The sequence below is a fragment of the Quercus robur genome, chromosome 2, assembly GCF_932294415.1.
Source record: "Quercus robur chromosome 2, dhQueRobu3.1, whole genome shotgun sequence".
Lineage (NCBI taxonomy): Eukaryota > Viridiplantae > Streptophyta > Magnoliopsida > Fagales > Fagaceae > Quercus > Quercus robur.
The window spans coordinates 86144589-86216677 of record NC_065535.1 but is presented as its reverse complement, the minus strand read 5'-3'; the positions used below and the strand labels follow the sequence as shown (position 1 = coordinate 86216677).

Here is a 72089-nt window from a genome sequence, read left to right as displayed (position 1 = left end):
ACTCAAAAAGGCATAGGATTCTGATGGTCTCTGATTTTTTCTATCCCAACTTTGGTGGTGTGGAGAATCACATATATTTACTGTCACAATGCCTACTAAAGCTTGGTCACAAGGTTAGAGATTGTTGTCATTTGAACATTGCTAGAGGCAATGAGGAAGAATTTTTACAAAGGATCTATTCTGTTTGACTGGGAAGGAAATAAAGAGAAGAGTTGGAGGAATATACAAATGGAAAGTTTTTTTTTTGGTGGTCGTATTTTCCCCATTTTTTAATGAAGTTGAAGATTCTCTCTCTAAAAATATTTTTTGAACAAGCTTCTGATCTCTATAACTTGCTTGCTATTTATCTCTTCATAAATTTATAGAAGAACATTTTAAATAGTTTTTTGACAACTAAAAGAAAATTTAAATTGTCCATTTTATTATTATTATTTTTCTTTCTATCGCCTTACCATTTCCTCTCTCTCTCTCTCTCTCTCTCTCTCTTTATTTTAATTTTACTTTCTTGGAAATCGATTGTGATGTCAAGAGCCTGCTGTCTACTGAATAGCTGCTGCATTGAGTTTTAGTTTTAGTTGTCCTTGATGAAAAAAACTTTTTTTATTTCATTGTTCAGGTGGTGGTTATGACTCATGCCTATGGAAATCGTTCTGGAGTGAGATATATGACAGGTGGTCTGAAAGTCTACCATGTGCCATGGAAACCATTTCTTTTGCAGAATACATTACCAACCTTCTACGGGACACTTCCTATTATAAGGACTATCCTTATTCGAGAACAAATATCATTGGTTCATGGACATCAAGCCTTCTCAACTCTTTGTCATGAAGCTCTGATGCATGCCCGCACTATGGGGTACAAGGTGGTATTTACTGATCATTCACTCTATGGTTTTGCTGATGTGGGAAGCATCCACATGAATAAGGTATTGCAGTTTACTTTAGCAGATGTAAGTCAGGCCATTTGTGTTTCTCACACAAGCAAAGAAAACACTGTGCTACGTTCAGGACTGCCACCAGAAAAGGTTTATGTTATACCTAATGCTGTTGACACAGCTATGTTCAAGCCTGCTGCAGAGCGACCCAGTGGTAATGAAATTATTATTGTTGTGATAAGTAGATTGGTTTATCGGAAGGGTGCAGATCTGCTGGTTGAAGTCATTCCCGAAGTATGCCGTATGTATCCTAACGTGAGTTAAAAGACATTATTTTATATTAGGTTCATTTCATGATCGTTGGCATTTATACTTCATTTTATTTTTTTCCTTGATAAGACAGTAACATGAACTATGGCCTGATTCTATGTTCACCTAAATGGCTAAAGTTATATATATGACTACAATGCTTTGGAGGCTTCAATGTAAGCCAACTCAGCCATGAAAGTCACACCCCCCTCCCCCTTCAAATCCCTAAAGGAAATAAGAGGTGATTCTTTGATATGCCTCTTCTACTATGCTGTTGCTTGACCTTTCTCTCCCACAGGAGAAAAAATAAAGGAAAAACACCAGAGGTGTTGGCACTGGTGTTAGAGTCATTCACTTCATTCCTTCAAATAGAATATGACAACAGCACAATGTATACTGATGCTTTAGATGATGTTTCTAGCATCCCTTGTACACTTCCTGTGTACATGGTTTGTGATGTTCTATATTTCCAATATAACCTTTCAGTTATATATATATATATATATATACTGATGCTTATAATTCAGAGGTCTAACTATGAATTTCAAAGAATTTTGTGATTGACGAATAGCATGAATTAGCTATTCCTTTTGAATCCTGTTGTACTTTCTCTTGAATCTAAGGGGAGTTTCAGTCCTTGTTATAAGGAAATCCTTATGTCAAAAAGATTTAAGGCAGGATAGTTGAATACATAACATCATTGATTGTATTATTAGCATTTTTAAAATTTTTTTTTTTTTCTAAATAATGTATAGATATTAAGGGCTCACCTTGTTGGTCAGTGGGGGTGCATGGGATTAGGATTTTATTAAATTTTTTTGGGGGAAAATGAGAAGAGATCACCGCTTATTTTTTTTTGAACTGTATTTTAAGGTTCGTTTCATTGTTGGAGGAGATGGACCTAAGCGGGTACGGTTGGAAGAGATGCGGGAAAAGCATTCTCTTCAAGATCGAGTAGAAATGTTGGGTGCTGTACCGCATGCTCAAGTACGGTCTGTCTTAATTTCTGGCCATATTTTCTTAAATAGGTAGGTATTCATGGAAGATCTTATTCCACTTACTATACTTTCATTTCAATTGTGTAGATAAGTAATTTACTTTCATTTGCTATCTAGATGAACTTACTTGAAAGTATGGTTGTTGGTAAAATTCAAAATATCTGTTCATCTTACAATTAGATGTAACCAATTATGAATTTGGTAATTTATTTTGCTAGTAAAACTGAAGAATATTTGTTCATCTTACAATTGTATACGAGTTGTACAATGTTGCTTTCTTATGGTTTACATTCTACAATTTTTTTTTGTTTGCTTTCTTTTGAAGTAGTCTACATTCTACAATTGTTTTTATACTTTTGAAATATATCTTTTGAAGTTGCCTAATTTATTTCAAATAGTTTTTATACTTTTGAGATTTTTTTTTAAAAAAAAGTGAAAAAGAAAAGTAGGTGACAAGAAGGCCTAAATGAAAAGCAAGTATAAGAGAGCAACAGCAACTACCTAATGACTCATACAATGTTAGTCTTGAGGCACCATTAAAAGAAAGTAAAATTGATGCCAAGGACTGAAAGGCATGCTGATGTGGTTTTCCTGCATCACATGCTTAAGTTTTCAATCATGACAAGGATTTCCACAGTTGTCCCTTCATAGTGCTGTCATTTATTTCTCTTGCACGCATCCCTGTACTAAGATTGCTCCCCTTTTTGTTCTTTTTTTTTTTTTTTTTTTTCAATAAATTAATTTCTTATAAAAAGACTCCATAAAAAAGGGCTGGAGAAGATTAATTCATTTCAGATAAAACACATGCACAGAAATAGGCAAAAGAGGGCATGATATAGATAATTCTTGCTAAACAGAAAGCAATAGTGACACAAGACACACCCAGCTATGCCTTGGGTTGTTAGATTTATGATGAGGCTCTCTTTAATTTTTCCTCAGGTTCAACTTTAAGGTGATTGTGAACTGCCAATCTTGAGATGAGCCACAAAAACTATTGAAGGTCCTGAAACATAAATAATACTTACTCTGTTTAGCATGCATGTATGTAAATCTGCAGCATTGCAATTGTAATAAAATTGGCATTACTTTTATTGTAGCCAAAAAAGATATATTTTTCTTCTATTTGTCTGATCTGATTTGTGCCCTTTTGGCAGTTCGTTAACAGAAGCTTTTTGCATAGCCATATTAGAAGCTGCTAGTTGTGGATTATTAACAGTCAGTACACGCGTAGGAGGTGTCCCAGAGGCATGTATATGAGATGTTTCTTCTGTACCTGGTTGATATAATAGTCTCTTGTAAATTACATCTTTGTTGGAATAGATGAGTTTCCAGATTTTTTAAAGTAATATTTTAGTTTAGCTAACCCCTTCTATCCTAATAGGTTCTGCCAGATGACATGATTGTTCTTGCGGAGCCAGATCCTACTGATATGGTACAAGCAATCAAGAAGGCGATATCTATACTTCCTATGATTGACCCCCAAGATATGCACAATCGCGTGAGTGCATTCTTTAGAATATACTTTAGTTTTTACGAATATACACTTATCAAAAAAAAGTTTTTACGAATATATATATTTGGATAATTCAATAATTACAACAGTGGAGGGGGGATTTGAACCTTAGATATTTTCAGTGGAAACATCCGGAGGTGCCAACCAGTTGAGCTATAAGGCTCATGGCTTTATAAATATTTAATTACTTGTACTGTGGCCAATCTGGTCCTCTTGTTTCATTATTTGTTGATAGATGAAGAAGCTCTATGATTGGCATGATGTTGCAAAAAGGACAGAGATTGTGTATGATCGTGCTCTGAATTGCTCTAATCAAAGTCTTCTAGAACGGCTGTCACGGTATGATATTAAAAGTTTACATTTTATTTGATGCTCACGTGTTCCATTAAAGCAAGTCAAGCAAGTACCACTAAAATAAATTTGTTGTACATACAGTATCAATCATCAATTATTATGATTACCTGTGCAAATGAAAAACAAATCTTCATTAGGTGAACATAAAATTTAAATTAAGATTGTTTGTCTGGTACCTTCAATATTGGTTAAATTGGCTACCAACAGCCATGATGCTTCTTGTACTAATACAACACGACATACTTGATTCAGAAATTTTATAAAATAATTTGTTCAATAGTTTTTCCCCCCATTTTTGTCTATTGGGGGTGTAGAACTTAAAATTTTGTAGTTTTGTTTAGGTCTAGATGTGTGAAAAATTAAGGGAAATTACTTTGCATTAAGGCAATTCAAGGGTTGCTGATGGGCTTAATTTGTTTATCAGGTACCTCGCATGTGGAGCTTGGGCAGGCAAGCTGTTTTGCTTGGTTATGATCATCGATTTTTTATTATGGCGACTATTGCAACTATGGAAGGTAGCGCTTCTTGTATCCCTTTGCGATTTCTGCATTATCTTGTTTTCTGTGTGGCACTCATCTTCCATTCACATTCCATTATAGCCTGCAGAGGATATTGAGGTGGTACCTGATATTGTTCTATCCCATGATGAAGATAGAGGGATATCACAGGACTTCCAAGCCTTCAACGAGGACCACAGTTTGAGATGATTATTTCCAAGTGTTCGGTTCCTTTACATGTATACATTTTACGAGAATATTTTTACATACATACATGACTGTATGTAATGTACAATATGTAATTGTGCTTATAAAATAGGGCAATTTTCCTCATTCATCAAACAGAGCTACAAGGGTCTCTAGTCACCAGGTCCAACTGTAAATCAAAATGGCCATGATGCAAGTTGGACATTGAGGCAAATCTAGATATTAGTTTGATGTAGTGACAGCACCAAGGTGTAAGTGGATCGGATAGTTTGATCCAGTAACGCTAATTTAAATGTTTCCTTTCTTAATTTGTACAATCCCTCTCTCAAAACCATACCAAAATAAATTTTGTAGGCAAACGAAAGAAATTCTAGCATCCTACCATATTTCAAGTGAATATCTTCACACGCATGAATAATTACAAAAAAAAAAAATAAATAAATAAAAAAACAGAAAAAAAAAGAAAAAAAAAGTTGAAAGTAAAAATTAAGGCAGATGAATATATAGCACAATTGGCATCTCATGATGTTTTTAATAGAGGTATCTAGAATTTAATTTCTTTTATCAAATTATATATATATAAGAAAATAAAAGAAATATTTTTATTTATATAATATCTAAAAGTTAAAACCTAATATTTATTGTTATTGTGGTCTTGTTGAGCCACCTGCGTAGCATTTTGGTCCATTACTTTTGCCAGTTCAGTCATTTTGGTTAACTTTGGTTTATGTGGTTTATTTTAATTCATTTGGTCCACTTTAGTCTATTTTGATTCACTTCGATCATTTTTTTTTCATCTATTTTGGTTCATTTTACGAGCTCAGTTTATTTTGATAGTATGTAGATCTACAAGTGTGTAAAAGGGTTTTTTACCTAATATAAATGGATGAGAGAGATTTAAATATTTGTTTTTTTAGTGAGCTCAGTTCATATTGGTAGTGTACCGATTTTCTTAATTTTAATGGGTGAAAGAGATTTAATTTTAATGGGTGAAAGAGATTTGAACCTCTATTTTCTAATAAAGGGAAGTAAACTATTATGGTTTACTAATTGGAATAACTTAGGTAATTTATCTTTGTGCATAATTTATCCTTTCCGATTGAATTCAAATATCTAATTACATTTCATAAAAAAAAAAAAAAAAAAAATCTAATTACATTGAATTAATTACCTTTGAAAAAATAATGTAGGGGTAAGGGTCCAAAATCATATATTGGGCCTTAGCTTTATTTGAGAATATAGATAGGTCCAAGGAGGGGCAAATAATTATTAGATATTCTTAGTTCAGGTCCCATAAGTAGGGAGCAAATGAAAGGTTGTCCGAGGAGGAGCTCCTCCTCGAACTTGATGAATATAGTTCAAAGTATGTAATCTAACAATTAAAGTGATCTTCCAAAAAGTTTCAATGATAGGGACATGTCTCATGAACATACGAGAAGGAAGGAGACCTAGAAATATCTAAGGGAAAGCTACCACCACCATATTAAATGCATTACAACTGCTTTTCTGGCCGCATTTATGTGGAGAAGACCTCTGAACAGTGCTACCTTGGTTACTACAACTCACAGAGAACTAGAAAGGGTGTCTGATGGGACATGCATTTAAGTAAAGGTTTGGATGATTAACAGGTGTAGAATGAGGATGGTTCGAAGGAGAATATATAATGTGAAGGACTCTTCGTGAAGGGGGATCGAAAAAAGAGAGGGAGAACACGATAGCAATCTAAATTGTCTCTGTATCCAACTGTGATCAATATATATAATTGTGACCTCCTCGAACTGAAAGTCCATCGACATCAATACCTCTTATTTGTGCTTGATTGTCATTTAATTCAATACTAGCCGTTGTTTAACTCATTAGGGCTTAGTTCTTTGAATCCACTTTCTACAAATTTATTGTATTGGCTCATTGGACCAAGATTCCATACACTTTAGGCTTGGATCACAAATTGGAACCCTACTGATAACAATACTTTTTTTTATTGGTCAATATAATCAATATTTAAATTTAATTGATTTAAAAAAAAAACAAACAAAAAAACAAACAAAAAAACAAGCTAATGTTTTATTGTTTTTAAATTAATAGTGTATAGAATTGAAAAAAAAAGAAAAAAAGAAAAAAAGGCTGGTATATATTATTCTGCGTTAGATGAATGAATGAATTGACGTGACCAAAGAAATGATGACCATGCAAAATCCAACGTATCCTTTTCCGGGCCCACTATCCCCCACCACCGCCGCCACCACCACTTGCTCCTACCCCACCGTAGCTTTTACAACGCCACCAAACTACGCGGCGCGTCTGTCTCACTTGCTCACCATCAAGGGCTTCAATCCCCTGTGGTGCCCGACACTAGTCACCCACCCAACCCCACACTCCCTCAAACCCTACCTCTCTCCCCCTCCAACCCTCGAATCCTTCTCCGCCATCGCCTTCACCTCACGCGCCGCCATCACATCCCTCTCAACCGCCATAGCCGACTTCACCGAACCCCTCTTATCCCCACACGGCCACACCTTCATCCTCGCCGCTCTCGGCAAAGACTCGGAACTCATCGTCAACGACGATTCCTTCATCGCCAAGTTTTGCCAAAAGCCTAACCGAATCAGAGTCTTAGTCCCTCCAATCGCGACCCCGAGCGGTTTAGTCCACGCGCTAGGGCTAGGGCTCGGACGGAGGGTCATGTGTCTGGTCCCAACCGTGGTGGGGCTCGACGAGCCGGCGGTGGTGCCGAATTTTGTGAAGGAGCTGGAGGAGAAGGGTTGGGATCCAGTGAGGGTGAGCGCGTACGAGACACGGTGGAAGGGGCGCGAGTGTGGGAAGGAACTGGTGGAGAAGTGCGAGAGAGGGGAATTGGGTGCGGTGGTGTTCACGAGCACTGCTGAGGTGGATGGGCTGTTGAAGAGTTTGAGGGAAATGGTTGGTTGGGATTGGAAGATGGTGAGGAAAACGTGTCCTGATTTGGTTGTGGCGGCCCATGGGCCTGTCACTGCTGCTGGGGCCGAGAGTTTGGGTGTCAAAGTTGATTTGGTGAGTGATAAGTTTGATAGCTTTGATGGTGTTGTTAATGCTCTTGCTTTGAGATTTGGTACGGCTTAGAATTTGAGCAAGTTTTGTAATTGTAATTGTAATTGTAATTTAGTTTTGGTTGGTAGAGATTTTATGATGAGTTTTGTGTTGTTTATTCAAAATGTAGATTGGTCATTTGTCCATTATGTTGTTAATGCTTGTTGTGGCAATTGAATTGGTTTTAGTATGGCTAATTCTAGTACAGAGCAATATGATTTTCAGGACTGTGTTTTCTTTGCTACTACAGGCACTGACTAAAACCAGGTAATAGTTTTTAATAGAGATTTGAAATCTATGACGTTTTCTTTCTAGTGTAGGCGAAATTCAAATTCAAGTTTTTTATTCGAGGACAAGAGACATTATCAATTGAACTAACTAGAATTTGCAATCAAATACTAGTTAAGAGCAGGCACTGGATTTTAGAATTTTATCAAATTGTTTCAGGAAAGAAAATAAGCATGCACTGGTTAATAACACATACCAAACCAAAGGAATGGAAAGAAGAAAGAAGAGCTGGTCCCCAACTCTCTTAACCCCCCTAACACACAGCTAGGACTGTCTGAGAATCTGAGATGGTGAAAGGACCAGCTCTGTTACAAAATACTAACCACTGGGTGAGAATTGAGATTAATGTTTATGGAGAGATACATAATACATTAGCTTCCCTTATTACAATTGAAATAGAGTAGTTAAAATTTCCAACAGTAGAAGAACATTGGCAGCATCCCCTTCAGTTATGATATTTACTGGGCATAGGGACTGATCACAGATCGCAGCAAAAAGGGCAGCCATAGCTTCTCCCCTTAGTGCATTCCCTGGATATTCTCTTTTTGTCCTAGCTTTTCTTAATTAAACCTTCTTTATCTTTGCAAATGACTCCCAGGCTCCCAGCATGACCTCTGATTCCCTAACAGTTGCATCAAAGTTTAATTTTAACCAACCTGCAGTGCAGGTGGAGGATGCCACTTCCGAAGAGCTTCTGAGGCTTCGGATGGCAACCATGCTTTCCAACAATCTTGAAAGCACCGTTTGCTTTGATAGATCGGGCCAGCTCTAAACCCTTCAAAAACCATCTTGTTTCTGTTCATCCAGAGGAGATCACATAGTAGTACACTGAATTAAAGTAAACTGACCTGCCTCCCATACCTCTAACTTGAAGAATTCAGCTGGGCATCTTAACCCAATGATCAATGATTTAATGGATGAAACAAGGAGATTCTCCAGTTCAATTGGCAATAACAAGTTGGCCCAGACATAGATGGTAAAAGGGCATTTGATAAAGATATGCAGTGCAGTTTCATAAGGACACCCACAAAAAGTGCACACATCTGTTGAGGATATTCTAACTAGTTTGTAGCACATCTTTGGTAGGTAAGATATCTCACTCCATTTTCCACAGTAATAACTTAAAATCTTTCATGTATTATGAGTTTCCACAATGGCACCTAGTTTCTGTTCTGTTTATAATGTTAAAAACAACTTTGATCATCTTACATTATTTTAATTAGATTATTTTAGCTAAAATGATTATTACAGCACAACTGCATCTAGAAAAAAAAGTGTTAACTTTAAAAATTTGTACCTAAAAATAAGCTTTTCACTGTAATGCTATAGTACTAGAGTTTTTCTGTTGATCCCTTTTCTGATATTGCTGTTTTCTTTTAAATTTTAATAGACTTTTTGTAATTTACTGAAGTCTAAAACCCTATCAAGTACCCCTATAACCCTACGAACTTTTCATAAATACTCTAATTTGCTTGTTTGTCCTGGGAATACTGAAGTTTCATCTTTTCTTTCGAAATGGACCTGTAACAGAGAATGTATGGCCTAGTAGAAAGTAGCTAGCAGAGATTATATGACCTAGCATAAAATGAAAAACAAAAACAGATATTGAAAGTTGAACAAATATGTATATATATATAGTCCACCACCACCCCTCAAGATGGGGTGAAGGGTACACAACCTCATAGGTCACTATTATACAGCAGTGCCACTTTTATAGTGCAAAACAGTTCTAATAATTATGATAAAAGCAAGCTATGGACCAGATTAACTACAGACAGGCACTCTTATCATCTAACTATTCTTTATATCTGTTATGTCCAATAATATATGGAAATGTGTAATTGAAATTATAACTTGGAGCCCTCCTGCTTAAGTTCTGTTATTATCTTGTGGCTTCAACCCTGATAAAAACTTGAGTGCATCTTCTATGGATGGACGATCAGATGCCCTACTTCTAGTGCAGATGAAAGCAACATCAACAACCAATTTTATCTCCTCTTGCAACGAGGTTTTACAATCAACTTCATTCTCATTGTAAATGTCTTTTAAAAGAACCTCCTTTGGTTTGTTGTGAATGCTTGCTCCTGCATTTGTCAACTTGCCATTAGTTAAAATTTCCAGAATGATCTCTCCGAAGTTGTAAACGTCCGTGTAAAGCTCCTCTTTAATGGCATTGTTGAATTCACCTGTCCAAAGATAAGAAACAAACCTTAAAGGACTGCTTCTAGTTCTTTGAATAGAGACTGCAAATAAGTAGAATCAATAAAGGCTGAGGTGCAAAAAGATGTCAGACTGTGGGAATATTGTCTCTTCCAAATGTCTTTCATTGTCTCTGTCGGCAAAATAGACTGGCTTTGAATTTTGATGCTCTCTTTCAAAATAGTAGTGCTAATATGCTATTCCTGATTGTATGCTAAGATTGCCAAGGAATATTTATTCTCTGACTAAACAAGCGATAACTTTCTTGGTTGGACCTATAGTGATTTTTTAAAAGCTTATAAAGTATATGTACAGCCTGTTCAGACATTCTCTCAACTTTGCTAATCTTGGAATGTTTGATGAAAGCTTTAATTTGTTTGTTTGACATAAGTGAGTAAGCTGTTGAAAGACAAGAATCCTCATAACAGCTAACATATACTACATGAAAGAATATAAAACATATATAGTCATTCATACCTGTTTCCTTCTTGGAAGTTGCTGGATATAAACCTTTATTCAACTGTACCAGATACTTGAAGCCAAATTCTGCCAAATGGGGTTCCATGTTTTCATCAAACACTATGTTACTTGACTTCAGATCTCCATGAGGAATTGCTGGATAACAGTCGTGGTGAAGGAAGCAAAGTCCCTTTGCAATCCCAACTATAATTTTGTATTTGGTTGCCCAATCCATCTTCATTCTTATTTTCTCAGCTAAATTCCCATTAGGCAAGTAATCATACAAAAGATAAGCCAAATGCTTGTTATAGCAAAATCCCAACAATCTAATCAAATTCTTGTGCCTTGAATTTCCCAAGGTTGTTATAAATTCTGACATGACCCCTATTCTCTTGGCTTCCCATTCAATTTTCTTCACCAGAACTGTTATACCTGTAGGCAGGACTGCCTTACAAACTGAAGCCGATGGTGCTTGTACAGCTTCTGCTGATTCTGTAGAACCGAGGCTCTTCAAAACATCCTTGGCAGTGAATCGAGGGATTCCATTAAACGAGACCATCTTCCATCGGCCTTTAAATCCTCTTTGGAAGTAAATTATCCCAAGAATTAATGCTACAATTAATATGACCACCCCTGCACACAGTACCAGGACCCATCTTAGCTTCCTTGTGCCTTTGCTTCCCAATATTGTATCTGAACCAGAACATGGTCGCAGAGGTGCTCCACATAGCTGAGGATTTCCAACAAATGCAGTGCTACCCATTAATCTAAATGAATTTTCTGAGGGAATGGAACCGGAGATATCATTGAAAGACACATTCAATAGTAGTAAACTTGAAGAACTACCAAACTTTACTGGTATTGGGCCGTTGAAACTATTGTGTGATAGGTCCAAGACACTAAGAGCAGGAAGATTTGCAAGCTCTTCAGGTATATGACCTGACAAATTATTGTTTGCCAAATCCATCCTCTCAATAGCCTGGCAATTAGAAACACTTTTTGGGACAATTCCTGACAAATTGTTCATGCTCAATTCAATTACAGAAATGGATTTGCAAGACTGGAATGGAGGAAGATTGCCTGAGATACTACAAGAGGATGCTGAGAAGTTTTGAACAGGTGGCAAAGACCATGTCTCTGCAGGGATCATGCCTCCTAATTCTGGATTGTTAGAGATGTTGAAGTACTGAAGCTTGGCAGCTTGGGATATGTCTGTGGGAATCCCACCTGTCAAATCGTTCCTTGACAAGTCCACATATGTGATATCAGAAAGATGGCTGAATTTTAAAGGAACCTCACCTGAGAATGAATTGTCTTCAAGTCTAAGACGAACAAGTGAAGAACAATTTGAGAGCGATGGTGAAAGACTGCCCGAAAAATTATTGGAAAACAAGATCAACTTATATAGCATACCTCCTGAACATATATCAGGTGGAATTCTACCAATGAAATTGTTTGTGGAAACATCCACCCACTTGATTTTTGAGTTTCTGCCTAAGCTCTGTGGAAGTGAACCAGAGAAGAAATTGTTCCATATAAGAAGAGTTTCCAGTGATGGGAGTTCTGCAATGCCTTCGGGGACAGTGCTATTCATCTCATTGTACATAAGACTGAGGAGTCTCAGGTTCTTCAACTCTACAAAGCTCTCAGGTATAGGCCCTGAAATTTGGTTATCAGAAAGATCCAAGTTTGTGAGAGCCATGATTCTGCTGAACTCCCGTGGTATCAATCCAGTGAGCTGGTTTCTGAAGAGAAAAAGTGATTGCAGATTGGTGAGGTTGGAGAGTTGCTCTGGTATTGGGCCAGAGAGATTTGCACCAGCAATATCAAGATACTGAAGTTCACTCATGTTTCCCAATTGCCATGGAATACTTCCTTGGTAAGTGTTGTAGCCAATCTCCATATGGGTCACTGTTTTGAGTTTACCCAGTTCTGGTGGTATGTTACCACTCAGAAAATTTCCTCCTAGGTGAAGAAACTCAAGGCTCTTGAAAGATCCATATTCTGGTGGAATTGGTCCATTGAAGTAACTCCCAGCAAAGTTAAGAACTTTGAGAGAGTCAAGCTGTGGAACTTCAACAGGCAATGGCCCTGAAAAACTGTTGCTGAAGGCATCAAACACAACCAGGTTCTTTAGACCAGATATCCCACCAGGAAAGTGGCCGGAAAAATTGTTTCTGCTGATATCTAAGACGTTTAGATTGGAAAGGTTGAAAATCTCCACAGGAAGCTGCCCAGAGAAAGAGTTGAAGCTGAGGTTGAGATCAACAAGCTTAGTGAAGACACCGAGTTGCTTCCCAGTCATTACACCAGAAAGATTCTTCATTGACAGGTCTAAGCCAATAACAATGGTTTTGTTGCTGTTGCAAGTGATGCCAGACCAAGAACATGCAGATACTTCTCCAGGTGCATTCTTTCCAGGAGGTACAAGCCAGTCACTCAAACTGTGATCATCATCTACAAGCTCAGATTTTAAACCCAGAAGTGCCTCTGAGTAGGGATCAATGGCTGAGACCACTAAGATGAACATCAAAGAAAGTAAAAGCTTGTAAGCCAAGCACCGGAAAATCTCCATTGGAACTCGCAGTGCATGAGAAAGATGGACAAATGAAGGTACCCCAGAAAGAAAACTGTGTCAGTTTATAATAAGATATGTAGAATTTGTTTTTTTAGGGTAAAAGAAATTCATTGGGACTAGTGAAAGGAAGCAACTGTGCTTAAAAGGAGTGAGATTGATATGAGAATATTATTGGTTTACCTTTGGGAACAAGAGGGGACCTTTGTGTGTTTGTATATTTGGATGGTGTTGGCCACTAGGGAATAAAGCTTATATATATATCTAATAAGAGCATCTTTTTCTTACTAGAGTATCCAATAAGCTAACTTTGAATTGGTGCCTGGACACTGTGGGACTCGAAACAAAATCATCAATATTCAGGTTTTAGCTTTTATAAAAATAAAAATGAGAAAAGTGTCTAGCATGGTCTATTTTGGTTGGACAGATTGAACTGAATTTTAAGTAAAGTGGTTTATCATGTAAGAAAGGCATATAAGAATTGAAAATGATGGACATTAATTTGTTATTCAGATATTACCATAGCTTCTGTGGAAAAATTATTCTATTGTTAACAATTTTCTTTTCCATGTCAATTATTTTGGTGATCATTGTGCATACTAATGCATGGGGATAAAGAACGTGAAGGGAATATTATGGCATAATTGTGTCACCACCACTGAAAAAAGTTTGGTAAAATCGTGGCAACTTAGTCTAAACGGCTATAATATATAATCATCCTTTTTGTTGTTTCCTTGCTAGTGAAAAGGAATGCTCCTATTTATATCCCTTTTTCAGGATTTTAGAAAACAGCTAGATTTTACTTGAGGAGGAATGGCATTGCCATCCTGATTGCACGTGTTAAAGAAAGAGCTGATTGATTGTAAAGTTAATAAATCAATATCTTTTAATTGAATGTTGTGCGAGTTCTTAGAAAAAGTTGATCGATTGTAATAATTAAAAAAATAATAATAAAAAAAAAACTAATTTAGCCAATGCATTTCGACATTTGTTAATTGGAAAGTAAAAAAAAAATTAGGATTTTAACATTTTAGGCAAAAGATTTTTATTTTTAAATTTATGTATAACATTTTAAAACTTTTTCTATAGATATAACTATACTTTAAAAAAAAAGATCAATAAACAAACTTCATGTACAAAACTATATCCAAAGGCAGTAATGTAATGGTCAAGATAAATTAGGATTTTTACATATTATCTTACATATTGTTTTAAACTGGTTTTGTGTACCCAAACTAATTACAGTTTGCAGCAAATAAAAGATTGAACATATGAAGTAAAATAATTTGCAGAGAGTGAAAAGGAAAAAGAAAAAAAAATGCAGCATATATGAATGAGTTTAGGGATGGATTTTTGTACCAAAGTCCTAATAGGGTTGATTATGAATGAAGAAAATTAATAAAGTAAATGATTGTTTAATTAATTATAGTTGACCATTTCAATAAATTATGGTAACAAATAATGTGATCCTAGACCTAGTCAAAACTGATTGAATAATAAGGAGGAAGATAATGATAGGGGAGGGGGTGTATTGGCCCAGGTATTATAATGTATGTCATAGCATATATGGACAAAGATAAGTCTTTGCTTGGATTCACTAATTCAAGCTTTTGAAATGACAGTACCAGGTGCAGGGAAATAAAGATGGAAAAGGACAAGGGGTTGTGATAAAAGTGGTTGCCTTTTTTCTTGATTTATGATCAGCTTGCACTTTTGTGCTCCTGAAGGACATAAAAGGTTTACCCTTTCTTGACATCTGTGAAGTTTGCCAGTTGCCCCTCATTCCTCTCTCTTTATGCCGTGGTACAAACTCCCAGACCGAGTTTAAATGTTTAATGTTAGCAAAGAAAAAAAAAGAAAAAGAAAAAGAATGATACTAAATACCACAAAATTTTACACAACTTTAACTACAACGTGCTATATGACAAGTGGTAAATATGTGAATTTATCACTATGGTTTTACAGCTCACAACTCGGCGTGCGTCTAGTTGCAGCCAAAATTATGTGATCTTATCATTTTTTTAATGAAAAATGATCAAATGGGATGCCTTTAGCATGAATATTTGGATTGATTAAGGATCTACTGGGTCCCTTATTATATGATCAAACTCTCGTGACAAATTCAGGTTTTTTAATGACTTTATTTTGCAGAATGTAATGCTCTTTTTTATTTATAATTAAAGCGTGCAATCAATGATCAAATTACGTGAGCATTTGATTGATTAGTAGTGTTTATACTCTGCTTTTTTTCTTTTTCTGGTATATAATTTTTTTTTGTACGTAGCATGGCATGTACGTAACTTATTTGATTGGTGTTTATAGTTTATACTCTACAATATTCAATATCATCTTAAAAAAACAGTATTCAACACAATAGTTCTAGCTTATAACTTTTTAAAAAGTGTATCCCAAACGTACACTTATTCATCTCGATATTCTTTCTCGTTCATACATAAAGTTATAGTACTGCACTGATAATCGCTTCCATTTGCCATTGGCGCAAAATATATCCTTTTGGGTGTACTGTTATAGATTCTTTGCTAATACAAAAGTTTAATCTAAAGAGATACAAAGTGCATTTATTTGTGAAAGTGTCAAAATTGAACCAGGTTGTTCTTGCCTAGCTGTTTATATATCTGGGCCAATAAAAGTTTAAATAGTATAAAGGAGAGTAAATAATAAGTGTCGAGTTTATTCCAGAAGTCAAAATACTCCTTTTGAGTTTGACTCTAAAACATGCTCTCATGATTCTCGGAGTTTAAACAAAAAAAAAAAAAACTCTTTTGGAGTATTATTAGAAGTGTATTGAATTTTCTTACATATGTATTATACTTTTAAATATAAATTGAAAGAATAATTAATAAATTTATTTACTATATTGTTAGCTGAAGTTGTGTAATTAGGTCTTATAATGAAATTGATGACTCTTTTGATTTTTGAACATATTTCAATTATTTCATGAAGAAAAAGTTGATTTTTTTTATTGGATTAAATAAAAATAATAATACCTTCTCATTAAAAAAAAAAAAAAAAAAAAAAGTAGTACAAAGACACAATGGACGCAAGAAGCTTTGTCCCCGGTAATTCAATTTATCGTCCTTTGCTTTCATTGAGCTGTGAAGTTGCTGGTCCAAAAATCTGTCATTGATTGCATGTATGCAAAAAAGAAAAAAAACAAAGGGTACAAGTGTACAACAAGGTAATTAATATTTTGGTACTCATCATCACGAGAGGGACCGCAATTCTTCAGTGTTCTCCCGTGACAATTTTATTGCACTTGCATGTCAAAATTCATGTATCGTTATATCATTCATGTCTAGCACAATTGAACAAACAACTAAATTCATATAAACTTCCTTTTATGCAAGTATTTTATAAAAAAATGTTTAAAGAATAATAATAATTATATATATATATATATATATATATTTTTGACTAAGAGTGAGTTTAGTTTAACTTTTTAAAAATAGGTTTTTTGAAAAAGTAGTGGTTTTAAAAAAATATGGTATGAAATTAGGTTTTTTTTTTTTTTTTTTTTAATAAAAAGCATAGTGTAGGGATAAGGGCCCAAAATTATATATTGGGCCTTGTGCTTTGTCCAAGGACGTTGATCGGTCCGAGGAAGAATAAACAGTGATGAGGGTGTTAAGTTCAGAGTTCCATGAGTAAGTTACAAATGAGAAGGCATGTCGAGGAGGAATATCTCATCGGATAAGCAAAGCACGAGCCAGATGTGTATCATAGTATTCAAGGTGACGGGTGACCTTTCAAGAAGTTTCAGTGATGGGGACGATCATCGTGAACGTAAAAGAGGGAGGGGAGCTCAGAAATATCTAAGGGAAAGCTGCTGCCACCGCATTGAATGCTTTGCAGCTAACTTTCTGGCTGCATTTATGTGGAGAAGACCCTTGAACAGTATTGTCTTGGCCATCCCAACTCACAGGGGGCCAGAGAGGATGTCCGATGGGATAAGCACTCAAGTAGTGGCTTAGATGATCAACAAGTGTAGGGTCAAGATCGTCAAAAGGGGATTATATAATGTAAGAGACCCTCAATGGAAAGGAGATCGGAAAAAAGAAAAGAAAAAGAGAAACACTATAGCAATTAGGAATCAAACTTGTAATAGAGTTTCAAAAGCAATTTATAGGAATTAGTCTCCTCGGACATTGCCGAGGATATTTTTCCTTAGTGTAAATTTGTTATCTTCCTTTCTTTGTCATCAAGATCTGTTTACTTACTGCTTAATTCATTAAAACTTTTCCAACTCATTCTCTACAAATTTATTGTTTTGGACTTTTTGGGCCTAAGTCTATATACCTTTTGGGCTAGGAGTTTAAATCTAGTCTTTACAATTGGCGCCATCTGTGGGGAGATTACTTGGGTGATAGTGAGTGCAGCGTTCAGCCATGGTAGGTTCAGGTTCACACCAGACAGAATCCATAGGATCCCAACGTGAAAATCCTTTTGTCAACCTCGAGCGAAAAAGGGATCGGAAGGGGAGTGTGCATACCGTCCAGTCCGATAAGAGTCAGCCCGGGATAAGAGCCATCTCTCTCGTAAGGAGGATACCAAAGCCCTGCAACTGGAGGTTGACCATCTGAAGAGAAAGCTGCGCCGTGCACAGCCAAAGCGAACCCCCTCCAACTCCGACGTTTCCTCTGATGATGGAGAGGATGCCAGTTATAGACGAAGGTCAAAGACCCCACCCAGTGAGTCTTTCTCCTACGATAAGGAGCACCATCACAAACGTAGGTATAAGAGCCCGCCTTGTAAAGGCCTAGGAAATGAGGCTATGAGCAAGGTGTTGAACCAAGTTTCCAGATCACCCTTCACACGTAGGATTGAAAGGGCAAGACTTCCTCGACGGTTCAACCAACCAACGTTCACCATCTACAATGGTCGAACAGATCCTGTAGAGCATGTGAACCATTTCAACCAAAAAATGGCTGTCCATTCCAAGGACGAAGCCTTGATGTGCAAGGTGTTCCCTTCCAGTCTAAGACCCGTGGCAATGAGATGGTTCGATGGCTTAAGGGCGGGTTCCATTGGTTCATTCAAGGAGCTCACCCAAGCATTTGACTCTCGTTTTATCACTTGTAGCAGGGTTCCTCGGCTCTTAGATTCCCTACTGTCTTTGTTCATGCGAGAAGGGGAGACCCTGAAAACGTACTCGAGCAGATACTGGGAGATGTACAATGAGATAGACGGTGAGTTTGATGACATGGCCATTAGTACTTTCAAGGTTGGCCTCCCAACCAAGCACGGTTTAAGGAAGTCTTTAACAAGAAAGCCTGTCACCAGCTTGCGCCAACTTATGGATTGGATTGACAAGTATAAGAGGGTTGAGGAAAACCAGCAACAAGGGAAAGGAAAGGATAAGGTTATCCTTTAGGAGAGGAGGGATTTTAGGTCGGACCGATACAACAACAACCGGCCTCGAAGAGACTTTGCTGGGCAGTCAGGGTCTGCCAATACTCAGGCGATTAACGTGGTGTTTCGGGAACCGGTGCATCAAGTTCTTGAGAAGATTAAGAATGAGTCATTCTTCAAATGGCCAAATAAGATAGCAGGAAACCCCATGAGGCGTAATCAGAACCTTTATTGCCAATATCACCAGGACCAGGGACATACTACAGAAGACTGTAGAAATTTGTGGGACCATTTGGACTAGCTGGTCCGAGAAGGAAAGTTGAAGCAGCTCTTGCATCATTCCAGTGGCCAGGGGAGCCAGACTGGCTCAGAACCCAGAAGAGATGCTTCTTCAAGACCCCTTTTGGGCATGATAAATGTCATCTTTGCTGCTCCAGGGAGGACTGGTTCTTGCCCCTTTAGAGTGATGTCTGTGGCTCGGCTGTTCGCCGAGGACACCGGTCCAAAGTTGAAGATGGCTAAAGTGAACATCCAGCCGGCATTAAGCTTTTCGGATGAGGATAAGGTTAGAACCATACAGCCTCATGATGACGCTTTGGTGGTCACGCTCACGATTGGGGGATATGATGTGAAGAGGGTGATGGTAGACCAAGGTAGTGGTGCTGAGATTATGTACCCTGACTTATACAAGGGGCTAAATTTGAGACCCGAGGACTTAACAGCCTATGATTCTCCTTTGGTGAGTTTTGATGGGAATGTTGTCATTCCAAGGGGCCAGATTAGACTACCTGTGTAGGCTAGTTCAGAAGTAGTGGAGGGGGACTTCATCGTGGTGGATGCTTATTCCCCCTACACGGCCAATGTGGCTAAGCCCTAACTCCATGCCCTAGGAGTCTTCTCTTTTACTCTACACCAGAAGGTGAAATATCCATCGAGCGACCAAATTGAAGAGATTGTTGGGAGTCAATCCACGGCTAAGCAGTGCCTGGTGGCCGTAATCTTACATCAGCCTGAAGCTGAGTTCTCAGCCTCTGCTGAAAATGGCTTATAGTAATTAAGAGCTCCGATGTTGCTTGTCAATGGACAGCCAAGGAGGCGAAATGTGAAGATTTGGAAACGATCGTTGTTGGTGAGGATTCGGAGAAGTTCTTTCAAACCGGGGCTTAGCTGCCTTCTCCAGAAAAGGAAGAGCTGATAGAGTTTCTTAGAAAAAATGTTGATGTGTTCGCATGGAGCACTTATGAAGCCCCGGGGGTGAATCCGAGTTTCATCTGTCATCATTTAAATGTTAATCCATCCATCACTCCTAAGAAGCAACCGCCTCGGCACTCGTCCAAGGATCACTCTGATGAGGTGAAAAAGCCCAAGCAGGTAGGGACTATTAAGGAGGTTTTCTACCCTGAGTGGCTAGTCAATACTGTGGTGGTAAAGAATAAGAGTGGGAAATGGTGAGTATGTGTAGACTTCACAGATCTAAATAAGGCTTGCCCAAAAAATCTCTTCCCTATGCTTGGGATCGACCAGCTAGTGGATGCAACTATAGGCCATCCTCGGATGAGTTTCTTAAATGTCTTTCAAGGGTACCACCAGATACCATTAGCCCTGGATGATCAGGAAAAAATGGCTTTCGTCACTCCCACTGGAAATAACCATTACAAAGTGATGCCCTTTGGTTTGAAAAATGCAAGGTCTACCTATCAAAGGATGATGACTAGGATATTTGAACCATAGTTAGGCAAGAGTATTGAGGTCTATATAGACGACCTGGTGGTGAAGAGTAAGATAGTGTTTGAGCATATGGGAGATTTCGGGAACATTTTTATATTTTGAGGAAGCACAAGTTGTGCCTTAACACTTCCAAATGCTTTTTTGGTGTGGGATCAGACAAAGTTTTGGGTTACATGGTTACTCATCATAGAATTGAAGTTAACCCTGATTAGATTAAGGCAATCAACAGTTTACAACCACCTCGGAATCCCAAGGAAGTTCAGAAACTGATCGGAATGACTGCTGCCTTAAACCGATTTATCTCTTAATCAGTAGATAGGTGTAGATCCTTCTTCCTATTGATGAATAAGTGGAAGGGATTTGAGTGGACCGAGGAGTGTGCCTTAGCCTTCCGGCAGTTTAAGGATTATCTCTCTCGGCCACCTATCATGTCCAGTCCTGAGATGGATGAGGTCCTGTTTGCTTATATTGTTGTGGCCTTCCATGCCATAAGCTTGGTCTTGATATGAGTTGATAGCAACATACAAAGGCCAGTTTATTATGTGAGCAAGTCACTACATGAGGCCAAGGTCCGTTATTTGCCACTAGAGAAAGCCATTTTAGTGGTGGTACATGCTACACGTAAACTCCCCCATTACTTCCAGGCACATACAGTAGTTGTCCTAACCCAGCTCCCGCTTAGAGCTCTACTTTGAAGCGCTGATTACACGAGGAGGATTGCTAAATGGGGGACGATCCTAGGGGCTTTCGACATCAAATACATGTCTTGTACCTCTATTAAGGGTCAAGTCATCGCAGATCTGGTAGCCGAGTTTGCTGAATCCCTGTTGGAAGTAAGAGCAGAAAAGCAAAACATGGATGAAAAATCGGTTGGCATGATCTCCCAACAAGATCTCTTATTTTGGAAAGTGTACGTTGATGGTGCAGCAAATCAGAAGGGGTCTAGAGTGGGGTTAGTTCTAGTATCCCCTAAAAAGATCACTATTGAGAAGTCATTGAGGCTAGACTTCTCAGCCACAAATAACAAAGCTGAATATAAGGCTCTACTGATGGGAATGGCCATAGTTCAAAGAATGGGCGGAAAGGTAGTAGAGATGTTCTTAGACTTAAGATTAGTCGTTGGCCAAGTGAAAGGAGAATTTGAAGTGAGAGATGAAAGAATGCAAGGGTACTTGAATCGGGTTAGACACTTGCAATCAGAGTTCAAATCTTTCAACCTGTTGCATATCCTTAGAAGTGGAAACACACATACTGATTCCCTAGCCACACTTGCCACCTCCTCGGCGCAGAGGATTTGTACAAGCCCACAGAGATGAAGAGAGAGGTGGTCCATGTACACCAAGTTAGAGTAGGGCCTAGCTGGATGGACCCCGTGGTACTATTCCTGAAGGAGGATATCCTGCTCGAGGGGAAATCAGAAGCAGACAAGGTACGGAGAAAGGCTCCTCAGTTCTAGCTGTTTGAGGATCAAAAATTATATAAACGTTCATTTTCTGGGCCATACTTGCTATGCATACACCCCGAGGCAACAGAATTACTCTTTGAGGAGTTACATAAGGGGATTTGCGGAAGCTACACTGGAGGTAGATCTTTGGCGCACAGAGCCATCACTCAAGACTATTGGTGGCCAAACATGCAAAAGGAGGCACAGGAATATGTAAGGAAGTGCGACTAGTGTTAAAAGTTTGCACCAAACATACACCAACCGGGAGGAGTCCTTAATCCTTTGTCCAGCCTTTGGTCATTCGCTCAATGGGGCTTAGACATTGTAGGCCCTTTCCCTAAGCCAGCAGGAAATAAAAGATACCTGCTAGTTGGTATGGACTACTTCACTAAATGGGTTGAAACTGAGCTCTTGGAAAATATCAGGGACGTGGATGCTAAGAAATTTGTTTGGAAAATATTGTCACACGATTTGAGGTCCCTCGTACCCTTATCTCGAACAACAACCTTCAGTTTGATAGCAAATCTTTCAGGAGATACTGTTGTGACCTAGGAATTACGAATAGGTATTCTACCCTAGCTTACCCCTAAGGTAATGGACAAGCCGAGGCTGTTAACAATGTCATAGTGAATGGACTCAAGAAGAGATTGGATGATGCGGAGGGAAAATGGGTGGAAGAACTGTCACATGTCCTATGAACGTATCGAACCACACCTCGCAGGTCAACGGGGGAGACTCCCTTCTCAATGACTTATGGAATTGAAGCTGTTATCCTTTTAGAGACTAGCTTCCCGACCCTGAGAACAAGTTCTTTTAATCTGAGCAATAACAACGGATTGCTAGAAAAAATCCTAGACCTGATTGAAGAGAGGAGAGAGAATGCAATGGTCCAATTGGCATATTACCAACACAAGCTCAAGCAAGGTTATGATACCAATGTGAAGCTGAGACCATTGGTACCTGGTGACTTGGTGTTGAGAAAGATTCTAGGTACTGTAAAGAACCCGACATGAGGAAAGCTGGGGCCCAACTAGGAGGGGTCATACCGCATCACTTCGGTAGCCGGTATAGGTGCATATTTCCTCGAAAACCTAGACGAACATGTAATACCACAACCTTGGAATGTAAACAACCTGAAAAGGTATTATTATTAATGAAAATTTCTTTTTTCATATGCTCAATTATTGTGTGAACACATCGTACTTCCCATTATCATCTTTATAAGTGATTAAACAGAACCTTAGTCATGCCTGGCTCCTCGGACTGGATGCTTTAGGAAAATTAACACTTTATGACATCTTTATAAGTGATTAAACAGAACCTTAGTCATGCCTGGCTCCTTGGACCAGATACTTTGGGGAAATTAACATTCTATGACATCTTTATAAGTGATTAAACAGAACCTTAGTCATGCCTGGCTCTTCGGACGGATCGGATGCTTTGAGGAAATAAACACTCTATGACATCTTTATAAGTGATTAAACAGAACTTTAGTCATGCATGGCTCCTCGGACCGGATGCTTTGGGGAAATTAACACTCTATGACATCTTTATAAGTGATTAAATAGAACCTTAGTTATGCCTGGCTCCTCAGATCGGATGTTTTGAGGAAATTAACACTCTGTGACATCTTTATAAGTGACTGGTCCCTCAGATCACATACTTGGAGAAAATTAGCATTGTGATGTCTATTGGTCTTTTACTAAATGTCAAAACAGATCCAGGGTTATGTCCAACTCCTTAGATTGGTGGCTTTGAATAAGTTAAAGTTCTTAGTTATTTATCTAAGTGATAAGCAAGATGACAGTTGTCTGTCCCTTTTTATTTTTTACAAAGTATATTATGTATCTCCATTATGTTCAACTTTCATTACAAAGGGTTCCATTCTCAATGCAGATATATGGTAAACCTCTTTATTACTGATTTGGTACTTGATTAAATTGCTTAAATTGTTAGCAGTGTATTATTGTTATTTGTTATTAAAGACACAGTGGTAACTGTTCAAGGCTATTTATAGTAATAAGGTTCAAGGCACATAAAGTAAAAGTGCAAGAAACAAAAAGAAAGGCATTTCCATTAAATGAAATAAAGAGAACGTTATATACAATGACATATCGTCATTACAAAAACAAAAACAACAAACAAAATAACAAAAGAAAATACAGGATGAATCCTGAGAGCTACTTGGCCTTGAGGGGTCTTCCTTTTGGCTCAGCTTGGAGGAAGGGACATCCTTGGCCTTGGGATCAATCTCTTTGGTCTTGTCCTCAATCTCCTGTGCTTTGGCCTTAGCATCGTCCTTGGCTTCAGTAGGGGGCTTAGTCTCCTTACCCTTACCCTTGTCCTTGGCACCCTCAGCCCCTTGGCCTTGATCACTAGCTTGGCTGGGTCCTTTCAATACCTCGGGAAGGGGGAGATCAGCCTGGACAGTTAGGGGCTGCTCTGAGGATTCAGGAGTAGTGGCAGAGGGAGATGGGAGAGCAACCGGGACTTCACGAATCTTCGTGGGGTAGTAAACTTTCTCCAGTTGCCTCCATTCCGAGTCCGCAGGGACTCTTACAAGGTTAAGGGCTTCTGCCCATGTTATCCTGCAGTACTCCCTACATACTTCGGCAAGCTCCTCAGTGAGCCTAACTTGTGTTTCTTCTACGCCAAGCAAATAGGACGCTTACTTCTCAGCCTCGGTTGCCTCCTTGGCCAGTTGAGTCGCCTTCTTAGCCTTCTGCAGCTCTGCCCTCAGATCCAGCACAAGTTGCCTTGAAGTCACCAGCTCTATCTCTGTCTGATAAAGCAACTTGTGCTGGTCCTCACCCTGAGTCTCGAGGCTCTTCAACCCTGCCTCTGCATTCTTTCTATCCCTCTACTCGGCAGTCAGCTTGATGAACAGCTCCTTACTCTCCTCCTTTGCGACCCCCAAGGCCTTTTCAATCTCAAGGCAGAGGTGGATCTCGTTCTTGACATCATTTCGGGCCTCCTTAACCCATTCCTTGGCCACAAAGACCTCCTGGGTGATCTACATAAGAATAACATAGCAATCTCATGTGAGTAGAAGAGATACAAAAAAAAGGGGGGAAAACATAGTAATACTTAAAAGAAAAATGCCAGACAGTATACTTACCAGGGAAAGTCCTTTTTTAAGGACAAAAACAGGTCTTGCTGCCTTATCTTCCTGGCAACATCCATGTCCTTGGGAAGGAGGAGAGGCTGCTCTAAGGCTTCAGCTATATGAGCAGCATGCCCCCTTTGGAAGTCCCTGACTAAGGCGTTCCAAAGGATGGTAGCCTTATCCACTTCCAACCTGGGAGACCGAGTGCGTTGCTAAAGGCACACCTTGGCCTCATTGTGCTCCTCCATGCTGTTCGCGGAAGGTCGCCCTCTTGTCTTTAAGGCCCTTGGTCGTTTTTTGCTATTTGGTACCTTTTTGAGGGACCACCTCCCCTTCCTCCAACTCTTGCACTAGTCTCTTCTTCTTCAAGTTTGGATTGACGTGTAGTCCGAGGTCAGGGGGGGTAGAGGGGGAGGAGGGGGTAGGGTGGGAGGAGGTTTAGATTTGGGAACTTCTTTGGAAGTTCCTGTGTTTCTCCCTGCCAGCAACTCCTTTAGGCCTTTGTTCCCCCGATTCAAGGCATTTCGTCCTCTTCTTCCACAGATGAGCTGTCTGGACGGGCAACTATTAAGATCAGAGTGTGGACACCTAAATGCCTATCAGGCTCATCCTCAGCGTCCGAGATGGGAATTACTTGCATTCCTTGAGTCTCCCCCTTTTCAAAACGGAACTTGTCAATTTCTTCTTCGAGCAAGGAATTTGAGAAGGCAATCTCTTCCCTTGGTGCAGCTGCTGATGCTTCAAGCAGAACCTGTTGGAATGGTTGTTTGACCAGTGGAAGGTTCTATTGGAATGGTAGTACGACCAGTGGAAGGTCGTCTCAGGCTAGGAAATTTGGTTGTGATACGTCAATCCGGGCCAGCCGTGGGTCACCTGCTCTTATGGCGTGGCCGATTTCTTGGTATATCTCTGAGATAGGCTCGAAGTCCAGAATCAGGTGGATGGCTCGCAGCTATCTGTCTTCACTTACAAAGATTTCAGATCTCAGCAAGTAGTTGAGAGCTGCGATGTTGGTTAGACTGAGCCTCGGCGCTACTTGACTTTTGTCTGCAAAAGTAGCTGAGGAGCAAAACATAGTTAGAAAGTTAATATCTGTCATCAAAGGGGGTGGAACGAAAGAAAAATAATTACATGGTTAAGGTCAAAAGATCAAAATCTATTACTAAGGAACCTAACTCTAAGGTATCCCACCTAACTCTCCCTCTCGGACGAGGTAGTGAAGGCCATCATGCCACGCTCTCGAAGCTATCAGATAGTTGTCTTTCATACCCTTATTAGATTTGGGGAGGCATGAGATGAGCCTAATGATAGGCGATCTGGACTTAAGGTAAAACCCCGCATCAGCAAGTGAGTGGCACTTGTACATATGGACCATATCATACCAGGTGAGCCCCAAACCCAAATACTCGTTTAGAGCATCGATGCTGCCTAAGACCCTAAAAAGGTTGGGTGCGCACTGATGAGGACACAACTTATGGTTAAAAAGGTAGTCTCGGGTTATTCTACCCATAAGGAGCGTCATTCCTCCTATAAAAGCTATCATGGGAATGATGACTTCTCCCTCCTCTCTATGTGTTAATAGTTGGTCTGGGGCACAATATCGCAGAACAACCTCCTGTGGTATGTGATATCTGGCCTTAAAGGCCTCTATTTTCGCGAGGGAATCTACAAGGTGCTTAAACCTACCCATTTGGACAAACTACAAGCAAATTAATGAAGTTTCAAGGGAAAGAATATGAATTGGAGGGTCGAGGAGATTGGCTGAGAAGAAAACAACCTAGGAAAGAAATAAAAACGTACTGGAAGGTTAACAAGTGACGCTGTGGGAAATTCTTGAAAGATTGAGAGTTCTTGAAAGATTAAGAGCTCTTGAGAATTTGAGAATCTTTGTAAAGTAATAAAAAGTAAGCCCTTCAGGCGCCTTATATAGGAGGGGGAAATGAGTGAGAGTTATCCCGCTCAAAATTCGAAGAAAAACATCCAACGTAGGATCTGCTCCTCATCGTTGGATGCAGGGAACAGAGCGCTGCCTGGAGCAATTAATGACACGTCGCAAGCCCTGAAGCGTTTGTAGCAATTATGGGACGCGCAAAACAGTAATCCCACGCGTGTGAACCAAAGAAATGAATGGTTTTAATTCTCAAAAATCAAAACCCCACTTTTTCTCCTTGGATGAGAAGGAAAAACCGGAGTTTTGAGGGGCTATTGTAGGGATAAGGGCCCAAAATCATATATTGGGCCTTGTGCTTTGTCCGAGGACGCTAATCAGTAAGGAAGAATAAATAGTAATGAGGGTGTTAAGTTCAGAGTTCCATGAGTAAGTTACAAATGGAAAGGCATGCCGAGGAGGAATATCTCCTCGGATAAGCCAAGCACGAGCTAGATGTGTATCATAGTATTCAAGGTGACCTTTCAAGAAGTTTCAGTGACGGGGACGATCATCGTGAACGTACAAGAGGGAGGGAGATCAAAAATATCTAAGGGAAAGCTGTTGCCACCGCATTGAATGCTCTGTAGCTAACTTTCTAACTACATTTATGTGAAGAAGACCCCTGAACAGTACTGCCTTGGCCATCCCAACTCACAGAGGGTCAGAGAGGATGTCCGATGAGACAAGTACTCAAGTAGTGGCTTAGATGATCAATAAGTATAGGGCCAAGATCGTCAAAAGGGGATTATATAATGTAAGAGACCCTCAATGAAAAGGGGATCAAAAAAAAGAAGAGAAACACTGTAGCAATTAGGAATCAAACTTGTAATAAAGTTTCAAAAGCAATTTATAGGAACCAGTCTCCTTGGACATTACCGAGGATATTTTTCCTTAGTGTAAATTTGTTATCTTCCTTTCTTTGTCATCAAAATTTGTTTACTTGCTGCTTAATTCATTTAAACCCAGTTTTCTAACCCATTCTCTACAAATTTATTGTTTTGGGCTTTTTGGGCCTAAGTTCATATACCTTTTGAGTTAGGAGTTTAAATTTGGTCCTTATGCATAGTATTTGGTAAAAGCGGTCAATTTTTTTTTTTTTAAATGAATATTTGACTATCACTTATAAAAATGGTGATTTGATATGTAAATTATCAAAAAGGTAAAAAAAATATATAATTATTCTCGTTTCACCTTCTTATTAGAAATGAAATAAAACTTATGGTTTCACCTTCTTGTTAAAAATAATAACAATAATAAAATAAATAAATAAATTATTATAGGTATTATTATTATAATTTTTGTTTTATTTAATTTTTTTAATATTACCAGGTGTGTTCTATCCCTTTGACAGTTTAGAGGAGTTAACGTGTGGCAAATGTGAGATGTGTTGAAATTAAAAGGGTAAAGTTGGGTTTTACATTAAAATTTGAGGGTAAGTTTAGAAGAAGTAGACAATTTTTCCACGATAGTACTTATGGTCCGTTTAGGAACAACTTATTTAGTTGAAATTGAAATTTTTTTACTGAAATTAGATAGATACAGGTAAAAGCTAATTGAAATAGTATAGTAGGACTCATGAATAGTACCAAAAAGAGCAGTGGGACTCATGAATAGTAGCATAAATAAGTTGAATAGTAGCAAAAATAAGTTAAATAAGATGACTTTAACTTTAATCCCAAATGCAACTTTATTTTCAGCTATAGAAATTGTTGTGTTTTGCAATTGCACCTCAACAGATGCCATGTTGAAACATAGGAGACTAATAAGCCCCTTTTCATGCAAGAGTGTATATAATGCAATGGATATATGAAATCATCCTCTCACATAGGGGTTCATACTACATACCATGCCTGTGGTATCTACCTCATATGAGAAGGTAGTTACATATTCTTGATACATAATGGTGTAATGGATATATGAAACTATCCTCTCACATAGGAGTTGATTCCATGCTTGTGGAACCCACTCTATGTAAGAAGGTAACATATTCTTGAAACACAATTTTTGCATGCTTGAATTTCAAGGTTATATATTTGGTCGAAGTCTCAAGGACAACCACAAGTATTTCTAGTAATAAATTCCTTAGGCTTTTAACCTAAATACATGGTTATTATATTGATCCATGCAAAATCAATAGTGTTATCTTCTTCAAGGGTAATTAAATTTAACCATGTGGTTTATTAGTTAATGTCAGTGTGTTAAAGACTGGATCATTCAAAGAATCGTAAAAATTTAAATACTATCATGTGTATTTTATGTGTAATAAGTAGTGTGTAATAAACACTTCTATTTTTTTTTCCTAATTACCTCTTTATTAAAATGTCTCTTATTTCCATAAAAAGAAAAAAAAAATCTGTTATTCTAAAGCAATTATGAAGTGGATAGCTTCTTTTTTTGGGTATACCGTTGGGGTTAAAACAAAAGTAGAATTCCAAATGGACCAAACCCCACGTGTGATTATCATTACAACTAGATACACTTAGGAGTCTCTCGACCGTTTTAAAAAAGCAATATACACTATATTTCTCATTATAAATTTTACAAATGTTTTTTCTATAAGATAAACTTCACCATTGTTAAAGTTGTCAACTTGTTATTGGTTCTTATTTAGGTTTATTACCGACTCCGACATTACTTTATTGTCTATCATTTGCAATTTTGCTGCCTCAAGGATTGTTAAAAGTTGTGTGGAAAATATAATGACTAGACTTATAATTGGTACTATTAAAAAACCACCAATTGGTTGAAGTTCACGCAAAGAGCTCGCTAACTATTTCAACATGCTCTTTTGTGAAGATAGCATTTTGAGTAGACAATGGTTCTACTGTCTATTTACTTGCCTTATTCTTTTTTTTTGATGAATTTTACTTGCCTTATTCAGAGCAGTCAAAGCATTATGAAGAAAAAAAAGTACAGAAGAATTCTGAAAGAAATTTCCCTAAGACACGGTTTGAAAAAGACACCGCACCAACCGTGCGTCCATGGGCACAAGACAGAGAGGAACACATCTTTTTAGGAAAAAAGAAAAGAAGAATTCACTTAGGAATTGGATTCCCATATGGAGTCAAAAGAGTAGGAGCTTATGTTCGATTTGATATCTTTTAGTTTAATCATAAGAAAAGGTACCACAAAAATTATATAAGAAGTCACCACCAAAAAAAAAAAAAAAAGTAGTAAAGCATCTCTATTTTACTTTCTATCCTTCTTTTACTTTTTTTTTAATTTTTTTTTATTTTTATATATTTAACATGTGGGCACCCCTTAGAAAATCAAAAAAGACCCTTGAAAACCTTAAATTAGGTGCTGCTATGGAGAAAATGTAGGCAAAATTGGCCTTTCTCACTTCCAGGGCCATATAAATAAAGAGGTGTGAAACACGTAGTCAAAATATTGGTGGTGCAGAAACTAATGAAACACAATGGATATACATTCTACAAACAAAGACATCAATCATGCAGAAGAGTGGGTGGAGTTAGCAAAGTGATTGAAGGAAGGGACCCTCTTCATTTCTTTCACTTCATAAAAAATACTTTCAGATTACTGTTTTTGTTTTTGCTTCAAGCACCAAAAATGACAAAACCAAGGTGGCAAATGCAGGGTCAAGATCTTTGATTCATAATCTTTAATCTTTAAAGATTAAACAAAATTTAATGCAACTTAATCAGTGTCATTAACAACTTAGTATCTCCACTCCCAAATCATTGAATTGAGAAACTGGTGAAATGAGGCATCACCAAATGCATCCATGTCAGAATGGAAACACCAAATTGCTCTTAACATTTATTTAGAACTTAAGTATTCTACGAGTCCAGGAATGAATTTCTGCCATACTTACAAGTATCAGACATACAGAATACGTAAGTTCAAGAATTCTGAACCAAAAATATGTACTGTATGAGTCTAAACATGTAATAGGGCAGCCATATGCCCAAATCTATTGTCAAAATATTCATTAAACTAAAAGGGAATGAGTTTGTAAAAACATAATATCTTCTTTATGCAAATTGAAATAGAAGCTGATCAATATGATTTCACAGGACCAGGCCTGTTGATGCCCCAGGAGAATACTAATAATGAGATTAGTGCATTAATATCAGCAACAGTGTATAATAAGAGGAAATTGGTTTCCCTCCCCATTAACAAGAATCGTTTTCTTTGTTATTCTCTAGGTGATTGACTTCCTTTTCTATTATGTTAATCTTGCAGTACTACAAAGGTCATTAAGAACAAAAGTACCAGTGCTTGGGTGGGGAAAAATTCTCCACTCACCAAAAGGCAGATATTCCATACAGTCGAACCTAATGGAAAGAAAGGGCTAAAACTATATTCAGTCATATCTAAGCGAGGGAAGGCTAACATTGTTTCTTCTGGTGAGAATATGAAAAAAAATACTTTACTTTGATCAGTAGGGAATGAACATCTTCATAAGACTACGCTAAAAACAACATTAGAGCTTGACATGGCAGTCTTCAAACACAACATTTTACATACTGGAAACAAGTTCTATCTGACTTCAGATAAGTTCAAACGAATGACGAAGTTAAACAACTTAGCAATAAAGTGTTCTTTACAAACCCTAAGAGGTGAGGATTCATTTAGTTGTTAAAAAGAACAAGAGATCAATGAAAATTTCATGGGGGGGTATTCACTCAAAATGGTTATGTTAGGTTTTAAAACTTTAGAACAATTGGCAAACCGTGAACACAAAGTTGTTTAGATATAGATTTCTAAGTCTATAGGTTTAATTAGACAATGCTCAAGGTGTTACAAGTCAGAATACAAGAACATTCAAACTACAGAAAGGAGAATTCAATTTCTGAAGAGTTCAACGATCGAAAATCAGACTCAACCGATCGAAAATCCCAGACATAATTTTTCTGTAGAATTTAAATTAGGCCCAAGCTTGCGAAAACGTTTAGGATTTCAATCTAACACTACTAGGTAAAAAAAGAAAACCCTAACTACGTTTTCACAGATCTAAGAGGCTCTGAAGGTGCTCTTGTGAGATCTAAAAGGTATTGTGCCTTCCTCTTTCAAAGTTACTACTAGAAATCATTCTCATACCATTAGAACCGGTAGATCTGAAGTTGCTGTAACAAGATCAATAACTGCTGATGATTTAAACCTTCAAGTGTGGTCCTGGAGTCACAAACCGGAGAGTTTGTTTTGCTAAGCCTTTGAGTGGGATCTCAAAGTCACAAACGTGGGTGTTTGTGCGAGCAAATCCAAAAGAAAAGGAGTTCGTTGATTCGGAGCTTGCAAGTGGTTGTGTTAGTAAATTACTACTGGAGGTAGCAATAGATTTAGGGTTAAATATGATTGTAAAAACTTCAATTCTCTATAGTGGATTTGTTTTACCTTGAGGATAGCTAGGTCAGATCCTCCCCAGATTTTTACCTTGAAACTGTTGGTTTCATTGGTTTTCCTGGATCATCATATTGTGGTGTTCTTTATTTTCTGCCACTTTGCATGATATGATTTATTATTGTTTAACCTAGATCTAAATAATTAACCTAAGTAACTACTTGGCTAGTATATTAGGTTAAACAATTTGCATTAAGGGGTCTAAACAAACAAAAGGGTTATTTGGAAGAAAGAGCAATCCAGTAGAATGGAAAGCGAACAGATAAATTAACTAAAAAAAAAAAAACCAAGGAAAAGAACAAGAAGAAATAAATAAAAAGACAGCCAAAGTCCCATATGGGACAGGAATAATGGTATTAGTTAGTAGAATCAACTTTAGGTCACAGCCTTGGTGTTGTTAACAACAGTGACCAAGAGCTTTTCACATAAACCTATTCACTCATCCAAGTAATCAAGAACTAGAAGTATGGTGTGACCGTATGAGTTCCAAACATCTTATATATATGGGCAAATACACAAATCACGCCTCCATGGTGTGATCCCATGCTCCACACCTATTGTTTTCTATTTGTCTAAGTCAAATGAAGCTGTTAAGAGGAGTTTGGAAAGAGCGCCAAGGAGGAGCTTATGATGAAAGGAGATGACATTTGGTCCAAGGACTACAGTTAAACATTTTATATATATATATATATATATGAAAAATTGGTAGGTTACACATGCACCAAATGGGTCTTAACCCTATTACTCACCTTCCATCCCATTATTTAGGAAGAAACAGATGCCTTTTGAGCTAGAGCTTATTGGTGATAAAAAAAAATTTTGATAGGTAATCAGAAAAATATTATTAAAGAAAATAGTAAGAAAAAATACAAGTTGTTCATGATGATGAACAACAAGAAAAGTATAAAATAAATTACAAAAAAAAAAGGGAAATTAGGAATCTAATCTAAGAGAAAATATAAACTTAGAGAGAGAGGAACAATCAGTAAAACCCCAACAATGAGAGCACTCAAAAAGACTACGCGGGCATAAAACCTTTTAACTCTTCCAACGTCTTCTCAATGTCCTCAAAGAAATGGCGATTTCGTTCCAACCAAGTAATCCACATCAAGCAACCTGGAATCAAATTCCAAATATTCGAAGTATGATTCCTAAGCCATTGATGCCAACAAAATAATAATTACGCCACAGATCTTGGCATAACCCAATGAATACCGAAAGTCTAAAGCATAAAAGTCCATAAGGTATATGTAACAGGACAGTGAAGAAGGAGGTGGTCCATCGACTCCCCATCACATCGACACATACAACAACGATTTGACAAAGAGCGACCTCAAAGCATGAGATTATCCATAGTAAGAATCCGACCATGAATAGTTGTCCACAAAAGGAAAGCCACTTGCTTAGGCACATTTGGTTTCCAAACCCCCTTCCAAGGAAACACAAAATTATGAGCACCCCGAATGGCATGGTAGAAAGCCACTCGCTTATTGGTGATAAAAATTAATCCTCACATTCATCATAAAACAATTTATCAACTCCAAGTTGGCCCTAAGAGCATCCACAGTAATGGAGCTAAAAATTTAGCTTTTTATAGCTCCACCAAAAGTTACTTTATCTATTTTACCTACATACATGCTGCAGCAGTGGATCTATTTTAGCTTTCAACATAATAAAATAATATAAACATCACAATAAAATAATATATCCCCTACAATAAAATAATATATCCCACTACCAAAAAAACATCCACAGCACCAACCACAACCACCTCTACCATCAGCCACACCCACAACCACCACCACCAGTCCACAGCAGGAAAAAAAAAAAACAAAAAACAAAAATCTCCAGTCTTTTTCGACGATGAAACCCAGAGAAACCCAGGCTTGTCACAGTAGAGAGGCGGAGCAAGATAGTACATACATCGTTCAAAACGACGGAACGATGTCGTATCCATAGATACGTTCAACATCGAACTCGTCTCTGCATAGGCTTTTCAAGAAGTGTATCGGATCGTCTTCTCGAACTTTCGGTTCTTCCTCTTCTCTCTGTACCTCAAAACCCTTGCTTCCCGATCCACTGCCGAGATCTTAACCACTCGATCAGCAAAGGCGTGGATTAGCAGCTTGGGGCTTGGTTCGGCTTAGGTCGGTGACTTTGAGGCCGGCGGAGGCGTGGGTCGGAGACGTTGAGACAAAGAGGTGAGAGTGACTGAGAGAGAGAACGTTGTTTTATTATTTTAATCACCAGTAGAATAAATTTTTTTTTTTTTTTTTTACTCTCAACTATAGTGCACATCTATCTATAGATGTGCACTGTAGCAAGTCATCTAAAAAAAATAAGTATAGCTCCACTGCTGGAGCAAGTTTTTTGTGTGTGAGGAGCTAAAATATACCAATATGACTTTTTAGCACCACTGCTGTGAGTGCTCTAAGAACAACAAAGTTAACTATTTCCTTTATACTACGTCATTTTCTGCAAGATGGAGTGAAGGATACAAAAGACAAAATTTAAAAGCTAGATGGTTGGCTGCAGATTTTATAAATAAATAAATAAATAAAATAAAATAAAATAAAAAAGCCTGAATGCTGATAATTAGATGGTAGATGCAGGGTCGTATAAGATAACTTGTACAGTTTTGGGTCTCTTTATAGGCTTCAGAAACTTATAATTAGTTAGATTTCCAGTTTGCAATTTCCCCTTTTGCTTCCTTGGAAGCCTTGAGGTTTTCTTCTGTAAGTTCTATAAAACTATCACACTAACCTTTCCAATAAAATTCATATTGAGTACAACCAAGAGAATAAAAAGGAAACAAAAAAGAAGAAGATGAAAGCTGAAAAAATGGACCTATGAAAGGTTTCTGTTTATAAATTATTAAATATTAAATGTCAGATCACTTATGTGAAGGAAGATTCTACACTAAACTGGAAAACATTGGAAAATGTACACCAATAATAGTAATGGCATTAACCATGAAGCGTGAGATGACTAAAGAATTTCGACATATGAAAACCTCAAACCTCCAAATTTACAGCAGAGTCTGGCCTCAAACGATTTAGCCGAACAGTACCGAGAATGTACTCAGGCAACTCTGCCTCTTCTTTTGCCTGCGAACAAAGAGCTGTCAATATCTAGTTGTGTATGACATGCATGTATGCTTAGTTAATTATGAAGAAATCTAGCTTTGGTGCATCGATACATTATGTCAACTGATAAAGAGCTCCATACTATTTTTTGTACTTGGTAATTTCCACTCACATCTTGTGGTTCCTAAACTCAACCTCAACCTTCACCCCATGCTTAAACATGGAGGATTTTGAAAATTATGCACCTAGTTGCTATTGCCAACATTATAATGTGATGCAGCAATAGACGCAAAATGTATTTATGACAAAGTAAGACCAAAGAATGATTAACTAACCTTTGTTTCAATCAGACACCTAAATTAAGTACGCAGTACATGTCTTAACAGCACAAGAACATTTATGAAATATTGAAATCACAAAATGCAGACCTCTATTGAAATTACAAGATGAAATCTATTAAATGATTAAAACCCATTCACAATCTCAAACACGCAGCACAAGAAGAGAAAACGTTTATACAAAGGGGAGAATACAATTTTTTTTGCAAATATTAGCTGCACAAAGGGACAAGCTGTTGGAAAGTATGACTCACTTTCCACATATTGAAGATGAAATCAAGGAATTGATTGCCTAGATTAAATCACGGGATTGGCACAATCAATTATCTTGATATGAAATTCAAATTCAAAATATGCTTGCACTAAATTGATAGTTGACCTATTTTCAAATTTTGTTAATCCCAATATAAATATAGGTTCCAATGTGCTGTGTTATCAATCAAGAGATTGAAACATGTAGCCATTTGGCTTTTGATGTTGTAGATGTAGGTCTTAGTGACTGAACCATTTTAATCCGTTCCATACTTCAATTTTGTTTGTTTCTCTTTATTTTCCATAGTATTTCAAATTTTGACAAACCTCTATCAAAATGGCAAGGTCGACAACTATGCTTGTGACATATCCAAGAACAAGGCCGATGACACTCCTTGCTACAGAGGATGATCCAATATCCACATCAATCTGCATGATAGGAATTTATAGTCATTTGTAAATTTAAGAGGCATAAACAGCAACCAGCAGAACAAGCACAGTGTGTGTAAAAGCTTGCATTCCAACCAACATTCAAATTTGGAGTCAAATTTAACATGATGTACATTGCTTGCCCTAATTTATATGATGTTATTAGAATATCATTAAAAGGTCTCTGCAAGTGTGTGGCGAGTTATTCACAAAATAAAATTTAAAAGAGTGCTTGTTAAGAGACTGCTAGAGGGGGGACAAAGTGGAATAATCTTGAGATAGTCACACCAGATCTTGGGTTTCACACCCAACATCAAAATTGAGCAAGACATCAGATATTACCATAACCTGATTGTCCAAGTATTCTCAAAACAGAACTATCTTAAAAAAAAAGCTTGCAATTTGGATATATTGCAATATCCTGAATTTTCAGATCAATTTGAAAAATACCATGTTTTAAGCTCTAGATCTTATATTGAATAGAGAATATGCACTTCTGATAGCATCAAGCAACAACAACAACAACAACAGAGAGAGAGAGTAAATGTGTTAGTGGCCAGAAAGAAGGCAGGCCCTGTTGAAATGTATACGATAGTACTCAACCTGTTCTTTCACACAGTTTGGCAATACTAAATAAAAATGTATACTGGTTTCAATCATTTCATAGTACTTGACATCCCATTAACACATACACCCTGCATAAATATATTAGCGATAATCAGCATGCCTAACACAAAGACAGGATAAAATAAGAATACTTGGGTAGTGTTACCTCCAAAAAGTTGTCTTGTCTGAAGTATTTGCAGGTTACAGCTTTCCCCAATAAGCAAGCTTTTGTTCCGACTGCACGCTTGACCATCCAATACCCCTGTACTACTCAAGAAAACATTAGCCGCCCAATGACATCAAAGGCAAAACTGATATAAGCCACTAAGATTCAATAGAAGCTTCATAATTAGCATTCCATACCTCAACAATACTAGGAATTAGTTTAAATCTGGCATCCCGAAACATGTCACTTCCATCCACAAACTTAGCCAGCAAAGAACTTTTATTTAGTGGTCTGTCTGCAGCATAGTAAAGGACCAAACTGTAGTTTGGTTTAGCAGGGACCTGGAACAGAGAAATCAAGATACATTATCCTACTTTAAAGATTGAACTGGGACTTACAGCACCAAAGAAGATCATGTGCCACAATAAGATTTATATCACTAGATATCAGAGGTTTGGTCATGTTCAAAGGAGAGAGACTAATGCACTGGTAGGAAAGAGTGAGTTGATCCAAGTTAAGGGAGCAAAAAAAGGTAAGGGAAGACCAAAAATAATGTTAGTTTAAGTAATAAAAAGGACATGTCAATTAAAGAAGTAATGGAGAGTATTACTTCAGATAGAATAAAATGGAGGAAAAGAATACATGTGGCTGACCCTAGTTAATCTGTTAAGGATCCATAGCTGACCCCAAAATTTTGGGACTTAGGCAGTTAGGCTTTGTTATTGTTGTTATGGTAGATGTCATTCCTAAGCAAAAACATTGAGAGGAAGACTAGCTGAGAAAGCCCATCTCAAATTTATCTCTTCCTTGTTCTCTAAACCTAATTGAGCGAATATCAACAACTAACATGTTTACATCAATCATTCTGCTTTTGAAAAATTAGTTCAATGTTCCACTGAATCTTCTGTTGTATTCTACATTCAGGCCCATATTTATTCCCCATCACCACCTAAACAATTTCAGGAAATTCTTCTGATAAGTTCCCCATACATTGTAGAAGCTCAGATTGTATTTTGTAGAAAAAGTACTCTGGTGTGAAAATTATGACAGAAAAACTACAATCAATCTTTACTGCTTCATACAACTAGAGTATGCAAAGATCGGTAGTTTTTAGTATTGCATTGGTATTATGTGTGAAAGGAAAAAAGGAGACTCGAAGGCATTCATTCGCATACCTGGAGGTTAATGACAAGGATGAATGGAAGCTTCTTCCCAACTCCTGACTAGAATTGAAAAAAGGAAATGTTAGACACACAAGATTTAACAGATTAAGAATCAAGAATAACAAGCTCAAATACTCCAAAATAGGTCCTGAAGTCTAAAAGAAACATCTTTTATCTCCAATTTTCCAATCATTTTGAGTTTTGCTAGATCCACACAAAAGATATAATTGCTATATACAATTTGGAAAAATAAATAAAAAAACAAAAAAAAAACACTTCGAATATGAGAATATTCCAACAATTCTACTGTAACATATATAAAAGTATGTAGGTTTCATATGCAAAAGATATTATTTACTAATGGCACCAAGTCAGATATGAACAGCCTTGGAGCTGGCCACAACTGTTGGCATAGTCTGAACTATCTTTTACACAAGATTGACTGAGAGTATATGGAACTCTAAAACCATAACAGAAATAAAAAAGCAAAGGAAGGTATGTGTGTATCCTTCCATTAATCAACTTTCAATAGATGAAAAATGGTAAAAAGGAAGTCTCAGGAATATAATCAACTAGAAAATAGTTTTCTGTCTTTTTTTCTTTCCTCTTTTTGAACTCTTTGACTACTTTGTGCTTTTCATGAATATTGTAGTGTCTTTAGTAAACTTTTTCTTACCTATCAAAAAAAAAAAAATACAAGAAGACAATAAAACTGGGGAAGTAAAAAGAAGCAATTGAAACTTTCCAAGTGGTGTTCTTTGTTAGCCTACTATTTATTATTTATTTGTAATATCCAGTTAAGAGAGTGAATAATACAGGCTTAAATCAAGTGGGGGCTTGTACTGCCTCTTCATTTGTTAAAAGATACTAAGCACATTAAAATAATAGGACATGAATTTAAACTATGCTACCCACATAAAGGCCCACGAGAGCTTTTGGGAAGCAAGAAAACATTTTTGGCCCATCACACCAAATAATAACTTAAAATTTAATGTAGCTATGTCTTTTCTTGAAACTGGCCATAATTTAGGAAACAAATACTCCTTCAATGTAAATAAATGCAAAAGGGTGACTCGTGTTAGTTGCACTATCCACAACATTTATTTATTGGTAAGTTACACACTCACTAAGTGGGTTTTGAACCCATGAGTCATGACCTCACCCTCAACCTTACCCTTGCAAGACAAGGAAGTGCCATTTGAACTAGAGCACACTGGCTTGCACTATGCACAACATGAAACACTGAAACATTTCCAACTTCTTTTTTCTTTTCTTTTTTTTCCCAGATAATGTAGGGAACCTTTCTAAAGCATAGCCCTTTAGACTTGCTTATAGCTAGTAAAACCTATAGGCAACTGACCTCACCGACCAAAACTAGTCAATTGGTAATCTAGGGGCAGTCACCCTTGACGGGCTAAGCAATTTATGCTCAAAAAAGAAACCAAAGACCAGGCTGGCTAAAAGAGGATTAATGATTGCCCTCCACAAACAAACCATGAAGACTAGGAACAAAAGTTTCATATAATTTCAAGAAGCATTTTAGAGCCCGGACTGAATGGATGATGAAGAGGTGCTGGGAGCAATGGAAATTTGGTGGGCTGCCCACAAGGCCAAACTATAAGGGATTCAGTTGATTGAAATTGAAAGTGACACTAAGCTTTTGATGGATCCTTCTACTGAATTATAATCATTGACCAAGCTGTACTTGTCTAAAAAAAGAAACAAAAGACCAAGCTAGGAAATAGCCTCCTAAATAGAGGATATTAAGTAATTGACCAGCAGCTTTGATAAGTGCTCTTTCAAGTGGATTCCTAGAGCAGCAAATGCAGCAGCACATGTGTAAGCCAAATGGGCCTTGCACTATTTCTAAGTCTTTTCTGGATGCTTTCAAGTTAGATGGCTGCTCTATCTTGTATATTATGTTGCAATGAATTTTCAGTTTACCTAAAATATAAGGATCTAACTTCATATAGCTATGGGTGGTTAAAGGAAAAAAAAGAGTAAGCTTAAGTTTTGCCATTTGTGTCACAGAGTTAGCCATCATAATAATATGAAAAGCAAATGATACGATAACCATATTTCTACCTGAACAAGAGACCTGGGATGCAATGCAATCCTATCTATGGATTTGTCCACTTTGAACCAATCAACTGCAATGAGCTTGAGAAGGGGATCTCCTCCCATTACCTGAAAGAGTTTATCAATTAACTAAAAATTGACAGATCTGTATATAACTTACAGAAGCAGGTCAGACATCATTTTTGCCAAAATAAAAAGTAAAATGCTTGTTTAGCTTTCAAAGTGGCAACATATTTAACTATTTACCACTATATTTATCACAGTTTACAAAGAAACATATAGCCAGAAAACACTAACAATAAATAAATTGTACAACAGAATACATAGAACTACTGATATCAAACAGGATTCAAAATATTGGAATCACGTTCAATTCTCGAAGTAGGATGCAACTCCACTCTAAATAATCCAATCCCTGAACTGAATAAATATATTCCACTCTTCCCGGAAAATCAGGCAACTAGCTTATATGCTTTGTTCATAGATATCCATGCTTCATATGCATTGTTTTCTTAACACCTCCAGAAGATGCCTTCATATCATGAGTACCAGATAGAACCCAAAACAATCTGGAATGCCAATGAAAAAAAAAACTAACATAGACCCTTAAAGTCAAACATGATTGCTAATAAGGTCAAGAGCTTGGCTGCTGAGATCGAATTTCAACACACAGCACAGAAAATCTGTGAACTTTAGTTGATACTATTAAGTACAAAGGCTGTCCAAGGGAATGGTCTGTTGCAAATCAGTCTGTGATTCAGAAAGTGGCCTTCATTCATAGATAAATTATTCATGAAGTTATATTTTTGAAAGAACTAAACCTAATGCTCTGGTTCAGAGAAAGAACAACTCCAAATGGGCAAGGGTTAGGTGAGCAGCTTTATATGGAGAGCAGAGCAACTTCTGTCTATATCTTAATGTGCCATAACAAACTACAGAACACAGTTAGACAAATGGACTAAAACATGGTTGCTGAAACATGAACAAATAACTCAAAAGAAGAGCAAAACCCACCTTAGAATTATCTTTTAGGTAAGTTTTTCCTCTGATCATAAATCCCGTACCACTTGGAGAAGCCCAACAGTTTGTGTCTGCGCCATCCTTTGCTTTGTGCAAGGAACCATGACACTGGGTTGGATCAATGCTGATAGGAGTTACAGTACGGTCTAGTTCCTTATTTGCATCTGGAGCTGCATTGAGAATAATAAGTACTTTAGTCTTGAATTCTTTGCAATGGAAGGGGAAACAGAAATGAGAAATTCACTGCTTTTGGTTTTTAAGCTATTTGCTACTAACACAAACAATATTAATACACAAGATTTTCTTCATTACTAACTTCATTTCCTAAGGCATTTGTCCTCAAAAGGATATAAAATAGTTCACAATGTGAGTAGAAATTCACAAATATGACAAACAAACAAGGAGCATCGTATCAGAATAATCAATGGCATTTAACCATAATATCCCTTAGATGAATTAGAACACCAATCTTCTCTGCTATAAATGAAAAAGGTAACATGGAAAAAATAAGCAATGCTTTCGCTTAGTCAGTCTCATCTAGGACTACAAGGGAATATTGGACTTTAGCATTCTGCTGTAATAAGCATATTTTGAGGTAAGAACCTTGTTATGGGTATAAAGCTAGTGGCAAAAGACTAAACTCATTGTATACCTATATATATCAATAATATGGTATATGTTAGGGTTAAGTGAACTAACCCGATACATATGTTTTCTCCAAAACAAACCTAATTGGTAATTAACATTAATGTGAGAACAATAAAAAACAAATGTATAGATATTTTCTATATACGACTATTGATGACAATATGCAGAGTAGCATAACTGGTTGGTGCCCCCTTTTCAGGTACAATTATTTGTAAAGTGGACCTGAAGTTCGCTTCAAAGCTAAGCCTGCGATGGCCCATGAGACATTCTTCAGCTTCACTTTTGATCCCTGGCAAGTTTCAAGGGAGATATTACATTCTGGAATCTGAAAATGAGAGCTTCTATATGCACCAGTTACATTCAATCAGACCCCAAATGTAATCTATTTCTGATCTAAAAGAGGCAGAAAAGGGAAAACCTTATTGTCATGTTCATCACTGTCGCTTTCTTCATCTTCTGAGGATGATGATGAGTCAGCAGCAATGGCATCATAAAACTCATCCTGCACTTCTGCATCCTCATATTCACCACTGGGCACAGAAACATCAGAGATTTTTGAATGGAAAACTGTGGTGGCAGATTCCAAACTGAGAGCTGGATTTGCTCCAATATATTCTCTTAGACCTGACCATCCATTAGCAAAAATAAAAAATAAAAAAAATAACTACCATTGCAACAAACATCTCATCGACAAATTGTGCAATAAAGCTTCATAGGTTCATTATGATTGTTGAGCTATGTTGTTCTCAGTATTGCTTAACAATAAATAGACTTAATAAGAAGACTAATATCTTCTTCATACCCTCTAATTATTTTATATAAATAAATAAATTTCATTAATAAATAAACAAAGAGAGAGACTTTGGTCTACAGGTTGTATATGAAAGATGCAAAAAAAAAAAAAAAAAATCCTTGTTTTTTATCAGTAAATAATCCAAAAATCCTGAATATTCAATATACTACTCCCATCTAATTTGGACAAATCTGGACTTAATTCTGTCAAAAGAAAGCTCCTGCCACTCAAATGTCCATCCATCTCTTTAATGCCATATTTTCAACGTGACAGATGTTGGAACCATATTCCAGACTTTGTTTTTAACATTTTGTAAAAAGCAGGTTTCCTACACCCATATTGAAGCAAAGAAAACACTAACTTAGGCATAATCCATCTGACACCAAATACCACAAAGATGAAGGCCAACAACTCCTTTGCAACTGAGCAATGAAGCAACAAATGATTGACTGGTTCGTCATTTCTCTTAGACATCTGACACCAATCCACAATAATTCTCTTCCACTTTATTAGATTATATACAATTGCCTTCCAAGGGAACATTTGACACAAACCCCTCTCATGGCTTCATTGAACAAATGAACAATAAAAATACAATTGCTACTCAACTTCCACCTGTCAAAAAAAAAAATTTGCTACTCAACTTCCATACTTTTTATCGGCCTCTCCAATACAAATCCTAATTGAATAAAGCCTCTTCATCTAGAAACATTTTAATATTGGCTGTCATGATTTTATTGGGTTTATGGATAGCTGATACCAATAATACCCAATATTGATGGGTGATACCGATATAAACCTATAACAGTTTATATTAGCGACATAATGGCCAATGCCATCTATTGCCTCCCAATACTAGCTGTTATCCAATAACCTAAGGCAGTACCAACCAAATATAGGTTCGGCACAATTCCATAGCCGTGAAACTTGTAACCCCTTATATAATTCCCATTACGCCCAATTCTGCAAAATTGTTGTTGATACCTTCCAAGTCCATTACTACATTGTAATACATAGTGTAGAATTAAACTCAACCACATTATTTAAGTATAAAAATGGATTCAGTTTCAGTGCTTGAAATAAGTAATCCAAAAATAACTGACATCAACACAATGGATACCCATGCTTAGATTAGCAACCCAAAAGTATATGTGATTCACATTTCTCTTCCTTTGTTATGGGATTTATTCCCCATGACAATTTGAACTGTTCTCAAATCATTCTACCAATGTGGCAAAAAGTTCTTCAGCATCTTGTCTTCCAGCTTAGTCAAAGATAAAGTAGTCTGCAAATGCTACACAAATCAAGTGTGCATGTGTGCAAACCCATGTTGGAAGTATTGCTAATGTGATTTAAAACTATTTGAGATCATGGCAATGATCTTTTCAAGGTCAACCAGATTCTAAACCATTTAGATTGGATTAATGTTGGTGCCACATACAAGGTCAACCAGATTCTAAACCATTTAGATTGGATTAATGTTGGTGCCACATAAAATGGCACAACTTGTGCCACAATTCACCCACATGGCGAGTTGTGAGTGGTAGAAGTGTGTCCCCACATGGACCCACCATCACACCTCTACCACTCACAACTCACCACGTGGGCGTGTTGTGGCACAAGGTGTGTCATTTTATGGGGCACTAGCATTACTCTTTGGATTGAAGTTGGATATAAGAAGAAATATTAGATAATCACACCTGCCACTTGGCACAATAGCGCGTAAGGAATACTGTTTTCAAACTTTGAGCAGTGGCTTTTCGTCCATCTACACCAGCCTGAAGAATCCATCTCGAACATTTGAGTCACAAGACATCTTGGAGCATTTGAAGCAATGGGTGTGTTTAAACTTCTGATCTCCCAGGTAGATGCTACAGTGTAAAACAAAGGAAAAAAGAAAGAAAGAAGGGAAAACAAGTTAATAAAGGTGACTATATTTGATTGCTAAGTTACACAAGCAACCAATGGGACTTGAACCCATGAACTTACCCTCCCCCTAGAAATTATAAAGGGAGGAGGTGCCAGTTGAGCTAAAGCTCATTGACTTCTCTGTTAGACTTGATACTCAATATCCACTAATGAACAAGAAATGAAATAATAAAAGAGTTCTCAATTGGACATAAACAGTTACAATCAAAATTCATAAAACAAGCTTGCTAGAGTTGAAAGACAAATAGTAAGCATATAAATTCTTAGAGAAATCCATGAAAAAACACAAAAGGGGCATAACCCAGGTACAGGGTATTATACAAGAAAAACCCAATAATTTTTATAAAAAATAAAATAAAATAAAAATAAAATAAAAAAAAAGCAAAGAAGAAAAAAGAGAGAGGCAATAAAAAAAAAATGATAAATTTAATTGAACAGAAATCTCAGAAACTTATCTTCAGCTAGTGTAGAAAATTAAAACAGGACCATTGGAGTTTTTTGAAAAATTATGAAAGCAGGAAATTGAAATATGAGAACCTATAAAACATGATTAGATCCATGGGTTTGCTTTCAAAAATTTTAAAAATGACCACGGACCACAGATGCAAGTATATTTTTTTACGATACAAAGATGTTAACATATAAGGAAAAAAAAAATTTCTGGAAAATTTTCAAGATTTCATCTTCTATATGAACAAATAAAATTTACTGAAGGGTGGGTGTCAGCGAAGAGGCAGAATTCCCTTCCGTTTTGAAAATATGTGGTTAAGGGTGGATAACTTTGTAGACAAAGTGAAGGAGTGGTGGGCTTCCTATTTGTTCCATGGTACCCCTAGTTTTATTCTTGCTAAGAAGTTGGCTGCATTGAAGTCGGACTTAAAAAAGTGGAATGAAACTGAGTTTGGCAATGTCACTTTTAAGAAACAGGCCCTTTGGAGTAAGTTGATTGATTTGGATGCTAAAGAGGAGATTCATAGTCTATCTGCCGAGGAGAAGTTAGCTCAAACTAATCTTCGTTCGGATATTGAAAAGTTGACTCTTATGGAAGAGACAAGTTGGAGACAAAAGTCCAGGGTGTTGCATTTGAAAGAAGGGGATGCCAATACCAAATTCTTTCATAGAATGGCTAATTCCAACGGGAAAAATGATGCCATCGAAAGCCTTTTGGTTAATGGTACTTTGTCGTCGGATCAGGGTATAATTGCAGACTACGTTTCTCATTTCTTCATGAATTTGTACTCTGAGCAGCAGGTTGAGCGGACGTTTCCGGATTCGTTGGTTTTTCCAATGATATCTGGGGAGAATGCGGATTGGTTAGAGAGGCCTTTTGAAGAGGCAGAAATCTTTGATGTTATTCAAAGTTTTCATGGTGATAAATCCCCTGGTCCTGATGGCTTCCCTATGGCTTTTTTCCAAGCTTGCTGGGGGATTGTTAAGCCGGATCTCCTGGCTGTTTTTCATCATTTTTTTGCCAATGGTCAGTTTGAGAAAAGCTTAAACCCAACTTTTGTTACTCTTATTCCTAAAAAACATGCAGCTAATGAGATTGGAGATTTTCGGCCCATTAGCTTGGTTGGGGGGGTTTACAAAATTATTGCTAAAGTTTTGGCTAATCGTCTCCTCTTGGTGATGGGGGATATAATCTCAGCATCTCAGAATGCTTTTGTGAGGGGCAGACAAATCCTTGACCTTGTTCTTATTGCTAATGAATGCCTTGACAGTAGATTGAAGTCTGGGTTGCCGGGGCTGATTTGTAAGTTGGATGTTGAGAAGGCTTTTGACCATGTAAACTGGAATTTTCTGCTACAGATGTTAGAAAGAAGTGGATTCTCTGCCAAATGGAGACAATGGATTCGCTTTTGTCTTTCTACTGTCCGCTTCTCCATCTTGATCAATGGCTCTCCTTGTGGTTTTTTTGGTAGCACCAGAGGCTTGAGGCAAGGTGATCCGTTGTCTCCTTTGTTGTTTGTTTTGGTGATGGAAGCTCTTGGTCGAATGTTGGACAAAGCAGTTCTTGAAGGTCGCATGTCGGGCTTTAGTGTAGGTAACTTGGAGGGAAGATCCATGGCGGTGTCTCATCTCCTCTTTGCAAATGACACGCTTATTTTCTGTAAGGCTGATTTAGATCAGATTTTGATCCTTCGCATGATTCTTATTTGGTATGAGGCGGTGTCTGGCCTTAAGATCAACCTGGGCAAGTCAGAATTGGTTCCGGTTGGGGTAGTCAATGATTTTGACCTTTTCTTGGTTGTTCTTGGCTGCAAGCAGGGCTCTCTCCCTATGAAATATCTAGGTCTTCCTTTGGGAGCTAAATTCAAGGATAAGTCTATATGGAATCCTATTCTAGAGAAAATGGAGAGGAGATTGGCGGGTTGGAAACGTTTATACTTATCCAAGGGAGGTAGAGTCACCCTTATCAAAAGCACCCTATCTAATCTACCCACTTATTTTCTTTCTTTATTTCCTATTCCTGCTAGTGTGGCTAACCGAATTGAGAAGCTCCAGCAGAATTTCTTGTGGGGCAGTCTTGGAGATGATCCTAAAATCCATTTGGTTAAATGGGCTACTGTTTGTTCTCCTTTTTCTTCGGGTGGCTTAGGGATAAGGAAGATTAGACTTTTCAATGAAGCTTTACTTGGAAAGTGGCTTTGGAGATTTGGGGTTGAGGAAGATGCCCTTTGGAGGCAAGTGATTGAGACAAAGTATGGTTGTATGTGGGGGGGCTGGTTTTCCAGAGTTGTGATTGGCCCTTATGGTGTTGGTTTATGGAAAAATATCAGTCAGGGATGGCCTTCTTTCTCTCACCATATTCTGTATGATATTGGTGATGGATCTAGAGTGAGGTTTTGGCAAGACCGGTGGTGTGGAGAGACTTCTCTTGCTGTTAGATTTCCAGACTTGTTCAGATTTTGTAGGAATAAGGATGCCAGTGTGGCTGAGCTTATGATGTCCGCTCATGGTGTCCTCTTTTGGGATGTGAGATTCATTAGGAGTGTGCATGCTCGGGATCTAGAGTCTATGTCCGACTTCATGGCATCTATTTATGGTTCGCATATAAGGGGGCGAGGTGAGGATAAAATGTGTTGGATTCCTAACAAAGTTAAGGGTTTCTTGGTTAGTGGTTATTATAGAATTTTAGCTGGCACCGCTTCCATTGGGTTTCCTTGGAAAAGTATTTGGAAGCAAAAGATTCCCTCTAGAGTAGCTTTCTTTGTTTGGACTGCTGCTTTAGGGAAATGCTTGACGATTGATAATTTACGTAAAAGGAAGGTGTGGATTCTGGATTGGTGCTACATGTGTAAGAGAAATGGTGAATCGGTTGACCATCTATTTCTTCATTGTCCTTTTGCTTCGGATCTATGGTCTATGGTTTTGGGCCTTTTTGGAGTTTCTTGGGTTATGCCGCACTCTGTTCTAGGGCTGTTATGGTGTTGGCAAGGCAGCTTTGGTCGTCATCGAAATGGTTATATTTGGTCCATCATTCCTCATTGCTTATTGTGGTGTCTTTGGAGGGAGAGGAATAGTAGATGTTTTGAAGATACTGAGAAATCTATTCCTGACCTCAAGCTTCTCTTTTTTAGAACTTTAAGGGATTGGTTGTTTGCTTTGCAAGATAAATCTTTCCCCTCTTTTATTGATTTCCTAGACTCTTGTAATTTTTGTATTTGATTTCTTTTCCCTTGTACACTCCCTGTGCACTAGGGTGTCCCCTTTTTTATCAATATATCTTTTACTTATCAAAAATAAATAAAATTTACTGAGAGACTATTAAGGGTTTATTTTTTCAGCTTAAAATGCTAGCTTATTTTCACCATTAACTTATATGCAGCTTTAAAAGCTTCACTTTTTCCAAGTACAACTGTACTTTGACGCAAAAAAAAAAAAAAAAAAAAAAAAAAAAAAGAAAAAAAAAAGGCAGCCAATGAAAAATAAGCTCATTCAAGCACACTTGAAATCATTCTGAATACAGAAATGAGCTAGTTAGAGAAAACAGATTCCACCACTAATCCTACCACTTTTTTTATTATTTTTAAATACCAACGACAAATTTTGACTCTTAAGTTTATGTGAAGGAGAGTGAATATAATGTCATTGAGCTTTAGCTCAAATGCCACCTCCCTTCCTTGTAAGAGTAGAGTGGAGGGTAAGGTTTGGGTTCAAGATCCACCAAGTGTGTGTGTGTAACTTACCAATAAAAAAGGGGGAACTAATATATCGTTATTATTAAATAACAGTAAAAAGGTTTCAGTTACATCTGGTCATTGGTCTGGGTTTGAAGAAGAGAGAGAGAGAGAGAGAGAGAGAGAGAGACAACAGAAACATAGAGGCCTACAAAAACGGAAAAAGAAAGTTGATTTCATATTTCTATGACATCAGTCTGAGCAGACTTGGTGGTTGGATCATCAAATGATAAACTCTTAATTTTACAACAACATCTGCTCCTTTTTTTCCCATGAAGCCTTAAAACAGTCCATGGTGTGCTAGATGGATCCTCATGCATTCACAACATGCATCCAACTTCCAACTCTAAAGCAGAATTATCTACTACACAGTTATATCATAGGACTGATTATAAAAGCAACAACCTAATTGAATCCTTCTATTAGCTGGAAGCAAAAGTAGGTGAAAATTTTCAGAATGTCATCTTTACATCAAATAAATAATGTACCCCTGTAACTGACTAATTTGTTAAAAATAGAAATTAAAATTAAGTGGCAGTACATATTGAGCCTGGGAAAAGAAACAGACAAGTCAATATTGCAATTTAAAGCAATGTAGACATTATATATGATTTTCAATGATTCAACAAAATCTCTTACGGTTGATTTTTGTACGTCGATAACCAGATCTTGGAGGCTTCTTTTTATGTACAGCTGGACGTTGCAAGATTGCTGCATGAAAATATGCATTTCATATGTCAGCCAAATACAAAGGCAAACAGCATGATTTCTCATATTAGAATACAGCAAAAAAAGTCATGTCACCTCAGGCAATTCAAGTTAAGAAATTTCACTTGCTCTCAGTTGAATGCTTCATGTAAATCATTTAACAGTAGAGCCTTGTGGCAACTAGTTGCCATAGCAAGGAGAAATTTTAAATTCTGAAGCATTTCCATTTAGAGAGTCAAAGCATCTCTTTTAAAATTTAAAAAAAAAAAAAATTAAACATAAATTAATCCTAAAGATGATTAGTTACCATCCAATCTTCCTTTTTTCTTCATTTCCATGCATTAAAAAATAGCATGTTATCGTAAAGCAATCTCTGAGTGAAGCAGTCCAGTATCAAGGCCAACAGGATTTTTAAAGTAAGCATTAGAGATGTTTCCGATAATATGAGCTATGCAGACCATACCCACAATATTTTTGGAATCATCCTATTGCATATATGGATTCTTATTTACTTACTATATGTTCCATCTTGTCCACGAAACCATTGCCTAGAGAAGACAAAATCTCTCTTAGAATGCCACCTACCATTCAATATCACGTAACAAGTAAATGTCACATAATAATAGAGAAACAAAATGAAGTAAAGAAATTAAGTGAAGCAAGTGATATTTATCAAAAAAATCCATTATGGTCTCGATTAACATTAAGCATCAAACTGGGGGGAAAAAATAGAAAAACATGAATACACTACAAGAGTGGTAAGCTTTGAATGCCGATGACTAAGAACTACATATAAGGAAACAATGGCATGCGGAGCATCAATGGTATTGGGATAGGCAATTAGGCATTAAAGATAGAACATAGGACCTTTAACGGTGGAAAGACTGATTGAATGAAGTTGGAAGACCTTCATGGTATATAAAAAGAAGAAAATGGTGGAGTTACAGGTTCTGTATGGAAAGGAGGAGGGTGGGGTGCTATCCATGGATGATCGAATGAAGAGGGAGGAATTAAAAACTGAGATAGAGAGATTAGCACAATCAGAGGATATAAATTGCAACAGAAGTTGAGAAATTTATGGTTTGTGGAAGGGGAGTATAATAGGCGGTTCTTTTATCTTTTGGCTAACTGACAAAAAAATGCCAACTTAATCAATAATATTTTTTGATAATTCGATAGTTGGGGGTAAAGGGATTTGAACCCTGGATGTTTTTGTTAGAAATACCAAGAAATGCCAACTAGTTGAACTACAAGGCTCTTGGCTCTCATCAATAATATAGAGGTTGAAGGAGTCATTCACTCAAAGGAAAACAAGCAAAGGAGGCAATGGTGGGTTTTATAAAGGGCTTTACGCTTAACAAGCCAATTAGAGACCTCAAGTGGCAAGATTGCAAAATGCCATCCATTGACAAAGAGACTAGAGGAGTATGGAAAGTCTGTTGGAAAGAGAAGAAATTATCAAAGCAAGACAAGGATGGTGACAAGGTACTGGTTTAGACGAGTTCACCAATGGCATTTTTCAAATAATGTTACGGAATTCAGGAAGCTGATAACTTGCTGGATTTTCAGGAAATTTGCAACCATTTTGAAAAATCATTGAATATTGATGTAAACAGACCTATGGATCTAAGTGCAATATTGAGAAGATAACATGCTCTTGAAAGAGTCAGTTAGTGCTAGCCCTGTCAGCCTAATAGGGAGTGTGTATGACACCATTGGGATGGTGACAAGGTACTGGTTTAGACAAGTTCACCAATGGCATTTTTCAAATAATGTTATGGAATTCAGGAAGCTGATAACTTGCTGGATTTTCAGGAAATACGCAACCATTTTGAAAAATCATTGAATACTGATGTAAGCAGACCTATGGATCTAAGTGCAATGTTGAGAAGATAACATGCTCTTGATAAGAGTCAGTTAGTGCTAGCCCTGTCAGCCTAATAGGGAGTGCGTATGACACTGTTGGGATCTACTTTTAAGGCTTGAGCAATATAGAACACAATAATTTAGACAAGGAAGAGGAGGCATGCAGGATGGAAGAAACTTTATATTTCTAAAAGAAAGGGGGGGGGGGGGGGGGGGGTGGGGGGATTGCTTTTATAAAGAGTATTTTATCTTCTGTTTCTATGCAATTTATGTCACTATGTACTATGCCCATTCGTGTTGTCAATAGGTTAGAAAAGACGCAAGAGATTTCTCGTGAGGGGGAATGGGGATGCAAAATATTTTATCTAAATCAGAGTAGAGAGAAGTTTGCTCACTACTCAAGGACGGTGATTGGGGGATTGGAAGCTGGGTACATTTAATCAAGATTTACTAAGGAAGTCACTATAGAGATTTGCCACTGAAAGGGAACAACTATGGAGATACGTTATCTGAATGATACAAGGAGAATCATGGGGTGTTGGACAACAGAGGTGGTTAGGAGCTTGTATGAGGTAAGTTTATGGACAGTCATCAGAAGAGGGTGGGATGTTCTTTGAAGAATCTTAAATGTACATAGCGGATGGCACATGGATCAGGTGGTATTGTTTTTTGTCTTAGTGATATGTTCCCTGATTTGTTTAGATTGGCAGTAGATAAGGGTACTTCTGTTTGCTCTTATTTTAGTGGTGGATGGAGTTGGAATCCTCGCTTTTCTTGACCTTTCCAAGATTGGGAGCTAGAAGCTGTGGATAGTTTCTCTGATTTCTAATACCCTTGTTTTCCACAAGGGCAAGCTGATTATTAGACTTTGTGGACATTAACCAAAAGCAGAAAGCTTGAAGTCTATTCCTACTATAATATTCTCAAAGGATCATAAGTTTACATCCCATGGCATACATGGAGCGCTAAGGAACCTTGCAAGATCACTCTTTTCCTGCTTGGACAGCAGAGTTAGGTAAACTACTAACAATGGATAATCTTCAGAAATGTCACATTATAATTTTTTTTGATAGGTAAAGCAGAAAGAATTTAATTACTCTAATGTCACATTATTTCAAATGATATAGTTTTAGTTGATGAAACCAGAAGTGGAGTTAAAGAAAAGTTAGAAATTTGGTGAGACACTATAGAATCTAAAGGCATCGATTAAGAGAATGTAAGTTTAGTAAAGGTAGAAACATAGATGAAGGGGCAGTAAGACTCTATGGTCAAGAGATACTAAAGAGCAAGAACTTTTGATATCTTGGATTATTAATTCATAAAGATGGAGAGATTGAAGAGGATGTGAATCATGGGATATGAGCAAGGTGGATGAAGCGAAGAAGAACATTAGGAATATTGTGTGATCATAGAATACCTATTAAGTTAAAGGAAAATTTTATAAGACCTGTTATGCTCTGTGGTACTGAATATTGAGCTGTTAAGAAGCAACATATTCATAAAATGAATGTAGCTTAAATGAGAAGATGAATAAGTGGAAAAACACAGAAAGATAGGATTTGAAATGAGGAAATACACTTAAAGATATGGGTGACCTCTATTGATGAAAAGACAGGAAGAGTCGTTTGAGATTGTCTAATCATGTTTAGAGGAGAGCAATTAATGCATCGACAAAAAATAGTGAGTTTATTCAAGTTGAAGTAACGAACAAAGGTAGAGAAAGACCAAAAATAACATCAGTAGAAGTGGTAAAAGATGACATATCCATTAAGGAAGTAACATAGTGTATGACTTCGAATAAAATAGAAAGGAGGAAAAGAATACATGTGACTAACTCGGACTAATCTATTAAGAATCCATGGCTGATCCCAAAAAATTTGGCACTATGTCATTGTTGTTGACGTGGTTATTTTACTTAGTAAAAAAATTTTAAAAATAAAACATAATAGCCATCTTACAACAATACCGAGTAAGAAATTTTGGATCATATATCCCATAGACAACATCATAGTGCCCGTCAATAGAATCTATCAACTCCAAGTCACCTGTCAACATATCCCACCTGCAAAGAAAATTATTTGAGTCACTGAAGTTATATACAATGTAACCATCACTCTTGAAAACAATACAAGCAACTTACTCGTATCTTTGGTGTCGCGCAATGTTTAAGATCGCTTCAAAAACAGTATCTGCAGTTGCATCAACAACACCAACTGACTTCACAAGAACACCTTTACCGCTCTACATGGAGCAAAAATAATTAATGCACTACTTGAGGCAATACATTGATAAAACTTGTATTACTTACTTTGGTTCCAAAGAAAGAAATATAATCAAGTTTCAATCATAATCATAACATAAATATGGAGAATATTATGCACAAAAAATCCGTGGAACTATAATTTCTACATGTTAAACATGCAGACTGAAGATTAGATTGGAAAATTAAAAACAATGATGTACTTGTTGGTAGTTCACAAATCCAGGAAAAATTTTACATAAACAGAAAGCTAAGGATATGCAATTCGTATATTATTAATTCTTTCAAAAACAGAAAGAAGTTGCAAATTGTTAAATTTTAAATAATTCAAAAAATATGAAAGAGGAGACGAGGTTGGGATAATTCAAGACACAATTTTACAGGGGAAATGGTCAATAGACCGCAATAATTTTTATTTTAAGCAAAAGTTTATGAAAGATAAGGGTTACAACTCAATACACATTAAATAAAACAAAATCTTCATTAAAAACTAATTCATTGAAATTTTTTTTATCTATGCATCAATATATAAATTTGAAATAATGTAACAAGCCACCATGTTGTCTTATATATGAGATAATAAATGAGAGGCATCAGTATGTCAAAGAATAACTTTCATTTATGCTTTCACAATAAATGGGGTCTTTAAGGTGAACAAGACTTTTGAGGTTTAAAGACAATTAAGTAGCCCTTATGTACTATACATTTTCTTCAACTTATCATCTTCTAGGTTTCACTTTCAATATAAAAGAGGAATTACAGTGTATTCCAACAGGCACTGCAGTTAAAAATTATAAGTTTATAATGATGCACAAAATTGGGTCCTATCAAAGTTAATGGCAACAGAGAATTTGAGTAGAGTAGAATAGCAGCTCCACTAAAGGTGAGCATGCAAGGGGATTGTGAGAAGAAATTGCAATTTAGTTACCCCATTTTTCTAAAGTTAATGAAAACCATGAGAAATTTGAGTTTAAAAAATAATGACACTAGCTGTAAGAAAATTAGATTTTTTTTTTTTTTTGATAAGTAATAAGAATTCATTGATAAAAAAAGATACACCCAAGCACACAGGTAGTATACAAGGGGGAGCAAGTCAAGAACGAAAATTACAAAAGTCAAGTAAATCCAAAATAGAAAAAGGATGGTTTCTCCACACAGAGAACCATTCAAGTAAGGTTCGGAAGAAAAGAAGCTTGAGGTCAGGCATAGCACGCTCAGAGTCTTCAAAGCATCTACTACTCCTCTCCTTCCAAATGCACCACATCAAACAAAGAGGAATGACCTTCCAAATAACTCCATTGCGGAGGCGACCAAAGTGACCTTGCCAGCAAGCAAAGAGACCAACAACAGACGAGGGCATGATCCAACACACTCCAAATAAACCAAAAACCATATCCCATAACTCCGAAGCAACCGGGCAATGAAGGAAAAGATGGTCAACACTTTCACTACTACGCTTGCACATATAACACCAATCCAAAATGCAAACCTTTCTTTTCCTAAGATTGTCAATAGTCAAACATTTCCCCAAGGCTGCGGTCCAGACAAAAAAAGCCACTCTAGAGGGGATCTTCTGCTTCCAAATACTTTTCCAAGGGAAAAAATGCTCACTATGGCCAACAAGAAGATGGTAGTAAGTACTAACCGTGAACCCCTTACTCTTACAAGGCAGCCAAAATCTCTTATCCTCCTCGATTCCCCTTACAGGAGTGCTATAAATGGAGTTGATGAAGCACCTGAAAGCTTCCAATTCACGATTATGCACCTCCCTACAAAACTGAATCTCCCAATGGAGGACTCCATTGGAGAATCTCATAAGATCCGCCACACTTGCCTCTTTGCTACAGCTAATCCTATATAAATCGGGATAGCGGACAGCAAGAGAGGAAGTCCCACACCAACGATCTAGCCAAAACTGAACTTTTGAACCATCACCAATCTCATACATAATAAACCGAGATAAAGAGTGCCACCCCCTGCTAATATTTTTCCACAAACTGACACCATAAGGACTAGAGGAAGAGCTAGAACACCAACCACCCCAATCACAACCATACTTTACCTCTATCACTTGACGCCAAAGAGCATCCCTTTCTTGCCCGAATCTCCAAAGCCATTTCCCTAAAAGAGCTATATTGAAAGTTCTCAGGTTCCTAATCCCTAAACCACCTGAAGAAAGCGGGGTACACACCGTAGACCAATCAACCAAATGAAATTTGGGCTCATCTCCTAGGCCACCCCACAGAAAGTCCCGTTGAAGTCTAGCAATACGGTTGGCCACAGAGGCAGGAATAGGGAATAAAGAGAGAAAATAAGTAGGAAGGTTAGAGAGCGTGCTTTTAATTAAAGTGACTCTACCTCCCTTAGATAAATATAATTTTTTCCAGCCTGCTAATTTTCTTTCCATCTTCTCAAGAATTGGATTCCAAATAGACTTGTCTTTGAATTTTGCCCCCAAAGGAAGACCCAAATATTTCATTGGGAGAGACCCTTGTTTGCAGCCTAAGATAGCCACCAAAAGATCCATGTTATGGACAGCCCCCACGGCCACCAGCTCAGACTTACCCAAATTGACCTTCAAACCAGACACAGCCTCAAACCAAATGAGCACCATACGGAGAATCAGCAGTTGATCAATATTAGCATCACAGAAAATTAGATTTGCATTACACATTTATCATACACTTCTCATTTTCTAGATCCGAACATATAGCAGCCAGAAGAAATGGCTTATCAAAACGAAAATGAAATCTTGCAGAAAGTGGTGCATCTAGTGTAATTACTGAAGCAGGAAAGTATCCCCATGTGAATCAGAGGTGATTTTTTTTTCCTTTGTATCTGGTCTTTTTTTGTTGTTGCCTACAGTATCTGATCATATTTTTTGTCCAAATATCATAATAAATTTATTCGATTCTTTAAATGCCTCAAGCCTCTGTTTGTTTCAACTGAGAATCTTTCCAGGAGATATTGTTCCAGTAATAAAATTCAATATTTGGGAAAGAGTGTTATAATCCCTAGAAGCTAACTAAAAACACATGATATAGTTCCCCATGTTTCATAGTAAAATAACAATCTAGATAAGCACAGATTTTTTTTCAAGATCTATTTCCCAGCAGAACCAACTAAACTACAACCATTTTTAAAGTAGTATGAGAACTGACGTAATAATTCTTATCCCAAAGAAAAAAACAAAGTGATACAATAATAGATACCTGGGAGTCAGAAACATCTTCAAAGATTCTAACACCTGAGGGGAAAAAAAGTTTGAAGAAGGATATCAAAAGACCCAGCCAAAAAGACTTTTCGACCATGCAGGACAATTTTTCTCAAAAAAAAAAATGCAGGACAATTATTTGCACATTAAATCCAATAGATTTAGGTAAATACCTCACTTTCCCTTTCTCATTAGCCCATACACAATTTTGTTACTTTTCTTTCAACTCTAAACTAACATAATGTTGTGACATGTGCATGTGGGTGAGTGCACAACTATGTGTGTCGAATTAATATACATCTGGGTCTTAATCCCTTCTCTTTCAACATACGATAGAAGGATGTTATCTAAACTTGCATATTGTTTTCTTTTCTAGTTTGCAGAACTTGACGTTAAGAAATATATTGAACAATAAAAATAGAAATATATTTTTTACCAAATGGTCCAAATCTAACTATCTTGGTAGTAAATTTTACCCAAAATTTCATCGAAAAATAAAAAATAGAAAATCACATGAATGTGTATACTGTATACATACATACATATATAAATAAATAAATAAATATATATATACACATACATATATATATATATGTAATATGTGTGTTTGCGTATCAAAACATTTTCACATACTATCTTCAGCCATCACAACTTAAGCTTTAATACCCAAGATCACAATGACAGACACATTCAACAAGCCTCACCATTTCGGCAACATCAGATGAGACTTGGGATACAACTGTACCTAAACTGTAGACCCCTAGCTTGTGACTCACACACAAAGCCAACTCACAGGAAGGTCATAGAAAGATATTGATCATCATCAGTATTAAGCTAAGCAACACAATGAATGGTGACATTTGAACACATTTTTGTATTGATATCTAAAATAGAGTACAACAAGGCATGGAATCGGTTGTATACTGGATATACACTCTACAGCTGCCCTACGCACTACTCAAATGTACAAAGAATCCATAAAATCTAAAAGATTAAGAGATGAAACTAAAATGAGAGAAATTACCATTAATTGTCCGCACACATTTCCATTCATTTGCCTCAATTGCATCTCCAGTGTCCCCTTCAATGTACCCATCTGGCCTACCAGCACCCAAGTTCGACGATTGACGCAAAAGTGTCTCTGGACCTGTAAGTAACAGAAGGAGAAAGTTTATGCATGAGTACTGGTAAGTAATGTTTCAACTCTAAGGATATTTAATATTGATATGTACAATCATGTGTTTTGAAAAACCATTTAATAATTAAACTAATCATACAAAATACTATTATTATAGAAATCTACATTGAAACAATAGTATATCACAAGGAAACTAGGTAACAATCACAATTATCAAGCATAAAAAGATCAATGTGCACCTTCATTTGACAATAAAGATAGCATAAACAATATGACATGAAGATTTGAACAGAATTAAAAACTCTAACAGCCTATGGAAACAGCTTTTTTTTTGGGGGGGGGATAAGTTAAATATCTTGCAAATGTAAGTTCCAAATGTCAGTCTTTGTAATTAAATTCAAACTCCTCCTTTGTGCCAGATAAGGAACCCAAGCCTTTTTCAGCCAAACCAGGGGTACCAGAGGTGAAGCACTCTTTTTCTTTTCGTATTGATTCAAAGTCATTTCTCTTGGCTTTTGATGGGGGTCGTATGGATGCTTATGCCATTACTGAAAATAGGGGTCGGTATCGTGGCTCTATCCGGGTTGGTAGAGCGGGGTTGGATTGGACCATTGCTTGTCTAGTAGAGCTGTGCCGTTGGGACTTTAGCAAGAAACACTTTTTCAAACGGTTTCATGAGCAGTATAAACTTTTGGAGTTTTCTAGTAGGTCAAACAAGAGTGGTCTTTTTGTGGAAATCTCTGAGTATCATAATGGGGCAAGACGTGGTTGTTTGTGTGTCCCGGAAGGGAGGAATAAGGGAGGTTGGGCTTTCTTTGAAATGAAGCTACGTGAATTCTTCTTGGGAAAATCAGCATCTAGGCTGGGAACGGAGGTGGTCGCTGGCGGTGGTGGGCTAGAAAAATCCACCGGAAACTCAAGGAATCAAATTTGGGAAAATCTTAATGGCGACGTGAAATCAGGAAGGAAGTTATGCCTGGAGAATCAGTTTCCAAATATTCCTAGGAAGTTAAATCAGAAGGAGAGTTTTGGGGGATTTGATTTCCTTCAAAATTCAAATAAGCCTTCCATAAATAGTTGCCCCTTACGTGGCCCTTCTGGCAGATGGACCCAGGCCCACTTTTCATTAAAAATAACTGCTGCCTTTGATGGGAACACACAACGTAAGGTACGTTGGAGTACTTTTGTCAAACCAACAGGTGCTAAGTTAGGCCCAATATCATGTGATCAAGCTCAGCGGGCCAAACCAACTAAAGCCCAAAATGAGTTTATTAAAAATCTGGAAAGGTTGACTGAAAGAAGTTTGTGGGAGGTGGGCGAAGGTTCAGGCTCACAAGCTGAGAAGGTTCCGGAGCTGTCACCGATCAACGACGAGCTGGGTGGGGACCTCCCAAGGGCCGATGGGTGTGTGGAGGAGGTTTCGATCTGCAATAGTTTGGCGGAACCCCAGTGTAGTGAAGGATCGGACCCCCATGGCTCAGCCGAGAAGTTTCTGATGGTGTTTCCGGGTTCCGGTAAGTTGGGTGGAGTATTTCCAAGGTCTGATGGGTACGGTGATGAGGTTGGGGCTGTTGGTGGTCTTCCGGTGGGCCATAAATCAAGCGGGGCTGAGGTGGGTTGTTTGGGTGACACCGTGATTGTCGCCGGTAGTGCAGCGGACAACTTCCCAAACTCCGGTGCTGTTCTAAACTCCAATGGGCAGTCTGTCAACGCTGAGTCCGATGCTTCCCCGTCTCTTTCGGTTGTTGAACTCTCCGATATGATCCGCCACCACAAGCTGCTGGGTAAAAATTGTTTCTCTCCTCTATCTGAGCTGGGTTTTGATTCTAAGGATGATGAAATTTTGTTGTTGGATTGGGTTAACCCCAAGGGGTCAGGTAAGGATGAGGAGAGTGATAATGCTTTGGATTGTGTACCTCTGGCTAAGTGGGATCCTCATGGGGGTTTGGATATAGTATCAGAGGCTGCACTGGATGATTTTCTTGTGGGGGAGGATCTGGAACCTTCAGTGTGGGTGAAGAGGAAGATTAAAGGCTTTAGTAAATATGTGGGATTTCCTATTGATTCATGTGAGCATCAGTGCATTGATTTTTTTCAAAAGCTTGAGAAAGTGTGGGAAAAGCAAGCTACAACCAGTAGTCTTCGCCGCTATACCTCTTCAACTAAAAAAGGTATGAGGGAATTGAGGAATTTAGTCTCTTCCGTCAACTATGAGGGGCAATCTGGTCGACAAACCAGAGGGATTGACAATTTCTGTAGGGTGGGTTCAGTTAGTTGTCCATGAATTTGAAAATCTTATCTTGGAATGTGAGAGGATTAAATAATCCTCAAAAGAGGGATACGGTGAAGAATTTACTCAAGGAGTGGAAGTGTGATGTAGTGTGTTTCCAAGAAACTAAATTGGATTCTGTCAATTCTGCTGTTGTGAAAAGTCTTTGGAGTAGTCCTTTTGTTGATTGGGTAGCTTTGGATGCCACTCATACAGCAGGGGGAGTTATTTTGGCTTGGGACACGAGGGTATATAAAAAAATGGATGTTCTGGTTGGGTGCTTTTCTGTTTCTATTTTGTTTAAGGGTGTGGTAGATGGTTTTGATTGGATATGTACAGGGGTGTATGGTCCGAATGCTGATGGTCTTAGGGATTTTTTGTGGACTGAACTTGATAGTGTGAGAGGGAGGTGGAGTGCAGCTTGGTGTGTTTTTGGTGATTTTAATATCATCAGATACCCAGCAGAGCGTCTTGGTTGCACTTCTTTTAGTCCAGCCATGTTCAAATTCTCGGACTTTATTGAGAGGAATTTTTTGGTTGATATACCTTTGGTGGGGGGTGAGTATACATGGTTTCGTGACTCAGAGAACCCTTCTATGTCTAGAATTGATAGAGTGCTGGTAACTGCTGATTGGGAGGATCACTTTTTGGATGTGACTCAAAGGCCTCTTCCTCGAGTGATTTCGGACCATTGTCCTCTTCTAGTGGAGGTAGGTGGAATGTCAAGGGGAAAGACTTCTTTCAAATTTGAGAATATGTGGCTTAAGGTGGAGGGATTTGTGGATCTTGTGCGAGGTTGGTGGAACGGTTACCATTTTGTGGGGTCTCCTAGTTATGTTCTAGCTTGCAAATTGAAGGCTCTTAAGGGAGACTTGAAGCATTGGAACAAACATGTTTTTGGGGATGTGTCTTTTAGGAAAAAATGCTTGCTGGTTGAGCTTTTGGACTTAGACTTGGGAGAAGGGATGCAATCTTTGTCTTCGGCAGATAGCAAAAAGACTTGAGATAAAGGCTGAAATTGAGTATTTAGCTTCTTTGGAGGAGATTTCTTGGAGGCAGAAATCGAAAGCTTTGTACTTAAAAGAAGGGGATAATAATACTGGGTTTTTTCATAGGCTTGCTAATTCTCATAGATGTACAAATGCTATGAGGGCTGTGGAGGTTGAGGGCATTTTGTATGAGGATGAGTCTGCCATTCAGGATCAAGTGGTGGGTTTTTACAAGTCTTTGTACCAGGAGACCGAATCTTGGCGGCCCACTATTGATGGTTTAGAGTTTGCTAATCTGGATGAAACTGATAGGGTTACTTTAGAAAGGGATTTTGAGAAGGAGGAGATCATTGCAGCCCTTCGGGAGGCTAAGGGTGATAAGGCCCCTGGTCCAGATGGCTTTACTATGGCTTTCTTCCAAAAATGCTGGTGTGTTCTTGAGAAGGAGATCTTGGCTTTTTTTGCAGACTTTCACAAAGAATGTATCTTTGAAAAATCTCTCAATGCCACATTTTTGTGTTTGATACCCAAGAAGCTTAGTGCAGTCAATATTAGAGATTTTCGCCCTATCAGCCTTGTGGGTAGTTTGTACAAGCTACTTTCTAAGGTCTTGGCACATAGACTTCGTTGTGTTTTGGATAAACTTATTTCTAATTCCCAAAATTCTTTTGTTGGGGGAAGACAGATTCTTGACTCTGTTCTAATCGCAAATGAATGCTTGGATAGTAGATTAAAGAGTGGTGTTCCGGGTGTGATTATTAAATTGGATATTGAGAAGGCTTATGATCATGTGAGTTGGAGTGCCTTATTTTACCTTATGGAGAGGATGGGTTTTGGGGAGAAGTGGGGGAGATGGATGAAGATGTGTATTTCTACTGCCCGTTTTTCAGTGCTTGTTAATGGGTCTCCAGCTGGTTTCTTTGGCAGTTCTCGTGGTCTTCGCCAAGGGGATCCTTTATCTCCACTCCTATTCTTATTGGTAATGGAGGTGTTGAGTAGATTGTTGAAAAGGACAGAAGATGGAGGCTTTCTCAGTGGTTTCCAAGCAAGTCCCAATGCAAGTGGTGGTTTGCAAATCTCTCACCTTTTGTTTGCTGATGATACTATTCTCTTTTGTGATGCATCCGAGGAACAATTATTACATATTCGTATGGTTCTAATTTTCTTTCAAGCTATCACAGGACTGAAAGTAAATGTTGGCAAGAGTGAGATTGTGCCGGTTGGTGAGGTTGGGAATTTGGATGCCTTAGCTCGTATTTTATGTTGTAAGATAGGCTGTTTACCCATGTCTTATTTGGGTATGCCTTTGGGGGCACATTATACGGATTCCTCAATATGGAACCCTATCATTGAACGGATGGAAAAAAGGCTTGCAGGTTGGAAGCAGTTATATTTGTCAAAAGGGGGTAGACTTACTTTATTGAAGAGTACCCTATCAAGTCTTCCTACATACTATTTATCTTTGTTCACTATTCCACAACATGTGGCAGACAGATTAGAGAGGATTCAGAGGAATTTCCTTTGGGGGAGATCTAATGATGTTTTTAAATTCTCACTTGTTGCGTGGGAGAAAGTTGTGTGGCCCGTGGAGGTAGGGGGCTTGGGGATCCGGAAGATTGGGCTATTTAACCAAGCTTTGCTTGGGAAGTGGCTATGGCGATTTGGGAATGAGGTCACACATTTATGGAGGCAAGTTATAGCTTCCAAATATGGGGAGGCCAGTGGGGGATGGTGTACTAGAGTTGTTAGAGGGACGCATGGATGTGGTATGTGGAAGAACATTAGGAAGGGGGTTGAGAGCTTTTTTGGTCATGTGTTGTATGCAGCGGGTGAGGGTTTTCGTATCAGATTTTGGTATGACCCTTGGAGTAGCCCTACTGCCCTGAAGGATTTATATCCGGTTATGTTTGCTATTGCTATGGATAAGTCAGCTATGATTTCTGATATGGTTGACTATGCACCGGATGGGGGTGGTAGAAGTTGGAACTTACGTTTCCGTCGTGCTTTTCAGGATTGGGAGACAGGGATCTTTTATGATTTTTTTGCACATATCTCATCCAAGCTACCTAGAGGGGGTGATGACACCATGATATGGCAATTGAATAGTAGTGGTGTTTTTGATGTGCGCTCTTTCTATTTCTCATTGCTAGCAGCCCCGTTGGTGTCTTTTCCTTGGAAGAGCATATGGTGTGTTAAGGTCCCTAAAAGGGTGGCTTTCTTTTTATGGACAGCTGCTAGGGGTGGGATTCTTACTATAGACAACCTTGTTAAGAAGCATTTACCTCTTGTTAATTGGTGCTGCCTTTGTCGATGTGAAGAGGAAACTGTGGATCACTTATTGATCCATTGTAAGTATGCTCATACCTTGTGGAGTGAAGTCCTTTGTTTGTTTGGGGTTCAGTGGGTGATGCCGAAGAACGTTGTTTCTCTTCTCTCTGCATGGTGGAATTGGTTAGGGAGTCACACTTCAAATGTGTGGAATATGGTTCCAGCGTGTCTTATGTGGTTAATTTGGAAGGAGCGCAATGCCCGAAGTTTTGAGGATATTGAGAGACTTGTAGATTGTGTGAAGTCTTTGCTGCTTAGGACTTTGTTTGAGTGGTCTCGTATTTGGGGGTTTACGCATTGTCATTCTTTGTTTGATTTTCTTAATTCTGCTAGTCTTTCTTTTTGATTGGTTTGTATTTTTTTCAGTGCAATGAGTTTACTATCGTAAATCCATTGTACTTCTATTATCAATAAATTTGTTATTACCTATCAAAAAAAAAAAAAAAAAAACGTGCAAAGTACATCACAAACATAATGAAATTGAACCATGCACATGCAACTTCACCTTGCCCAATTCTTATAAGCTCTTTCAACCCATGCGCATACCGCCTCATTCTAGGTCGATGTCCTTCCAAGTTGATCCTTTGACAGTATAATAAGGTTAAAGAGACATAAGACAAGAACAATTTGTGCAAGAAAATATCATATGTCAAAGAATGCAGAGGCTTGAATCAATCAGGTAAAGGACAACTATTGCCCCTGTAAGGTATGCATACATACAGCACAGATAGTATTAAAATGATGATCCAAGCATCGTTCATATATCATATAAGATAACATCAAATCCAAACCTTTATCCTAGACTAGTTCACAATTATATTTCTCTTATGTTGTACCATCTGATTATGGAAACATCCCCTCATAAAGGTCTCAGCTTGTTTTTCATTTTAACAGCACAATCTACCACATGGAATCAGCTGGAAGTTTCCTCTCAGTCCTCACTTAAAACAGTTCAAAGATTTTTCTGAAAATTAACTCAAGCCAATTCAACTACTTAGGTAAACTGTATGATCAATTTAGGAAAATAAGCATACTCTGTCTCCATGTTAAGTTTGTTTCTGGTACTACCTCCTCTTGAAATCTCATACTCAGCCTGCCAGAAACAAAGTTTCAGTAAAACGAAGACAAGAAAACTTGGCAAATTCTGCAAGAGTGATTTTCATTGTACGCTACGTTTTCAATACTTGAATAACAAAGTTTCACTTTCACATCACAAGAACCACCAGAATGTTTAGATTTTCCTCAGAAAAAGTACAACCCCTATTTGATTGCAGTTGTCATTGCTGAAGAGTCAAGACAATGCTACAAGGAAAAGCACTGCTTACATTTTTATAAGTTCACTATGTTATCCCCAACCTTCTAGCTGTTTTCTCATACCTGTTGCTTGGCCTGATCAAATGCCTCCATCCATTTTCGAGCGTCTGCAGCCGAGCTGCAAGCAATCTTGAAGGAAAAAAAAAACCAATCAATTGCTACTCATGTCCACATAAACGAAAAAAAAAAAAAAAAAAAGGAGATGCAAATATTTTTAGATTAATAAGCTGAATTGTTTTTTTGGCTTTCAATTTCTAAATGAAGTTCTCCAAAACTGAATAACATGAAACAACTTACTTCTCCCTTTTTCATCTCATCCAACCGATTGCAAAACCTTATAACATAAAAATCCTACCAAAAATAAAATTCATTAGCAGCATACACAGTCAAATAAGATGAAAATCCATATTTACCAATGGTGAAGAGGACATATAATTTTTTTTTAATCAATAAAGAAGTAAAATTTCATTGATGGAAAGAAAAAGAGGCTGCGGTACACAGGGAGTATAGTACAGAACACTCAAACAGAGAAAAGAAAAAACAAGTCAACAAAGAAACATGCTATCAAGAAAAGACAACAAATCAGAACCACAGGCAGGGGAAAAAGAGAGAGCCTGGTTCCATGCGAATAAGTTTCTAATGAAGAGGACATAAATCTACGAGGTCCTTACTCCATGATTGACTTTTCGACGCCCTAGCTCCTCCACCATAAGTGTGGGCCCTACAACACCCCTCCTAATGGGTTTCTGCACCAAGAAAATATGAGCATAAAGTTCAAGTAAAAAAAAAAAAGTTGAAGAAGAAGATCTTACTTGTGGCAGTGGGACCAATGCTATAAATAAACAATGGCAATATTATGTCTCTATACAAAAATAGTATGATGATTTTCTCCCTCTTTCTCATGTATGACAATTTTAAGTTCATAATTGTATTCAACAACCAAGAATTATTTAATAAGGAGAGAAATCTTTTTATTAAGTGGATATTAAAAAAAAACAGACAGACAAAACAAAAACAAATGCAAAACCAGCTATTTGCAAAGGCCTGGCCAAGTCAAAAACACAGAAGCAACATCCAAAGAGAAAACTAAAGCAAGATACCTATCCAAAAAAAGAAGCAAGATGTAAATCCTAATAGAATCCTCTAAAATGAGAGTGGCTTCTTTGCAAGATAATAAGAATCATAATTATATTTGTTAAAGATGAGTAGTAAATTTCTCCTTTTCCTTTATGGTGTCAACACAGTGCAGATTGTTTAACTTGACATTATCATTGGGGTTTTTTCACAATTATTAGTTCCACACTAATACACACTACTCTAAGTTAGATTAAGTTGATAAGAACTACTTTTGAGGGGGAGCTTTAAGTTGTGAAACTGAAGTATTCTTTCTTAAGATCAATTTATGATGGGGGTGGCTACAAGTTTACTGGCCTCTAACTTTTAGGAGTTTTTTGAACTTCTGAATCATAGACTTTTTTTCTTTTCTTTTCTTTTTTGGAAATGTCTTTTGTATAAATCCACTATGTACTAAAGTTGAAAGCCCTTTTTTGCACTTTCTTAATGAATTTTATTAATTGCCAAATAATTGTAAAAAAATTAGGGCATATATCAAGCATTAGAGATATTTGAATTTTTTTTGCAGTTAACCAACTGAATAAAAAATTAACTGCAAAAAAATTTAAGGTCAATTATAAGAGTTCTTTTTTTGGGGGGGCTCTTTGCAATTTTAGAAGCTCATGAGCTGATAAAGTAGAAAAGAACAATTAGGGGAAAGAATAACTTTTAGAAGCGTGGCCCCTGTTTATGTGGTTATAAAACAAAATGACAAACCCTCATAGTCCCAAATCTCCTTTAGATTGCAGCTACTTGAAGAACAAGAGAGAGAGAGAAGAAGAAGAAGAAGAAGAAGAAGAAGAAAATAATGAGGAAGAGAGAAAGTGATTTATAGAAAATTTGACACAAAAAAAGGGGTTGTTAACTTGTTATATTTTGAGAAATTTTTTTGATAACATTGATAATGAGGTGATTATGCAAGGTTTCCAACATATGAAAAGTGAAAACTTCACAGGAACAATAAGGAGTTATTGGTTTGACCAGTTTGATTCAACTTATTTTCATCCTAAAAGGGAATATACTATTTTTTAAACTGTAGTTTTGCACAATAACTCTCTTAAGTTTTTCTTTTTAATTATTTGTAATTCCTTTGGTACTTTTTGTTCATCATCGTGAACATGAAGTAATTCTCTTTTTCAATAAAACTTTATTACTAACTTATCAAAAAAAAAATTATTCAAATGCACATACAAACAATGCGTCTAAGTCTTAAGTCTTGTCTTTTATTTACTTAGAGTTTGCACTGCCACTGAGAACAACCCTTCTAATGCAGTTTAAATTGTAATCAAATAGGCACTCCAGCTCCAATTTCAACATTTCATACACCTCTATGATCTATCATAGTTTGTCAACAACTAAATTCCCACGCACGCAAGTTTCCCTTAATCAAAATTCAAACATTTAAGAAAAAAAAAGTAAAGAAAGAAAAGAGAAGTACTACGTGCACCACATTTTCATAACAAATCATAAGTAGTAGGTTGTAAGTTATTATTAGTTCTAATTTGAATCTACAACTTAGATTACTTTGTTGCCCACTTATGTAAAACCCAATACACATATGCTACTTAAGATTTGTTGTGAAAGTGTTATGAGTATGTTGTGATCATAGCATTTCTCGAAATAAAAAGCTGCATATGGGTATGAGCATAAATTGCCTAACCCATCAAGGGTGAATTCCCAGGGATTAGCTGACAATTGGTTCTAGCGTATGAGTTCAGTTGCCCGTACGAGTCCAAAGACTCTTCTTTTATAAAAGTTACCTACGTTATCCCACACCAAAAAAAAAATGTAAACCAAAACAAATAAATCAAGAGCCCCACTATTCTTCACTCAACTTTGCTAAAAATTTAAAAAAAAAAAAAAAAAAATTCCCAGAAAAGAAGTTTTTAACCAAAGAAAGAGACTAAAGAATCCGAATTTCTTGTGCCCCTATATATATATATAGCTACAACATATAGATACATAAAAACTATAGTATAAAAGCAACAATAAAATGATGGAGAGAGAGAGAGAGTTACAATGCCAGGACTTTGGTGAGGATCACGCTTGTACATCTCGATATACTTGCCCCGAATGAATAGAAAGCGCAGGTGACAGTACTCGCGGCCAATCGAATTGACACCCAGATGGTAAACCCACCCGAAATACTCGAATCTTCCTTTCTCTTCTCCTCCACTCCCACTTGACCCCTCCGATCGCTCACTCCCATTCTTCAACAAGTTTAGCGGCGGCTTCTCCATCCTATGAAATCAGCTTCCCCCAGATTACCAATGAATCCAAGAAAAGCCGATTCTAGAGGAGATAATAGAAGAAGAGCTGATAATAAGAGTCCCGATGAGATATGATCGATTCTTTGAATGAGACGCTGTTGCGTTTTTCTCTGTTCTAGCAGTCTTCGTTTATGTTGTCTCGTCTTTGTTTTTTGTTTTTTGTTTTTTACGTTTTTCAATGCCACTCAATTTTTATTGTTTATTGTTTTTAGTTTTTAGCTTTGGAGTAGTTTTTTTTTTCTTTGGGCGAGTGCCATTTTGAGTCCTGTACATAGCCACGTGGCTTTGTTGGTTTCAAACTCAGCTACTTCAGTTAAAAATTTTCGTTCACAAAATTAAACTCTATTGTATTTTTTTTTTTTTTTTAATATTTAAGAAACAACTCTATTGTCAGTAGCATTAAAAACAAATTGATGCCTTTACTTGACCTAATCGGAGTCATTATCTTGCGCTGAATGTAAGGGTGCTAAAATTAAACACGACGTATGAACTCGACATGATATGACATGAAATGAGTAGATTATGGATTAAAGCTTAATGTGTTCATGTCATATTCGGATAAACACGACTGACCCATTTAATATATGGGTTGAGTTAGTGTTCAATCCATGAAACCCATTTAATTAAATAATATTTTACCAATATACCTTTCAAATCCTAGGTATATAAACTAATTAGTTGTTGTGATTTATTTTCTTTGACATATTGCAATTGATTATTTGTGATATTGAGATATGTTTTAGTTTTGAATGCTTATTTGTGATATAGTTACTCATTAGTTCTAAATTTTATATTAAAAATATTTATTTGTTTGTTTTTTCATTTTGATAAAATCTGATAAACAAGCCGACACGACTGACTCATTTGATAAATGGGTCGTGTTAGAGTTGAGAAATCTTAACTTGTTTAATAAACATGTCAGGTTAGTATTGGCTCATATAATCGGATATTCATGAGTTGACACGACACAAACCCGATACACGAACACGAATTGTCACCCCTAGCTGAACGTGATGAAAATTGTATCATAGTTAGGGCATTCGTATTAATTTGTCTAAAAATTTACATCTATTTTAGCATAAAAATCTATTTGTTTTATTTTATATAAACACTTTATAAAAACACTTACATCAGTTTATGTATTAAATACTTTATTTTTTTTAAATCATTTTTTATTATTTCATCTACCAACACACCCTCTCATCCTTTTCTGGACATTAAATAAAATTAAGGGAAGAGAGACAATGTCTAACAAGGGTGTGAGAGAGGAGGAAGAGAGAGGAGAGAAAAAATATTTAAAAAATAAAATAAAAAACTACAATATCCATGTATATTTAGTAAGTTATTGTAGTAATAATATATATGTATAGTGTAATAGTTTTTGAACAAAATTTATAAAATTAACCATTTTTTTAATTTTCTATTTTTTGATGCGAGTTCATTAAACTTGTTGCAAATAAATGGTTTTGCATAATTTTATACACACCTCAATGATAAAATCACAATTTTTATCTGTTTACATGTAATAAATACTACTTTTTATTTTATAAATAATGCTAAAAACACAACTTATTCCATAATTTTTATCTTAACTCACAATATAGCAAGTTATGAGTAATAAATCCGTATGAGTTCATATCTCCACCGCTTATAACTTGCAACCCAAATAGCAGCGACAAAAGTTAAAAAATAAGTTGTAGCATTACTCTTATTTTATTATTAGTAAATGCTTTTGTCAACGGCGGCAAATGTGGCAACTGGACATGCAAAGTCCACGTCGGAAGCAGCTGGTGGAGATCTTTTTTACGATGTTGATGGGTTTTTTTTTTATATTTTGGGTGGTGAAGTGCACTCTGTATCTGTCATGTGCCGAAGGTTCACAGAACAGGTAAAAACAAAAACAAAAACAAGAAAAGGGATGCCACGTGGAGGACACGGCCATGATACCACGTGGTCCTTGGCTCTGCCTTGAAAAGCTTGTCGGCATCTTTCGTTTCTTTTCTTTTTTGAGATCATGAATTTATGATATTAAAAAAAAAATTATTATTATTATTAACAAAAAAAAAAGGGCCCAAGATGCAGGGTAGGGCCCAAAATCTTAAAGTTGAAGCCCGTTTCTCTATCTCAAAACAAAAATGAAAAAGAAAAGTTGCCTCTATTATTTGCCTAACTTTTAATTTTTTTACTTTTTTGAGAATGATTTGCCTATCTTTTTAGATTTCCATGTTATGAACCAATAGAAAATATTGATTATTAATAAATGAAATATAGCATGTAATTTGGTACCCAATCACTGATTTTTGGTCATTGTTCAAACCTAAGTTTTTTTGTTGCGTGTGTTACCTTAAAGTTTAGTGAAGGTTTCTTAAGAGATAGGTAATATCATCAACATGCATTCCAAGTCATAAATGCCCCCACGTGAAAATTATACACCATAAAAGCTAGGACGGTCCAAAATGTATTGAAAGATTGGAAAATTGGAACTTTGAGATTCTTGCTTTATCTTTTGGTAAAAAGGAACTAATTATATAAAGAATTTAAAAGCTAGCTTGGGACTTTAGGCTCCATGACTTTTAAAACCACAAAAAAAAAAAAAAAGGTTAAACTTAAAGGGCTTACTAAACATATAATTTCATGGTTGATGTCTTGATGATGCAAAAGATTGCCAATATATTGATTAGGATTGATGCATTTTTTTTTATGGGACAGGTATGCATGCATTATATTTGAATTAACTGATTGCCAACTTCACCTACCTTTGAATTGGTTTCTAAAAAAAAAAAAAAAAACCTACTTTTGAATTATGTGTGCCTTTTTCTAGCTTGTTCTCCTTATCCTCAAAAGGGAGCTTTGGGTTTAACTTTCAACACTATTATTTTAGTTGCAAATCCAATAATTGTGCTTTGATGATGTCATTTTCCTCTTTTGTTGGGTAAAGAATGTATGTGTGAGTTGTTCTAGCTCCTAGATTTTTCCTTTTTTAATTCAAGAAATCATATTAAAAAAATTGTGGCAGTCCTTGATCGATCGAGGTGTTTTTGTTTAAAAAACAAGTAAGAATGTATGTTGTGGACATAGCATTCTTTTTTATTATTTGTGGAGAATTATGCAATTAGCACGATTCACAGTTTGAACTTGACTACATGATACTATCTCTGCTCCTCCTATACTAATACTCAACATTAAACTGGAAACAATTATTAAAAAAAGAAAAAAGAAAAAACATCAAATTGGAAATGGTTTCAAAATTTATGGTTTAGACATCAAAATTTTTCTTTGACCTATAACATACATGTTAACAAAATTGGTATTTGACCCTTTATTATTTATCAAATGTTGAATTGATGGCCTCTGTATAAATTGGGAAGATTTTATTTTTTATTTTTTATTTTTTATTTATTTCTAGATTTGTGGTTTAAAAACAGGTCTATGCTTTCTATAAGAAATTTAGGAGGATTTTGCCTGAACAACTGATATAGAATGTTATGGTTGGAAGTTGAAACTGGCATTGTATTAATATACAAATTTTAAAAGGAATAATTGTTTAAGAAAATGAGTTGTTTAATCACTTTATAGTTTATACCATTAGAATAAATAAAAAAAAACCCTCAATATCTGTGGGGCCAAAGAGTTTGTGACCCCAGCCCAT

At 37.0% G+C, this 72089-nt stretch overlaps 4 protein-coding genes across 8 annotated transcripts in view; 2 read left to right on the top strand and 2 right to left on the bottom strand.

Annotated features, from left to right (window-relative positions):
* The window catches only part of LOC126715540 (phosphatidylinositol N-acetylglucosaminyltransferase subunit A), a 7923-nt gene extending 2854 nt beyond the window's left edge, over positions 1 to 5069 (top strand). For both annotated transcript variants that reach the window (XM_050416183.1, XM_050416182.1), the window contains 8 exons: positions 1 to 113; positions 617 to 1189; positions 2057 to 2211; positions 3336 to 3426; positions 3563 to 3679; positions 3930 to 4033; positions 4473 to 4563; positions 4648 to 5069. The exon at positions 1 to 113 is cut by the window's left edge and continues 24 nt beyond it. In XM_050416183.1, the coding sequence (XP_050272140.1) occupies positions 1 to 113; positions 617 to 1189; positions 2057 to 2211; positions 3336 to 3426; positions 3563 to 3679; positions 3930 to 4033; positions 4473 to 4563; positions 4648 to 4755 (1352 nt within the window). In that variant the 3' untranslated portion in view covers positions 4756 to 5069. The remainder of the gene's footprint in view (positions 114 to 616; positions 1190 to 2056; positions 2212 to 3335; positions 3427 to 3562; positions 3680 to 3929; positions 4034 to 4472; positions 4564 to 4647) is intronic.
* Positions 5070 to 6933: 1864 nt separating this feature from the next.
* On the top strand, positions 6934 to 7851 carry LOC126704672 (uncharacterized). Its single transcript, XM_050403704.1, has one exon. The coding sequence runs from the start codon at positions 6934 to 6936 to the stop codon at positions 7849 to 7851; it is 918 nt and encodes a 305-aa protein (XP_050259661.1).
* Positions 7852 to 9711: 1860 nt separating this feature from the next.
* Positions 9712 to 13570, bottom strand: LOC126715538 (leucine-rich repeat receptor-like protein kinase TDR). Its single transcript, XM_050416181.1, has 2 exons — positions 10783 to 13570; positions 9712 to 10292 (listed from the first exon to the last, which is right to left on the bottom strand). Exons 1-2 carry the CDS (start codon positions 13337 to 13339, stop codon positions 9976 to 9978), a joined length of 2874 nt encoding a protein of 957 aa, XP_050272138.1. The 5' UTR covers positions 13340 to 13570; the 3' UTR covers positions 9712 to 9975.
* Positions 13571 to 35115: 21545 nt separating this feature from the next.
* On the bottom strand, positions 35116 to 68617 carry LOC126715537 (protein ENHANCED DISEASE RESISTANCE 2-like). Of its 4 annotated transcripts, none has more exons than XR_007651872.1 (22): positions 68189 to 68617; positions 65729 to 65803; positions 65355 to 65408; positions 65121 to 65186; positions 64778 to 64836; positions 64249 to 64325; positions 58044 to 58166; positions 57018 to 57052; positions 53686 to 53786; positions 53512 to 53607; positions 50196 to 50260; positions 49611 to 49682; positions 44562 to 44732; positions 42487 to 42692; positions 42291 to 42357; positions 41415 to 41590; positions 40407 to 40508; positions 38334 to 38381; positions 37356 to 37499; positions 37159 to 37259; positions 36285 to 36386; positions 35116 to 35388 (listed from the first exon to the last, which is right to left on the bottom strand). XR_007651872.1 is itself a non-coding variant. In XM_050416178.1 (22 exons), the coding sequence occupies exons 1-22, from the start codon at positions 68408 to 68410 to the stop codon at positions 35296 to 35298; spliced, it is 2250 nt and encodes a 749-aa protein (XP_050272135.1). In that variant the 5' UTR covers positions 68411 to 68615; the 3' UTR covers positions 35116 to 35295. The 4 variants fall into 4 exon arrangements, 3 of the variants coding, with proteins under 3 accessions (XP_050272135.1, XP_050272136.1, XP_050272137.1); XM_050416178.1 differs by having other exon boundaries at positions 37159 to 37254; positions 68189 to 68615; XM_050416179.1 differs by lacking the exon at positions 65355 to 65408 and having other exon boundaries at positions 37159 to 37254; positions 68189 to 68616.
* Between the last annotated feature and the right edge of the window lie 3472 nt (positions 68618 to 72089).

Bases quoted from the DNA above. Each gene is read 5' to 3' on its own strand.
- LOC126704672 (XM_050403704.1), top strand. From the start codon at position 6,934: ATGACCATGCAAAATCCAACGTATCCTTTTCCGGGCCCACTATCCCCC.
- LOC126715538 (XM_050416181.1), bottom strand. From the start codon at position 13,339: ATGGAGATTTTCCGGTGCTTGGCTTACAAGCTTTTACTTTCTTTGATG. The intron at 10,293-10,782 runs GTATGAATGACT...ATCTTTGGACAG, and splicing joins AACTTCCAAGAAGGAAACAG to GTGAATTCAACAATGCCATT.
- LOC126715537 (XM_050416178.1), bottom strand. From the start codon at position 68,410: ATGGAGAAGCCGCCGCTAAACTTGTTGAAGAATGGGAGTGAGCGATCG. The intron at 49,683-50,195 runs GTAAGTAAATAA...ATTTTCATGCAG, and splicing joins TGGACAAGATGGAACATATA to CAATCTTGCAACGTCCAGCT. The intron at 41,591-42,290 runs GTCCACTTTACA...TTCTCAATGCAG, and splicing joins AGCTTTGAAGCGAACTTCAG to CTCCAGATGCAAATAAGGAA.